Below are 72,089 nucleotides of genomic sequence, written 5' to 3'. Positions count from 1 at the left end.
CGCGGATTGGCCCGTCGGCTACACTAGTGGGTGGCCCGAGGGGTTTACCGGATGTTGGGATGGCCTGAGAGGAGAGCTTCCCCAAGGCATATACCCCATTTAGCCTAAGTATGAATGACCCTCTTACACCGACGCCTCAGGTCTCGATGTGGACCCTAACTATAACTTTACTTATTTCCCCGCCAAGGAGGTAATTGCCTACCAACGACGGAAAAAAGGAGGAGATGAGGGAGAAGGGTCAGAAAGGTAAAGGCCCTATCTCGAGTGACACTTAGGTGCCATTATTTCTCTCCTCCATTATTTTGTTGTGATAGTATGCCCTAAATTAGCTTGGTGGAGAGGTGAGCTACATGGGGGCTATGTTAGTTTTGTTTGTTTATGGTCTTGCCTAGCTTGGAGGAGTGTTTGTTGAAGATCCATGTCTCTTGGATTGTTACTTTTTTCCCACGTGTGTTGGATTGCATTCTTGTTGATTTCATCGTGATGATTGATGTTGTTTTTGCCAAAGTGGCCTTTTTATACTAATTTGTTTTCTCTTTGAGTTTGTTTGCCTCACCCCTCCTTGATTTGGAGGTCATTTCATCCACCATTTTCGCGTCGATGGTCCTTATGGTGAGTTCGTTTGTATTTTCGAGTTCTTTTTCGGGACTTGCTCCCATGATAATTCAGGTAATATCATTCTAAATCTTGCATCTTTTGGGGGAATGGACATATTTCATGTTGGGGAATTGGTAGGATGGGTACCTGTGCTAGTAATCTATATAGTAAATGTATAATCCCCCTTTAAATGAAATAGGTTGACTCTCGTTCCATGCTCAAGGGCTAATGACCTCAATGTGATTGATTGTGTGGTTTTGTGAATATTTCTTATTGATTTTATTTAATTTTATTTTCCTTTTATTTTTCTTTATTTATTGTTTCTTTTTGTTTATTTTCCTTTGTTTATTTTCTTTACTTCTTTACTTCTTTTCGTTTTCTTTTTATTTTCTTTCTTTTTCTTTTTTGTTTTTTGTTTTTTTGTTTTTTCTTTCATTTTTCTTTCTTTGATTTCTTTGAAATATTCATCAAAAATCCAAAAATATTTTCCTTTTTCCTTTTAGTCAAGGCAAGTTTCTTTTTTCTAGCTTTTTAGGTTTTGTTCTTGTTTAGGGCATAATACAATTAGAACTTGTGAATTTGAATGCTTTTATTCCTAGTTGGTAGAGGTGTGCACGTTCTTGAATGTCTATGGTCAAATCTAGGATTTTCATGCAAAGGTAGTTGGTTAGAACTTTGGAGATCATGATTCTTGATCATTTGGCTTGTGGTAAGATGGAGTCGTTCTTTCTAGTTATTTGAAACCAGGAGATGGTATTTGCTACCCTTATGTGAGGATATTGAATTTTCTAGCCCATTTCTCGATCCTTGGCATTTACTTTCACTTATCTAGAACTTGACTATTTCCTACCCAACACCGCGACCGAACTACTCTAAGGGAAGATAAAGACATTTTTTTCGGTGACTATTTTATTTATGTAGTTTTAGGACATCATTATTCTTATTTTTCTTGTATTTTATTTGCATTTCCCCCCTTGCTAGCCATTTGAGCCTTGTCCCTTTATTTCTTACTAGCTCATTACAAGCCAATATCTTTTGTTTTGTTTTCACCCTTAGAAGTGATAGTGAAGCTTAGTGTTGTTGTGCTTTGAGTTGTGATTGGTCATTCATATTTGAAAAGAGGAATGAAAAGTGGATTCGAATGAAAAGTGTGGGAAAGTTGCTTGTATATGGTGAATAAAGGAAAAAGAAAATATAGGTAAAAAAGCCAAAGATAGAGAAAAACAAGGCAAATAGAAAAGTTTCACATGAACCACCAAAAATAAAAAATAAAAAAGGAAACAAAGAAATTTTCAAAAAGATGTTTAGTTTAGTTTTGTTTGTTGAATAAGCTTGGGGGAACCCCAAATAAGTGGTATAGTTTGGTTTTGGTCGTATCTTCTTGAGTTAAGTTAAATTTGATGCTTAACTTTATGTTATAGCTCCAGAACCCAAATTTTTCTACACCCTACACCCTAGCCTAACATTACACCATAAAACACCTTTTTACCTTACAGAGTTGAGTCATAGTTGGTGGAGGGAGGAATAAGTCAAGCCTATGGAGCGAGTTTGTCATGCAAAAATTGTCGTGTAGGGTTCTCTTCTCTCTTGAAACTCTATTCTTTTTCGGCACCTTCATGGTATCTGTAGGAAAATACAGATAAACATACATAACATGTACGGAACATCCCCAACGCCAGGAAACGTGTATAAAGCACAGATTAAGCATACTTACATATGAAGCGTGTTTTCCCGAGAATAGTATCAACGAACACAAACAAAGAACTCCAATTGTTGTTCCTCTATTTGGTTCACCGACACGTTCAGATCCGTCTTGATAATTGTATCTTAGACAACGTTCAAGAGTGTTTGCTTTTTCGGGAAGAACAGTTTTGAGTAGAGAGCAAAACAGAACGTACGTAATTTGGAATTAGGTATAGGTTAGGGAAAAACTGATTGTGTGTGTGGAAAAAAATAACCTAAATTATATTTAAGTGTAACCGGCAAGACACAAGGCCTTGACCGGCCACACACACACACCGCACGCACAACACACTGCAGGCCGAAGCCGACAACGCAGCCGAGCAGTGACGGGCCATGGGCCTCGTTGCTTGCTCGCTGCTTGCTGCTGTGCTCGTGCGCGCTCTCGTGACCATGCGGGCTGGCTTGCTTGCTGCGTCGCAAGCGCGCTTGGCTCGACGGGCCGACAACTCCGATGCGGCTCGTATTGGCGACGAACGCCTTACGACTATTATTTATCGTATCGTACAAGACGAATCACCGTCGTACGATACAGTTATTCGTTTCGCCCAGCTTACGGATATTTGCAATACGATATACGATTCCGATGCAAGGTCGTATCGTATAATACGTTTTTCCGAACTAATTCCCGAAAAGCTATTAAATATATTTCCGATTCATTTAATCTGGTCATCTATTACATGTGATTGGTGTGACCTTATAGGTTCAGTCAAGAGTAAGATGTGAGCCTAATATAGATTAGAACTAACTGATCGGAAGCATTGCTCCAGCTAGCTATTCCGATCACTTGATCTTACTGAATTAATTGTTCACAATTAATCTGAACCTTGGTATTAGACTTAATGCACCTTGGGTGAAGGACATATTTCCTTCAGTCTCCCACTTGTCATTCAGACAAGTGTGCATTCACATACCTTTGTCGCTTAGTGTTACTTGCTGAACATAAGGTAAGATCCAAGCCATCCTTATTAGGTCCAGTAGTGTTTCTCAGATTACAGAGCTCAACTGTTAAACTTTTACAGAAGGTTAAGCCTTAACCATTCTGAGCACGACCATGCATTTTCACAGTATCTAACTCTCCGAGAGGCCTTGTTACACAACAACACCATATCCTATCAAAGATAGGAGGACAATACATTCTTGCAAACTATGAACACTCACTTTGATTCATAGTACGCCCAATAACTTCTTTTATAGCCTCCTTTTACGGTGCGATGTTTAGCTAGAATTAGAGCGAACTAATTATCAAACGAGCAGATATAATCACTCATGTTCTGAGGAATGGTTCTAATCACCATTAATGAGAACTACTTATGACATGACTTTAATCTCTTAAAGTGTTATGGTCAATCCAATACAAGATCCAACAAGTATCTATGCAAAAGATTCTGACATCCAGTCAATCTAGTTCAAGAAACCGAACTACAAATCTACTTGAAATCTAATGTTCATTAGTCATTGGTCGTCAACCTTTCAATGACCTGGATTAGGGATCCTTTGTAACTTCAATATTCAAGTTCACTTATGGGTGTTTATTTGTCGAAGAATCCATCTTGACATCCCATTTGAATATTTTGAATCACATGAACTTATCATTTAATACTAAACCAAATTAAATGAATATGAAATAATAAATTTCATAAATATTAAATGGTTAAACCAATTGTTTTTAACACAGATCTAAAACAAAAGTTAGAAAATCAAATCCATTCTCCAATATGCTTGATTCCCATGTTTTCTACATATGCGTTGTGCTTCGCTTGTGGCAACGGTTTACTCAATGGATCCGCGACGTTGTCGTCAGTTCCAACCTTGCAAATCTCGATTTCTTTCCTTTCAACGATTTCTCGAAGTATATGAAATCGCCGCAGTACGTGCTTGGACTTCTGGTGGCTCCTAGCTAGGCTCCTTTGCCTGGGCAATGGCTCCACTATTGTCGCAATACAAAGCCATTGGTCCTTTCATGGAGGGGACAACCCCAAGTTCTTCAATAAAATTCCGAATCCAAACAACTTCCTTTGCTGCTTCTGAGGCAAGAATGTATGCGACTTTAGTTGTAGAATCCGCAATAGTGCTTTGCTTAGCACTTTTCCAGCTTACTGCTCCGCCATTGAGGCAGAACACAAAACCAGACTGTGATATGAAATCATATATGTCGGTTTGAAAGCTTGCGTCCGTATAGCCCTTAACAGTCAACTCTTCTGTACCACTATAGACCAGAAACTGATCCTTAGTCCTCTTCAGGTACTTTAGGATATTCTTGGGAGCAGTCCAATGCGCCTCACCTGGTTCTGACTGGTACCTGCTCGTTGCACTGAGTGCGAACGAAACATCTGGCCTTGTACAAATCATAGCATACATGATGGATCCAATAGCTGAAGCGTATGGAATTTCACTCATCATTATATGCTCGTCAGATGTCTTAGGACACCGAGTCTTGCTTAGATATGTGCCATGTGTCATGGGTAGATGGCCTCTCTTGGCTTCCATCATATTTAACCTAGATAGCACTTTGTCAATGTAAGTGCTCTGGCTTAGTCCAATCATCCTCTTAGATCTATCCCTATAGATCTTGATGCCCAACATGTACTGTGCCTCTCCTAAGTCCTTCATTGAGAAACACTTTCCAAGCCAAGTCTTTACAGACTCCAACATAGGAATGTCGTTTCCAATAAGTAGTATGTCATCTACATACAAGACTAGGAATGCAATTTTACTCCAACTGACCTTCTTGTATACACAAGATTCGTCCTGCTTCTTGATGAAGCCAAAATTATTAACTGCTTCATCAAATCGTTTATTCCAACTCCTTGATGCCTGCTTTAATCCATAAATGGATTTCTTAAGCTTGCATACATTTCCTTGGTTCCTTTGATCGAAAAAACACTCCGGATGTGTCATAAACCCAGTCTCTTCAAGAACACCATTCAAGAAGGCAATTTTGACATCCATTTTCCATATTTCATAGTCATGAAACGCGACAATCGCAAGGATTATCCTAATAGACTTAAACATCGCGAATGGAGAAAAATTTTCATCGTAGTCAACGCCGTGAACTTGCCTGTAACCTTTTGCTACCAATCTAGCCTGGTATATGTATACAATTCCATCTTTGTCTTTCATCATTTTGAAGACCCATTTGCATCCGATAGGTGTAAACCCATCCGACAAATCTACCAAATCCCAAACTTAAATTTCAGACATGGAGTCTATCTCGGATTTCATGGCCTCTAACCATTTAGTGAAGCTTGGGCTCGTCATAGCTTGCTTGTAAGTAATAGTTTCATCACTATCTAATATGAGAACGTCTAAGGTTTTAGTCAAGAGGACGCCTGTCCATCTGACCGGCTGAACCTTAGTTCTATTTGACTTACGAGGGGCAACAACATTTTGAGGAACTACTCCCACTGGCTCTTCTAAAGGCCTTGGAGGTTCTTCACCTTGAACTGCTTCCAAAGAGTTCTTGGTTCGTTGTTCATCTCGAATCTCTTGGAGGTCTATTATTCTCCCACTTGTCAATTTGGAAATATGGTTTCTTTCCAAAAAGACACACGAGAAACGAATACTTTGTTCTCTGACTTGTTGTAGAAGTAATACCCCTTTGTTTCTTTTGGATACCCAACAAAGAAACATTTGTCAGATTTTGGTTCGAGCTTGTCCGAAATTAATCGCTTGACATATGCTTCGCAACCCCCAAATCTTTAGAAAGACAACTTTGGAAGTTTTCCAGTCCATAATTCGTTTGGAGTCTTCTCAACAGCTTTTGACGGAGCACGATTCAGTGTGAGTGCTGCTGTTTGTAATGCATGTCCCCAAAATTATAAAGGAAGTTCGGCTTGACCCATCATTGACCTGACCATATCAAGTAAGGTCCTATTTCGCCGTTCCGACACTCCATTCCATTGAGGTGTCCCCGGAGCAGTCAATTCAGAAAGAATACCGCATTCTTTTAGATGGTCATCAAACTCGTGGCTAAGATATTCACCTCCTTGATCTAATCTTAGAGCTCTGATTTTCTTGCCATGTTGATTCTCTACTTCATTTTGAAATTCTCGGAATTTCCCAAACGATTCAGACTTGTGTTTCATTAAGTAAATATAGCCATATCTACTGAAATCGTCCGTAAACGTTATGAAATAATTGAAATCACATATATCTTTCGTATTCATAGGCCCACATACGTCCGTATGTATTAGCCCTAGTAGTTCTCTTGCTCTTTCTCCCACCTTTGAGAAAGGCTGCTTTGTCATTTTTCCATGTAAACAAGATTCGCATTGATCAATCTTCTCTAAGTCGAATGATTCTAGAATTCCCTTCCGTTGAAGTAATTCCATGCGCTTTGTGTTTATATAGCCTAGTCGACAGTGCCACAGATATGTGAGATCAGAATCACCAGTTTTAGCCTTTTTAGTATTTATGTTATGAATGTGTTTGCTCGTATCTAGCACATATAGATAATTTTCTTGTTGTGCTGAACCATAAAACATTCCATTCAAAGAAAAAGAACAACTATTGTCTTTAAATTGAAAGCTAAAACCTTTAGAATCCAAACTTGAAACGGAAATGATTTTTCTGGTGATACTAGGAACATAGTAACAGTTTTCTAGTTCCAAAACAAAACCACTAGGCAAAGAAATAAAATAAGATCCTACGGCTAATGCAGCAATCCGTGCTCCATTTCCCACGCGTAGATCCATCCGCCTTTATCAAGCCTTCTACTTCTCCTTAGTCCCTGCGAATTGAAATATAAGTGTGAGCCACAACCAGTATCTAATATCCAAGAAGTTTAATTAGCAAGATTACAATGTATAACATACATACTTGAAGGAGAAGCAACGTTTCCGTCTTTCTTCTCTTCCTTTAATTTTGGGCAATCTCGTTTGTAATGACCAATTTCATTACAATTGAAGCGTTGCAATGTAGATGGAGAGTGATCCCTCTTCATTTTCCTCTTGGAGGGCGCCACTTGCCCTCCTGGAGTAGATGGAGATGCACCCTTGCTTTGGATCTTCCCCGGAACCTTTTTCTTGATTTTCTTACTCTTTACTTTTAGCGACGCTTGCTTTTCACTTAAAAATTCCAATTCATATTGATGAAGCAAATAGATTAGCTCACTAACAATGTTTTCCGTTTTCTTGGAGAAATAGAGTAGTTTGAATTTCTTATAACCAGGGTGAAGAGAATTCAAAAGTATTCCCGCAGCTGCAGAAGCTGGGAATGGTTCACCAAGTAACTCAAGGCGGTTGAGAAGCCCAACCATTTTCTTTGTATGAGTTTTAATTGGTGTTCCATCTGTCATTTTAAGATCAATGACCCTTTCCCTAGCCTTTTGTCTTTCGACGTTAAAGCAACAACCCAGTGGAGCGTTAAGCTTTAGATCCCGAAATGAATGTACCAATTCGAAAACATTTTGGTCGACATGTTGACCACCATGTTGGAATCTACCACGACATATATCCCTAAGATACCTTAGGAGTGCCCATGGCTCATAGGCAATGAACCTTGCACTCCAATCCTTGGGGATTGACCCAAGAATAAGATCCATCACTAGCGACATATGGTTCGCCCACGCACAATGCTTTTCTGGAGTCATATCCTTTGAGTAATAGCCGGGGATGGGATGGTCAACCACATATTAAATGTTGTTCCACCGTACCTGAGGACTTGCCGAAGCTTTCTCTCCCAATCAAGAAAGTTTGATAGGTTCAATTTTACATCCAGAATTTCGGTTACTTTGAGTGTTGTTTTGATTGCGGCCATTTAATTACTACATTTGAAAGAATTTGAAATAAATAACCATTCATAACTTAATAACTTCAAAATAAATGCTAGCATGCAATCATTAAAGCTATACCTTTAAATTCATGAAAAAGAAAAAACATGGTCCAAAATGAATGAAACGATTCCAAGACCCTAAAAGTCCTAAATCCTTAAGCAACTTTGGCATGTCTTAAGTACTTTAAGATTCTAGGTAAGCAAAACTATTGCTAGTAATCTCCAAATTACTCTTGGTTAATAAATTAATACCATAATTTATCCCATTGACACAATATAATGCCATTGTTGTTTGAGTTGAAACCACAATCAACGTGCTCCTTTGGGACGCCTTACCATCTAAGTCAACTAATATAGCACCTCGCTTTGGCGTAAACCTACTACGTTAGATCCTTAGATTTTTTGTAAGTGCTTGATTTGGAAGGCAACATTTGAACTCAATATTACTTTTGGACCAAGTTGTTTCTATGTTGGTTCGATTATTTAGTGAACTAAATCTAATCGAGCATACAAACAACGCATTCATGCATAATATACATTCATTCAATATATAGAAGCATAAATAAAATTGGTGAACTAGTATGGCCCAAAACTCTTGTCTTGAAGCCTCCAAAATTCTTTGAATACATAAGGCTCATGATACCACTGTAGGGGAATACAATTAAACATACATAACATGTGCGGAACACCCCCAAAGCCAGGAAATATGTATAAAGCACAGATTAAGCATACATACATTTGAAGCGTGTTTTCCCGAGTATAGTATCAACGAACACAAACTCCAATGTCATTCCTCTATTTGGTTCACCGATACATTCAGATCCGTCTTGATAATTGTAGCTTAGACAACGTTCAAGAGTGTTTGCTTTTTCGGGAAGAATAGTTTTGACTAGAGAGCAAAACTGAACGTACGTAATTTGGAATTAGGTTTAGGTTAGGGAAAAACTGATTGTGTGTGTGGAAAAATATAACCTAAATTATATCTAAGTATAATCGGCCAAGACACAAGGCCTTGAACGGCCACACAACACACAACGCACGCACAGCCCATGCGCACAGCACACCACCGGCCGAAGCCCACAGCGCAGCAGAGCAGCGATGGGCCGTGGGCCTCGTTGCTTGCTCGCTGCTTGCTGCTGTGCTCGTGCACGCTCTCATGGCCACGCGGGTTGGCTTGCTTGCTGCGTTGCGAGCCCTTGCTGGCTCGTTGGGCCTTGCGTGCATGCGCGCTTGGCTCGACGAGACGACAACTCCGATGCGGCTCGTATTCGCGACGAACGCCTTACGACTATTATTTATCGTATCATACACGATGAATTACCGTCGTATGATACTATTATTCATTTCGCCCAGCTTACGAATATTCGCGATATGATATACGATTCCGATGTAAGGTCGTATCGTATAATACGTTTTTCCGAACTAATTCCCGAAAATCTATTAAATGAATTTTCGATTCATTTAATCCGGTTATCTATTTCATGTCATTGGTGTGACCTTATAGGTTCAGTCAAGAGTAAGCTGTGAGCCTAATATAGATTAGAACTCACTGATCGGAAGCATTACTCCAGCTAGTTGTTCCTATCACTTGATCTTACTGAATTAATTGTTCGCAATTAATCTGAACCTTGGTATTAGACTTAATGCACCTTGGGTGAAGGACATATTTCCTTCAGTATCATGCGTAGCAATCCTTGAAGGTGGATTTGAAACTAGAGAGAGGACGCGGTAAGAATGGTTGTAGGGGGATAGAGGAGTGTGAACTTCTTCGTTCTCTACGCTTCGCATGGTAATCTTTCACTCGACCTTTTGATATACATTAGCGTGCACTAGTTCATTGACTTAGAAGTATTTGCATCCACTCTTGCTTGTTCCATAATAAAAGCCCAATTCTAGAGCATTTTTAGTTTTAGTTTTTTTATTTGTTTGTTTGTTTTAGTTTTCTTTTCTTTTAGATCTTATCTTGGACATTTTTGGAGATTTATGGGTCAATCACTTAGGAAACCCTTGCGAGATCCTACTCGCCCTAATGAGCGATCGTGGGGTTCAAAGAGCTTGTTGCATGTGCTTAAATGGAACTGTGATTCCTATGACAGTGAGTTAGTGTCCATTATTTTAGTCCTTGGTAGATCGGCTCTTAATAAAACTCATTCTCCTCCCGTTTCATGATTTATTTGCTAGAGGACTAGAAAAGGTTTATCTTGGGGGAGTTTGATGAGCGGCATTTATGTCCCTTTAAACCTTTATTTTCTTATATTTGTCATCTTGTTTTAATTCCTTCTTATTTCTTCTTTTATTCTATGATTTTACTTATCATTTTTAGTTTTAGTTTCATTCTTAATAATTCTTAGTTTAAATCATTTCCCTTAGTTTTATTTCTTTTTTATTCGTTTATTTTACTTTTGTAGGAACTTGGATGTATTCAAGGACACGAAGGGAATTTAAGCAAGTGGTGCGCCCGCACCTAATTGTAAGCGCCCACACAAGCTCATAGAGGAGTTTTTAGAATTTATCAACTTTGCAGAATGGTGCGCCCGCACCAAAGGTTGTGCGCCCGAACACGAAGGTAAGCACCTCTGTAAAAAACTTTCAAAAGCTACTATATTTTGTCATTGTGAGCCTTCCAGCGATGTGCGTTCGCACCAAAAGTGGTGCTCCTGCACCGGTGTCCGTAGCTGAGTTTCCAATTTCTCATATGCGCCTTGAAACGCATCATACTTAGCTTGCTTTATATTTCCATGGATTTAGAGTAATTGCTAGCTAGGGGTAGGGATGAAGCTTGTGTAGTAATTGGGGAATTAGAAGGGCATGCATGCCAATGTTGTGATTTAATTGTGATGTGTTGATTTGAATTTCCATGTCTATCTTGATTAGTAGTTGCAAATCCTAGGATAATTAGTTGATTGGAGTGCTTGTTGCTAATTTGTCAAGAGATTGAGAATTATTGAAAGAATATGGGCCAACTTGTTTATTTTATGAGTCTCCCTAGTTTTGAGGTGATGTGAAAGCATGCCATTGAGATTAGATGACTAATGCATTCTATACGAAAGGTGTTGAATACTATATATGTGGTTTTCTCCCATTAATTTACGTGTTTATAATGTTGAGTTTGTAAATCCTTCGCCTTATCCCAATGGAACCATGTCAATCTCCAATCCCCTAGTTGTTTCCTTATCGATCTTTTATTCCATAGTTATTAATCATGTTAGCTTGTTAGCGAAGTAAATCTCTCTCTCGTTCTAAGCTAGCTCGTGCCTTATTTTGCTAAACTCATTTCCATTCCGTTCTCTTGGGACGATCCCTATACTTTTCACTATAGCTATTATAGTTGGTTTGTTTAGGATTCTATAAATATTATTTGACCAAGTTCTTGTTGTTTGAAGACGGAAAAATCTCTTATCATTTATACTGTCCTTGGAATAAGCTTTCCATAGACGTATCATAAGCCCAAATCTGATTTAAAACGAATACGTTATAAGGATTTTACTTGGACTTTTCCCAGACGGACAGAGCTCCACTATCTGGGTCATAATTCTGCACCCCAAATAATTAGTAATTCAGTTCCACTCCTCTGATATCCCGAATTATCTCTTCCCTCTCTGGTATTCTAAATCTCTCTTGATGTCTCGTCCCGTATTCGTAATAGTTATGCCGTGTTAACTCTTGTTAAGAAGAACTCTCTCCGTATAAGCATTCAAACCATCCCAATTACTGCCAAAGATATATGTATTTCATAAGACAAAACCAAAGAATCTAAGGGGAAACTCTGCCGGAATTAAAGGGAGGATAAGGATCTAAAAGTCAGTACAAATGTTGTTATAAATCTTAAATGAGGCTCTGCTAAGGCGAGTGGTAAGTGTTTTTGAGAAGCGCATTATTGTCTAAGCTATAATGTAACTTGAAATCTACACTTTTATTGCTTTTTTCACCTATTATAAAACTGTTCATGTAATCTGCTATATTACTCACGCCTCATAAGATATTCTCTGGGCAAATATGTTATTCCTAGGCAACTTAAATCAATATAAACCACTATTTTTACGTTGTTTAGTTAATATATGTTCATTAAAATAAACTAATTAGTGATGTTGTCTAACGCGTGTCCCTTTCATCGTCGCATTGAACTAGTAAGGACTGCCTCGTGGCTAATATTGGGCACCCCACTCATTAGTAAACGTTCCCGAACACTCCATCTCTACTTCGCTGGATGTAGGTTGAGCGATATCCATAACAGGGATCACAAGGGAACATATATATGGTCTTTGTGGTCGAATGCGCTTTCTTGGGCTCCGACTTTACTGGCATATCACAATAACCGGGTTTTGTCAGTTTTCCTCAATGTCGTTGAAATTTGAATGGATAATCCTAAAGACTACTAAAAAGAGGCTAAAACCCACAATTAGTCCCATTTTACTTAATACGATTGCCATATACTCAGAGACTGTCGATTCGAGCCATTTCATAGGAAAAGTGCCTCGTCCTTTTTTCGACCCTCTCATAGTGACGACTCCACTTGGGACAATTTTGAAATACTTTTGCAAATAGTGCGTCAGTGATGAACTTGTATGGCAGAAACTGAACTCTAAGCCGCATTTATTTCCTTATTAAGTGGGAACGACTTGAAATATTCAATTCCACGAATGATCGCGACAGAACTGCATACTAATCTTGGCTTCCTTTGCATATTTCATCTCGGAAGTTGGGAATAAGAAGACCTAAATTCCACGAGGGGTGCACGCGCTTCGGATGTTTTCCACTTGGCATGTTAGTTGTAGCACACCTATCCCAAACCAAATCGCTTACCTCCTAGGCCACTTTCGGCATGTGCCACTCAAGTGCATGCCGGATAGTCCTTGGTAAAATTCGTTCATGAAACCGGCTACTTCGACCTAGGCTTGTCGGGGAATTGACGATATGTTTGGTACCTTTTTGACAACCAGCCTATTATACCATTAGAGACTCATCATAAACTGAGTTTGCATTATACCTGAATTCATGCTCGTTGTTAGTTTTGTGTCGAAATCTTATGTGCTATGTGAAACCAACCAACCAGACACATAGTTTAGGGTTAACAACGTAACTAAGGTAAAAAAGAAAATGCTTAAAATGTCAAAAATTGAATAAAATCTATGAATCAAACGCGAGAATTATGTTTTCTGCGAACCTGGACAGGCGCCATAAATAACAAGCGCCTTCCATGGGTGCGCTACAAATTTCCAATGCGTCTCCTATAAGCGCTAGAAATTTGCAGCGCTCGAACATACATATTCTGTCTCGAAATTACAAAGCAAAAAGATACATGCGCCATAAGTAAGCAACGCCTGCCTTTCGAGCGCCATAAATTAGCAGCGCCTCACATCGCAACACTATAATATTCTTGCGCACGCTTTGCCTATTTCGTGCAATTAAGTCTGAAAAAGTTGAGTATACCATTAAAAAATAATTAGGTTTGATATCTGTACGACTAATTCAAAGGACTTAATACGCATCTCCCTCAAGCATTGTTAGGTTATGATACATATGACAAAACATAAATCATGCGGAAAACCTTAATGCCAGGAAACACATTATTTACACATAATCATTTAGCATAATTTAGGTGCATACACTTTGTAGCGTGCCCTCCCTAGCTGAGCCCGAACCTAACAAGAACAAGTCTTTAGGACTCCAAGTGTCGTCCCTCCGTAGATAGTCCACAGCACGTCCGGATCCCCTTAAGCTTGACCAACTAGAATCACCCTTAAGGTTCTAAGAATTTCAGCTAAATAGGTTGCAAGTGTTTGGTTGATTTTTGCTTCAAAATCATACATTTGAATACTTCAATGTTGTTTATAAATTTATGACCCTAGGCCCCTATTTATAGAGTTATGGAAAAGGACTTATAATCCTATTAGAATACTAATTTACTTTAATTAGAATCCTGCTAGGACTCTATTAAAAAAACTTTATCTATTAGGATTAGAATTTAATCATATGTCGAATCCCGATAGCTTTAGGATTTGTATAGCACGCACACGAGCATCGCACGAGCACCGTACACCCGCGCGCAGGCCTTGCGGCCCACGCTGAGCGCACAGCGCCTCGGCCCAGCTCGCTGCCTGTGATCCGCGCGCGCGCCACAGGCCTTGGCTGGGCCTGGCATTGCGCTGGGCCTGGTCGAGGATTGGCGTGTGGTTTGTTGCGCTTGGCCTGCTGGGCGACGGCCTGGCTTCGTGTTGGGCCTTCGTCTAGCGAGCCTCGTCCGATGCTAATTCGTACGATACGCTTCCGATTAAATTCCCGATTCCGGAATTCATTTCCGATACGAACAATATTTGATATTTCCGATTCCGGAATTAATTTCCGTTTCGAACAAATATTTAATATTTCCGTTTCCTTAATTATTTTCCGATTTCGATAATATTTCCGATTCTGACAATATTTCCGTTTCCGGGAATATTTCCGATTCCGGTAATATTTCCATTTCCGATAATATTTTCCGACACGTACCATGTTTCCGTTTCCGGCAACATCTACGACTTGGATAATATTTATATTTTCGATACAATCCATATTTCCATTTCCGGCAATATCATCGTTTCCGGAGTATTCATTTCTTGCTTTTGACGATCTCAGCTCCCATTGAAACCAAGATCCGTCGATTCCGAATATCTATAGATGGAGTATTTAATGCCATTAAATACTTGATCCGTTTACGTACTATTTGTGTGACCCTACGGGTTCAGTCAAGAGTAAGCTGTGGATTAATATTATTAATTCCACTTGAACTGAAGCGGCCTCTAGCTAGGCATTCAGCTCACTTGATCTCACTAAATTATTAACTTGTTAATTAATACTGAACCGCATTTATTAGACTTAAAATTAAATGCATACTTGGACCAAGGGCATTATTTCCTTCAGTCTCCAACTTGTCCTTAGGGACAAGTGTGCATTCCCCAATTCCTTTGTCGCTCGATGCTAGCTCTTGAACATAAGGTAAGAGTTGTCATCCTTATTACGTCCAGAGGTGTTTCTCGGTTTCAGAGTTCAACTGATCAAATAAACAGATAATAATAGCCTATGATTCATCTGAGCACGGCCATGCATTTTACAGTTTCTAGCTCTCCGAGTGGCCTTGTACAACTTTTAGCATCTCATCCCAATTTATGGGAGGACAATCCCAATCTTGCGATCTTGAGATTAGACTTCGTTTGATAGGTGATTACCTAAGCGTTGCCTTTATAGCCTCCTTTTACGGTGCGACGGTTGGTCAACGTCAAAGTAAGCAGTTCTCAAACAAGTAATCTCAAATCACTCAGGTATTGAGGATTTAGTGTCTAATAATTTTAATGAAATTTACTCAGGTATTGACAGATTTTCATCTCTTAAAGAAAAGTTTCATAGGTCTGTCCGATACTAGTCTTCCCAAAGTAAGTATCAATGCAAATGATTACGACATTGCCATGTCCACATAGTTCAAGAAATATAACTACTAGTCATCTTGCATTCTAGTCGTCTAATGTTTTTTATGCGTCCATCTTTATAGAAAACTCCGTCCAGGGACCATTTTCAACTTTTGACATTCAAGTTCACTTGATAGACATTTCTTAGTCACAAGACTGGTCCTGACAGTCTATCTTGAATATTTCGTCAAATTGAAGGGACTCATCATTTATTAAACCACAAATTAAATGGAAAAATGAATTCTATTCATTTATTGCGAATGATTAACCAATAATGTTTTACAAAGAATTAAACTCTAAAACTTTAAAACATTAAACAAGGACATCAAAGCCATTCTCCAATATGCTTGATTCCCATAGCTGCAGTGTGCGAGTTGTGCTTCGCCTGCGGCAGAGGTTTAGTCAATGGATCTGAGATGTTGTCATCAGTTCCAATCTTGCTTATCTTGACTTCTTTTCTTTCAACGAACTCTCGTAGAAGGTGAAATCTACGAAGTACATGCTTGATTCTTTGGTGGTGTCTAGGCTCTTTTGCCTGTGCAATAGCTCCATTATTATCACAATACAGAGCTATTGGTCCTTTAATGGAGGGGACTACACCAAGTTCACCTATGAACTTCCTTAGCCATATAGCTTCCTTTGCTGCTTCATGTGCAGCAATGTACTCCGCCTCAGTTGAAGAATCCGCAATGGTGCTTTGCTTAGAACTTTTCCAGCTTACTGCACCTCTGTTGAGGCAGAAGACAAACCCAAACTGTGATCTGAAATCATTATTGTCGGTTTGGAAACTTGCGTCCGTATAGCCTTTAACAATTAATTCATCATCTCCACCATAGACCAGGAGGTCATCTTTTTGCCTTTTCAGGTACTTCAGAATGTTCTTGGCAGCAGTCCAATGTGCCTCTCCTGGGTCTGACTGGTATCTGCTCGTAGCACTGAGTGCATACGCAACATCCGGGCGTGTACATATCTTAGCATACATTATTGGACCAATCAATGATGCGTATGGAATCCCATTCATTCGTCTACGCTCATCAAGTGTTTTTGGGCACTTAGTCTTGCTTAGAGTCATTCCATGAGACATGGGTAGGTAGCCTCGCTTGGAGTCTGCCATATTGAACCTTTCAAGCACCTTATTGATATAAGTGCTTTGACTAAGTCCAATCATCCTTTTAGATCTATCTCTGTAAATCTTGATGCCCAGTATGTACCGTGCTTCTCCTAGATCCTTCATCGAAAAACATTTCCCAAGCCAAATCTTGACAGAGTTCCACTAAGGAATGTCATTTCCGATAAGTAATATGTCGTCGACATATAGTATTAGAAAAGCAATTTTGCTCCCACTGACCTTCTTGTATACACAAGATTCGTCTGCGTTCTTGATGAAACCAAAGTCACTGACTGCTTCACCAAAACGTATATTCCAGCTCCTGGATGCCTGCTTCAATCCGTAGATATATTGATTTCTTTAGCTTGCATACCTTTTTAGCATTCCTTGGATCCTCAAAACCCTCAGGCTGTGTCATAAACACAGTTTCTGTTAAAACGCCGTTTAAGAAAGCGGTTTTGCAATCAATCTGCCATATTTCGTAATCGTAATATGCAGCGATTGCTAACATTATCCGAATAGACTTTAGCATTGCAACTGGTGAAAAGGTTTCATCGTAGTCCACACCGTGGACTTGCCTGTAACCTTTTGCAACCAATCTGGCTTTGAAAACTTTAAGTTTCCCATCCTTGTCCTTTTTCAGTTTGAAAACCCATTTGCTTCCTATGGCTTTGTAGCCATCTGGCAAATCGACCAAATCCCATACTTGGTTTTCAGAAATGGAGTCAAATTCAGATTTCATGGCTTCATGCCATTGCTTGGAGCTAGGGTTCGTCATAGCTTGTTTGTAAGTCGCAGGTTCATCACTTTCAAGTAATAGAACATCATAGCTCTCGTTCGTCAAAATACCTAAGTACCTTTCCGGTTGAGATCTATATCTCTGTGATCTACGCGAGGTTACATCTCTAGATTGTCCATGATTCTCACCAGATACTTCTAAAGATCTCTGAGTTTCATCCTGAATGTCATCTTGAGCATTCTCTAGAGTTTGTTGTTCGACTCGAATTTCTTCGAGGTCTACTTTTCTCCCAATTGTCATTTTGGAAATGTGATTCTTTTCCAAAAAGATACCATCTCGAGCAACAAACACCTTGTTCTTAGATGTATTGTAGAAGTAATACCACTTTGTTTCCTTTGGATAGCCCACAAGGATACATTTGTCAGATTTTTGGATGAAGTTTGTCTGAAATTAATCGTTTGACGTGTACTTCACATCCCCAAATCTTAAGAAAAGACACATTTGGAGGCTTTCCGAACCATAACTCATATGGAGTCTTTTCAACAGCTTTAGACGGAGCTCTATTTATAGTGAGTGAAGCTGTATTTAGTGCATGTCCCCAAAATTCTATTGGAAGTTCGGCCTGACCCATCATTGATCTAACCATGTCTAGCAAGGTTCTGTTCCTCTATTCCGACACACCATTCCATTGTGGTGTTACAGAAGGAGTCAATTCTGATAGAATTCCACATTCTTTCAGATGGTCATCAAATTTATAGCTCAGATATTCACCGCCTCTATCAGACCGCAGTGCCTTAATCTTCTTGCCTAATTGATTCTCTACTTCACTCTGATATTCCTTGAATTTGTCAAAGGATTCAGACTTATGCTTCATTAGGTAGACATAACCATATCTACTGAAGTCATCAGTGAAAGTGATAAAGTAGCTGAAACCACCTCTAGCATTTGTACTCATTGGTCCACATTCATCTGTATGGATTAAACCCAGTAGTTTAGTTGCTCTTTCTCCACCTTTAGAGAAAGGTTGCTTTGTCATTTTGCCAAGTAAACATGATTCGCATTTACCATAATCCTCTAAGTTAAATGGTTCTAGAATTCTTTCCTTTTGATGTCTTTCCATGCGTTTCAAGTTAATATGGCCTAATCGACAATGCCACAGATAGGTGAGATCTGAATCATCCTTTTGGCCTTTTTGGTATTTATGTTATAAACTTGTTTGTCGTGATCTAATAAATAAAGTCCATTGACTAATCTAGAAGATCCATAAAACATCTCTTAATAAAACGAACAACTATTGTCTTTTATTAAAAAGGAAAATCCCTTAGCATCTAAGCAAGAAACAAAAATGATGTTTTTAGTAAGACTTGGAACATGGAAACACTCTTCCAGTTCCAAAACTAGCCCAGAGGGCAACGACAAATAATAAGTTCCTACAGCTAATGCAGCAATCCGTGCTCCATTTCCCACTCGTAGGTCGACTTCACCCTTGCTTAACCTTGTACTTCTTCTTAGTCCCTGTGGATTGGAACATAAGTGTGAGCCACAACCTGTATCTAATACCCAAGAAGTTGAATTAGCAAGTATACAGTCTATAACGAAAATGCCTGAAGATGGAACGACTGTTCCGTTCTTCTGATCTTCCTTTAGCTTTGGACATTCTCTTTTGTAATGGCCTATTCCATCACAATAAAGACAGCTTGATGTGGACTTGTCCTGCTTTGTTTTAGCATTGCCCTTGGACTTTCCACCTTTCTTGAAGGGTTTCCCTTTAGCCTTGAGTAAATCCTTGGCTTCACAGTCGAGTATTATCTCAGCCTTTTTGACAAGGTGAACAAATTCTGCAACTGTTTCTTCTCTTGGTTCACTTAGGTATAGTTGCTTGAAGCGACCAAACCCACTGTGCAGTGAATTGAGTAAGATAGAGACTGCCATCCTTTCGCTTATTGGTGTTCCTAGTAGACTTAGGCGATCAAAATATGAAAGCATAAGCTCCACATGGAACCTTGTGGGACGCCTACCCTCTGTTTAGTGCGAAGGAGCTGAACATGTGTTTCTTGGACCTCCATCCTATAACACCTGTTAGGATAACTAACCTTTAATTAGACCAGATATTGATTCAATCAACTCATGGACGTTTAGGTCCCTGTCCTTCTTGCTTCCAAGACAGATATCCCTCAGATTCTTGATGAGCGTAAAAGGTTCGTAAGCTACAAACCTTCTAGCCCATTCATCAGGGATATTGTTCAGCATGAGACTCATAACCTTTTTGAGATCCGCATCTCAGGCGGCAAATCTTTCATGGGTCATGTCTCTGGCATAGTAGCTTGGCATGGGATGTAACAGTACATACTCAAGTCCATTGAGTCTGACTATTTCAACTAGCTTAGCTTCCCATTCAAGAAAATTTGTTAGGTTCAGCTTGACCATAAGCTCAGAACCCATGATGATGTTTTGATTGTTGTTTGCTATAGTAAAACTACAATAGAAAAGGAATAAACAAAAAAATAATCATTCACAGTTTCTCTAATAAACTTAAATTCTAGCATGCATGCATAATTTAATGTTCATTAAGCATTTTATTCAAATTATGTGTTCCGGCAGGTGTGAATAAAATGATTCCAAGATCCTAAAATATTTTAGGTAAGCAAAAGCCTTTTGCTAATAGTCTAGAAACGTCTAAGAGCTTATTAGGTAAACCTATCAATTTTGTCACGACATAAAAGGACTCCTTACTTATATCGTTGAGTTTCACCAAAACTAACATGTACTCACAATTATTTGTGTACCTTACCCCTTTAGGATCAATAAGTAATACCTCACTGAGCGTAAAGTTATTACTAGATTGATGTAAAGGTTATCCAAGCAAGTGTTATTTTGGCATGGCACCTTTTAACTCAATTTTTAAACTTTGGAACTTAAGGCTCTTACTATGTTGGTTAGATTTTAAGTGAACTAAATTCCTTAATCATGCAACATAATCAAGCCATAATCTCATGCATAATTAAGACATATTTAACATCAATAAATAACTTAAAGCATGCACAAGATAAATGTGATCTAGTATGGCCCGACTTCATTTGGAAGCTTCAACTTCAAAGTCCGTCTTGAAAATGGATTGGAAACTTCGTCTTGAATTTCACCGTGGGAGGCGCCATTTTCTTCAATTAGGATCAGCTATAATTAAACTAATTTCAACTATTTGATGGTATGCAGACCATATTTGAATTGAAAAACAAACTTTGGTGCATTAGACCAATTGCATTCAAATTAATGGTACGCAGACCATATTTTCTATCCTATTTGGGCCATACTATTCACTTCATAACCTGCAAAACAGTACATAAACAATATATACCATTCACCCATTTATTATCATGAATGGCCCACATAGCTGGTTAGTAAAACATGTTGTATGCATTACATAAATATTTGCAGCAATTAATCAAGGGCACCAATAATCTACCAATTATTCAGTCCTTATTAATTCTAATCAAGTTGTTTAACCTTAAAGGATTTGTAGACCTAATCAAGAGTTTATGACTAAAATTGCTCCCACTTAAACCAATACCATTATATGCTTTACTAATTTTAAACATAAAATTGTATTTCTAGTCTAACCTGAAACATACAAGTTTAATTAAAATTTAAAGCTCATATAAAATTATAATCGAATCCATTTATTTAATTTATTTTTCAGTTGAATTAAATGAATTTAAATTAATTCGAGGTTTAATTTTAGTAAAATAATTAGTGTAAATTAAAATTTATAATAATTATAATATTCAAAATTAAAATCCAAGAAAACAATTTAAATTATTAATTTTAAAATTAATTAAAATTGTTTCGGAACTGAAAATTTCAAATTAAAATTCAAAACGACTCAATCGTAACACGACGAGCACTTGGGCTTGCGCCCAAGACCCATCGAGTGCACGACCGACCGCACGCCCATGGCACATCGCAGCAGCAGCCACTCGCAAACGCAGCAAGCCAAGCCACGCTAGCGCGCAGCCTGCTCGCCCGCATGCATCGCAGCTGCTACCGAAGGAGTGCTCGCTCGCTAGGCGCAAGCAAGCTCTCGTGGCGAGGCAGCGCTCGTTGGTGCGCAGAGCAGCGATCGCTGGGCGACCCAGCTCTCGCCCTTGCGCGCGCGCCTCGTCATGTGCCACGCCCATCGCCCTTCGCCCATAGCCTAGCATGCACGACTAGGCCTAGAGCCTTACGTGCCACATAGCTCGTTGCTCGCTGCATTCGTACCGCACGGGCGACGAGCTCCCTTGCTCGTCGTCGCGTGCCTGCAATATACAACACCCCTTAAGGGTAACACGTAGCTTCCTTTGCTTTGTGCGTGCAACATTTATGAGCGTTTTCATAAAGATTTAAAATTTTTAATTTAAAATTAACTACAAATTAATAAATCATATTAATTTCATAATTTTAGTGCGAAAAATCTAAAATTTATAATCAATTAATTTCCGATTAACATGGATTCAAATCTAGGTCATAAAAATTTAAAATTTAACATAAATTAACAATTTTTATGGTGGATTTTAATCATGGATACCTAATAAAATTATTAATTAATTATGAAAATCAAACAAATTAATCATAATTACAAATTGGGTTGTATAATTAACAAGTCTAGGCATTCAAAGTTGTTACACATATACTGTAGGTCAATCAAAAACTCAAGATTTATCAACAAGAATCACAAATATTCAATTTAACATCATAAATTTACAAACTTTTGCGTTCGTAAAAACTAAAACCTCCGAAAAGTCATAGTTAGGCTTCGAATTTGGGAATTCTGAGTTCGGCCGAAAGATACTATTTTGATCAAAATTTTAGAATGCCTTTTACATGCAAAATTGACACAAAAATCACTCGATTTGGTTGAGTAACGAAGAAACTGCCGAAAAACTGCGTACATATAATTAAATAAATGCAATTTGCAATTAATTAACAATTACGAAAATTAATCACCCCTTTTAATTCTTTGCAAATTTGTAAAACTTAACCATGTCATGTAATTTAGATTATGAAAATAATAAGAGGCTCGTGATACCACTGTTAGGTTATGATACATATGACAAAACATAAATCATGCAGAAAACCTTAATGCCAGGAAACATATTATTTACACATAATCATTTAGCATAATTTAGGTGCATACACTTTGTAGCGTCCCCTCCCTAGCTGCGCCCGAACCGAACAAGAACAAGTCTTTAGGACTCCAAGTGTCGTCCCTCCGTAGATAGTCCACAGCACGTCCGGAACCGCCTTAAGCTTGACCAACTAGAATCGCCCTTAAGGTTCTAAGAATTTCGGCTAAATAGGTTGCAAGTGTTTGGCTGATTTTTGCTTCAAATTCTTACCTTTGAATACTTCAATGTTGTTTATAAATTTGTGACCCTAGGCCCCTATTTATAGAGTTATGGAAAAGGACTTATAATCCTATTAGAATACTAATTTGGTTTAATTAGAATCCTGCTAGGACTCTATTAAATAAACTTTATCTATTAGGATTAGAATTTAATCATATGTTGAATCCCGATAGCTTTAGGATTCGTATAGCACGCACACGAGCATTGCACGAGCACCGTACACCCGCGCGCAGGCCTTGCGGCCCACGCTGAGCGCACAACGCCTCAGCCCAGCTCGCTGCCTGTGATCCGCGCGCGCGCCCAAGGCTTTGGCTGGGCATGGCCTTGCGCTGGGCCTGGTCGAGGCTTGGCGTGTGGTTTGTTGCGTGTGGCTTGATGGGCGACGCCCTGGCTTCGTGCTGGGCCTTCGTCTAGCGAGCCTCGTCCGATGCTAATTCGTACGATACGCTTCCGATTAAATTCCTGATTCCAGAATTTATTTCCGATACGAACAGTATTTAATATTTCCGATTCCGGAATTAATTTCCGTTTCGAACAAATATTTAATATTTTCGTTTCCGGAATTATTTTCCGATTTCGATAATATTTCCGATTCTGACAATATTTCCGTTTCCGGGAATATTTCCGATTCCGGTAATATTTCCATTTCCGATAATATTTTCCGATACGTACCATGTTTCCGTTTTCGGCAACATCTACGACTTGGATAATATTTATATTTCCGATACGATCCATATTTCCGTTTCCGGCAATATTGATCATCGTTTCCGGAGTATTCATTTCTTGCTTTTGACGATCTCAGCTCCCACTGAAACCAAGATTCGTGGATTCCGAATATCCATAGATGGAGTATTTAATGCCATTAAATACTTGATCCGTTTACGTACTTTTTGTGTGACCCTACGGGTTCAGTCAAGAGTAAGCTGTGGATTAATATTATTAATTCCACTTGAACTGAAGCGGCCTCTAGCTAGGCATTCAGCTCACTTGATCTCAATGAATTATTAACTTGTTAATTAATACTGAACCGAATTGATTAGACTTAACATTAAATGCATACTTGGACCAAGGGCATTATTTCCTTCAAGCATTAGGTAAGTCGGGCTGAAAATACCCACCCCAAACGCGCATATTCAAAATTGCAAAAAGGTATTTTCAATTATATTTAATCGAATATGGTCATGAACACTGACCCGAATCAACACTTGTGAATTAATCGAAAAGGGTAGTACACAAATTACACTTTTGTGCCGGAACACTGAATGATTAAGTGCATAGACGCTCAACAAAGAGCTTAAATCAGTAAAAATAAGCTGCGGGAAAATCTGATTGACCAAAACAATATTAGAAACCAGCTGCACGAAGAAACGCAAAACAACCTGAAGGAGCTGGAAAATTATGAAGGAAATATGTCCTTCACCTAAGGTGCATTAGTCTAATACCAAGGTTCTGATTAATTACGGACAATTAATTCAGCGAGATCAAATGATCGGAACAGCTAACTGTAGCAATGCTTCCGATCACTGAGTTGTAATCTATATTAGGCTCACAGCTTACTCTTGACTGAACCTATAAGGTCACACCATTGGCATGTGATAGATCATCGGATTAAATGAATCCGAAAATTCATTTAATAGCTTTTCAGGAATTAGTTCGGAAAAACATAAATATACGATATGACGTTGGATCAGAATCGTATATCATATCGCGTATATTCGTAAGCTAGGCGAAATGAATAATCGTATCGTACGATGACAATTCGTAAAGTACTATACGATAAACAATAGCCGTAAAGCATTGGTCGCGGATACAAACAAGGCAAAGCTGCCGGCCCGTCGAGCCAATCGCATAAGCGCGCAAGGCCCAACGAGCGCAGCAGCTCGCTAGGGCGAAAGCAAAGCCCATGGCCTGCGGCTGGGCACGCGCGGGAAAGCAGCAGCGGCAGCGCACAAACAGCGAGGGCCAATGCCCACGGATGTGTGTTGCTGCGCGCGTGCTTGTGGGCTTGTGCGAGTAAGAGCTGGCCGGCCTAAGGCCTTGTGCTTTGGCCGGTCATATTATAACCTAAGGGTTATAACACCTCCACTCATTATTATGTTTTTCCAACTTAACATTCTACGTAATTCAGTTTAACCTAAGCTAAATAAAAAGAGAAAACCTAAGCTCTTTTGAGCCTCCGTTCAAACTGTTCTTCCCTAAAAGCTAAAATATCTTGAGTGACTTCTAAGCCATCGATCTCAAGACGGATCTGAACGTGTCGGTGAACCAAGTAGAGGAACGACATCTGAAGTTCTTGTTCGTGTTCGTGGTACGTTGAATCTAGGGAAAACACGCTATAAGTCTGCTTGATTTGTTTTTTATACATGGTTCCTGGCTTTGGGGATTATTCTGCTGAGTTAATATGTTTTTAACTGTATTCCCCTACAGTGGTATCATGACCAACATGTAATTTAAGTACTTTTTGGCATGTTATTATGTTTGTGATATTGTCGATTTTTTTTCTGAATTTTTCGTGAATTTTCCGAATATTTCTGGATTATTGGATACATCGTAGAATATGTTCTGAATTCGTAAAATGTCGGAAATTCAAATTTTCTGACCCTAATTCGATTGAAAACGGCGTTTTAAGATCAATGCATGGGAACAGAATTGCAAAAACAGGGGCGTTTTTGTTAATTAATGAATTAAATTAACAATTTTGGAAACTTTTCAATTAAGTACTAGACCTAAACTACTCGGAATTAATTGAAATTTTTCCCTACTGTTTTTGGTTATATTTTAAAATTATGGTAAAATTTTCGGCCATAAATGTTAAGTATAAACCTTAATTTAATTTTTCCCTAATTTAATGATTTTTAGATCGTAAATTAATTTAATTAATTATTTAGATCTGGAAATTTATTAAGTTGGAAAGGGGAATTTAATTTCATGTTAAATGGAAGATTTAAAAAAACTTTATGGATTTAAATTTTGATTAGAATCGTTAATTTTATTCGATCACCGAAACCATATTTGATAAAAATCTGAAATTTAAATGTTTAGAACGATTTTAAATTTTTGGATTGGATTATCAAACTCATTCAAATTTTTGTTCATATTGATAGTTCGTTAAATTTGAAGAATTTGTTAGCCTAGATTTATAATATTTCATTAAATAGATTGTTTAAAATTTAATAAAATCGATCAAACGTTATTTTTTTAATCAAAACGAATAGTTTTGTTAAAATTATGAAAAATGATTTTTTCATTCAATTTCGTTTCGAACATTAAAAAAGTTGAATTTTTTTTTAATAAAAGTCGGACAGCAAGCTGCTTGCACGCAACAAGGGCTGCTGCCCCGTATATGAGACGAAAGGGGTGTGCGCACACGAAGGCAGCAAAGGGCTGGCCTTGTGTGCGTTGCCTGCTACTCATCAAGGCACTGGGTGCACGCAGAGCTTGGGCGAGCTCATGGCACGCCACACGCCAAGTGTGAGGGGGTCGAAAAAGCACGAGGCTAATGCATGACCTCGTCCCTCGTGGGCGTGACGTCGTCAGATCAAGTGTAGTTAGATTTCCTGTGAGTTTACACCCAATCGACTAGTAATATAGGAGTCGCCATTCAGTTTTTAACGACAATGAGAAAAACTGACAAAACCCGGTTATCGTGACATAAAGGGAGTGCAATTATGTTCGACCACGACGGCCATAGGTTCCCTTGTGATCCCTGGTGTGGGGATCGCTCAACGTACACCCGCAGGGCAGAGATTGAGAGTTTGGGGGACTGTAACTACCGAGAGGAGTGCTCATCGATAACTCCAGAGGCAGGTTATCCTTACTAGCTCAGCATAAATAATTGAAGGGACATGCGTTAACTATTAAACTATTCTGGATTGATTTTAGCAATATGCCACACATAATACTAAATCGATCGTGATTATCTTGTTTAGATTGATTTAAGGTACCTAGCATGATAGTTCAATTGTCCAAGATATTATCTTTATTATGCGTGATAGATCAATCAGATTAATAGTTTAATAATTTTATAAAGGGTGATGAAAGCGATTAAATCATGCGAAGAGACACATTACGACGCACCCTTGAGAGGTGCGTCACGGTTCTCAGAAAACTAACCACTTGGCTTTGCTATTTCTCCTTTTATCTAACGAATCTCGGGTTTCTGAGCAGTGTTCCAGCATTTAGGCTTAATTCATCAGCTACAAGGGACAGGATACGTTCTGTTCGACTTTTGGGTCGATTGCGACAGAACGCGGGAACAATTACGCAGCGTGAGGCTTAGGCTTAGGGTTGGAGTCAATACTCAGATTATGAATTGTGTGTTCTGTTGTGTTTTCGTCGATTAGGAGGCTGTATTTATAGGGAAAGAGTTGGTGGAAAGATAGATCTTTAGAATCCGAACCCAAAGAGAGTTCGGAGACAACACGTCCCAGGTATTTTTTGAGCCTGGGTTCATTTTCGGCGCCCAAGCCTGGGCGTTGAAATAATTCACGCCCTAGGTTGGGCGTTGAAAATGTTGTTTGGGCTGGTCTTTTGATGACACAGTTGGCCTTTTTTTTACTTGGAAATTCTACGTATTCTCTTCTCTTTTGTTTTTCTTTATTTTTGGAACGTAGAATTTTAGAGATCAGAATGAGTTAAGCTGATTTTCAGCGCCCAGGGCTGGGCGTCGGAATATCTGGCGCCTGGTCCTGGGCGTTGAAAGTGCGTCTCAGGCAGGACTTTCTCGTGATGATTTCTCGAGAAGCCGTAGCCGATTGGTGGACTACGGTGTTTGTCGCTTTGGGGCGATTATTTAAAGGAACTGTTGCTCTTAAGGCGTACAGTTATTGCAATAGTCGGGCGAGTCTATATGGCCCGAGGAACATACCTTGAGGCGTAAGACTTTGATCGCTCTTTGTTGTATATTTTGAACGTATTTTTTTCTTTTGAACGTGTTCGTGAATGTTCGATACTTAGGATGATGATACGTATGTGTGAACGAGCGTTCATAGAATGGCCGTTGCGTGCGGTCCATTAATCAGTTCGCTTGAATCATTTTTTTTTGAGAAATGACTGATGTTGAATAGTTTGCTTAGAAGCTTGATAGGGTTCAGGCCCATTCATGAAGTGGGCTCAAGCATCGTGCCCTTTTGATCGTTCAAACATTTGCTTTGAGACTCTTTTTTTATTTTACTATGGTCGTTTCGTAGCTTGGAGCCCCCAAGTATGCATGTTGGGATGCTTCCTTTTGGCGTACGATTTTTGTAGGTTCTTTCGAGAAGGATGCCTTGGGGTTCCGCTCGTGTAGGTGCGAGCTATTCCTTCCGTGGTAGGTAATATTTTTCTACCTTTAATCCTTAATGTAGAAGTCGTGTGGCTTGCATTTTGAATTTGGGTGATAAGTAGTCTTTGCCTCTTTTACACATGCTCTTGGTCGTGCCCGCATTAGTGCAATATGCCTTATCTTTTTTACACTTGTACCGTGGGATGTTTGAACTTATGGTGCGACGTAGGCTTGTGTGGCCTAACAGCGTGTCTTAGAACATTCCTCCAGGTGTTGGGATGTCATTATTTATTTTTTGCATTGGAGTACTTCATCACGCCTCGTTCAGGTGCTCGACCAAGTGTAGCACCTTCTGCGTGGGTGTCCACGGCTTATTACTTCGTTCGATGCGAGGATGCATAGATGTTTCTTTCTTCCCCTTTTTTTTTATCCTTGATTTTTCTTTCGCTTTTGCTTTGGAATGACGTAAATTGTGTAACGGGCGCTTGTAGGGCGAGCGTTATGTGCAGTAGTTTGATCGGAGTTTTGGTGACTCGCGATTTTCAGTTACCCTTGTTAGTGGGGTGACTTTATATATTCTAAGTAGCGCTTAGAATTTGGGAGGGGTTGTAGCCATTCTAAGGTTCGTTTTACACGATCAAACCTTAGGATTGTGCCCCAATGACGTGTGTATAGCTTTAGCGTCGAGAATTTGCGATAAAATCGTCATTTCGAGCATTTTTAGAGTGTTTTTCTCAAGCCTCCAATTGTAGATACGGGATTGGCTTGGTGCTATAATGTCTGGCATACGTTTTTATGCATTCATGGTGATATGACCTCGTCCCTCGTGGGCGTGACGTCGTCAGATCAAGTGTAGTTAGATTTCCTGTGAGTTTACACCCAATCGACTAGTAATATAGGAGTCGCCATTCAGTTTTTAACGACAATGAGAAAAACTGACAAAACCCGGTTATCGTGACATAAAGGGAGTGCAATTATGTTCGACCACGACGGCCATAGGTTCCCTTGTGATCCCTGGTGTGGGGATCGCTCAACGTACACTCGCAGGGCAGAGATTGAGAGTTCGGGGGACTGTAACTACCGAGAGGAGTGCTCATCGATAACTCCAGAGGCAGGTTATCCTTACTATTCTGAATTGATTTTAGCAATATGCAACACATAATACTAAATCGATCGTGATTATCTTGTTTAGATTGATTTAAGGTACCTAGCATGATAGTTCAATTGTCCAAGATATTATCTTTATTAGGCGTGATAGATCAATCAGATTAATAGTTTAACAATTTTATAAAGGGTGATGAAAGCGATTAAATCATGCGAAGGGACACATTACGACGCACCCTTGAGAGGTGCGTCACGGTTCTCAGAAAACTAACCACTTGGCTTTGCTATTTCTCCTTTTATCTAACGAATCTCGGGTTTCTGAGCAGTGTTCCAGTATTTAGGCTTAATTCATCAGCTACAAGGGACAGGATACGTTCTGTTCGACTTTTGGGTCGATTGCGACAGAACGCGGGATCAATTTCGCAGCGTGAGGCTTAGGCTTAGGGTTGGAGTCAATACTCAGATTATGAATTGTGTGTTCTCTTGTGTTTTCGTCGATTATGAGGCTGTATATATAGGGAAAGAGTTGGTGGAAAGATAGATCTTTAGAATCCGAACCCAAAGAGAGTTCGGAGACAACACGTCCCAGGTATTTTCAGCGCCCAGGGCTGGGCGCCGAAGATTTCGGCGCCCAGACCCAGGCGTTGAAAATAGGGTCTGAGCCGAGCCTTTTGTCAGTTTTGGACTCTTAATCACGGAGCTTTTGAGACTTATCCGAGTTTCTTAGTGCGTATCAACTTATGACGGAATGCGTCTGGGCCCGTTACGAACTCTAGGTTCGTTAGGAATTTAATCAATACGTAACTCTTATTTTCGAATCATAACAGGAATAGAATTCCTTTTGCCAATTATATCTCTTTTAGGACTTATGTTGGAGTGCAACACCTAATTCTGACAGATTTCTATCTTTTATGTCTTGCCACTTTTAACAACTTCTTCTTACGGAAGTTACCATTTTTAGCAGGTTTCTATAAATAGCAGTTTTGGCTGAAATGAAAAGGGTGATCGAGATTCGTTATTTTATAGGAGATGCGTTGCAAAGTGGAGATTTACGTTCTCATCATCGAACCTTCCCATTCGGGAATGGGGACAAAAGCAGGTGTCTACACCAAGGCCAGCAGCGGCTGGGCCAAGGGAGCAAGCAACGAGCAGCGACGAGGCATCATTGCAGTGGGCGCGGGCATTGGGCCTGTGCGCTGCTGCGTTGCTCGTGCCCGCGCGATGGGCTTGCGCCCTCGTGTGGGTGCGAGGCTACTAGGAACTTTGCGTCGTTTGGCTGGGCACTCGTCTAGCTCACGATGCATCCAAGTGTGCATTTTGCTTCGTATAATATCGAGGCCCAATATTTGGGCTTTGGACTTAACTTTTCACGAAATGGGCTAACAATGGACTTTAATTATTTTATTTTATTTAACTTAGGCCGGGCCGTGAGTTTAAATATTTAAAATTAAATTGTCCAAATTAAAAGGTTGGTTTATGTGGGAGCCATTTAACGAAACTAAATGAAATAATTAATTTTAATTATTTTCGTAGGGCACAATTATTTTAATTAAATTAAATTTTGATTAGAATAATTCCAAGGATTAATAATTCGAAATTGATTAATCTTTTAGCACGCGTTTTACGTGAACGTGATTTTTAAATAAATCATGTAAATACTTGCATATTTATTTGGGCCATTCGTTTTAGGACACGAATGGATGAATGCATAGAAATTATTTTATGTATTGCAGGTATTCAAAGTGACTAGTATGGCCAATGTAGGATACTTAAATACGGTCTGCATACCGTTTTATCTTTGAATATAAAGTTTTAAATATGGTCTGTGTACCATTCAAGTTTTGATGTAATTATTTATTATTTCATGTATTTCTAGGAAGTTTAAAACTTTAAGCTAGCTTTTGAATGAAGTTCAAGACGATTCCAAGCTAACAAGGTGAAGAAGATTGGATGCTTCAAGACAAAGTTTTGGGCCATACTAGTTCACCAAAGTTAAATTTATGCAGTTATATATATTGTGAATGAATGTATATTATGCATGAATGTTGTTCGTATGTTCGATTAGATTTAGTTCATTAAATAATCAAATCGACATAAAAATAACTAGGTCCAAAGTAATATTAAGTTTATAATTGTCTTCCAAATCAAGCACTTACAAAAATCTAAGGATCTAAGGTAGTAGGTTTACGCCAAAGCGAGGTGCTATTTTTGTTGACTTAAATGGTAAGTTTACCCAAAGGAACGCGTTGACTGTGGTTGTAACTCAAACAACAATGGCATATGTTGTGGAAAAAGGATAAATTATGGAATTAATTTATTAACCAAAATTAATTTGGAGATTACTACCAATAGATTTTGCTTACCTAGAATCTTAAAAGACTTAAGACATGCCAAAGTTGCTGAAGAATTTAGGACTTTTAGGTTCTTGGAATCGTTTCATTAATTATGGACCATGTTTTATTTTTCCATGATTGAAATGTTTAATAGCTTTAATGATTGCATAATTGCTTTCATTTCAAAGTAATTAAAAGATTATGAATGGTTATTTATTGCAAATTCTTTTCAAATGTAGAATGTCTAAAACATAAATCAAAGCATCAGAAATACTGGATGTCGAGTTAAACTTGACTAACTCTCTTGAATGGGAAATGAAACTTATCGAAGTTTTAAAAGTTAACGACATGAACTATGTCCTCGAGGAACCTTTTTCTAGCTATTACGCGAGGGGTATGACTCTAGAAAGGTACATAAATTGGGCACTTCACAAGTACCTTGTCTCGTAAATTATCCTAAAATCTATCCCTAAAAATTGGAGAGGGAGGTTCATTTCCTATGAGCCTCATGCACTCCTGAGTCATCTAAGGGATAGATGTCGTGTGAGGTATCAACCCAATGGCCAAACTGTTGGCAACGGGGTTGATGAATTGGATAATTCAATGAGCAATGTCAAACTCATTACCCCACATAGATCGTGCCTAGAGGTCGAGCTTCTAGAGGCACAAAAGCGCATTTACAAGGCTAAGATGGACATCAACACACCAATTCGGTCTCATGTGAATATGATGATTGAATTGTTTTTCAAAATTGCGAGACTTGGTGGTTCCGTCAAAGAGCCAATAGCTATAGGACTTTTGCTAAACTCTATTCATAGGGATTATGAGGGGTTTAATATGCACTATATCTTTAATCAGAAAGAGAACACATTCAGTGAACTTATGAAAATGCTCGAGAAATTCGAGAGAATCCTAAAGTTCAAGCAAGACCCTTTGAATGTGAAGTGCACTAAATTTAAGAAAGTGTGCAAGGGGAAGAAAATCAAGGCTGCATTTTCATCCACTCCAAGAGGGCATCTGGAGCTGTAGACACCTACTTTTGTCCCCATTCCCGAAAGGGAAGGTTCGATGATGAGAACATAAATCTCCACTTGGCAACGCATCTCCTATAAAATAACGAATCTCAATCACCCTTTTCATTTCACCCGAAACCTGCTATTTGTAGAAACCTGCTATTTATGGAAACCTGCTAAAAATAGTAACTGCCGTAATGGGTAGTTGTTAAAAGTGGCAAGTAATAAAGGATAGAATCCTGTCAGAATTAGGTGTTGCACTTCAACATAAATCCTAAATGAGATAGAAATTGCGAGAGAATCCTATTTCTAATACGATTCAAAAATAAGAGTTACGTATTAATTAAAATCCTAACGAGCCTAGAGTTCGTAACGGGCCCAGACGCATTCCGTCATAAAATTAATACGCACTAAAAGACTCGATTGAGTCTCATACACTCCGGATTCTAAGAGTCCGAATCTGACAAAGAAACGGCCCAGACCCTATTTTCAACGCCTGGCTCTGGGCGCCGAAATCTTCGGCGCCCAGCCCTGGGCGCTGAAATTACCTGGGACGTGTTCTTTCCTAATTTTTCGTGGATTAGAGCTCTACAATTCTATCTTTCCACGAACTCTTTTCTATAAATATAGCCCCAAGTTCGACGTGAAAACACACAGTTATTATTCTGAGTATTGACTCCAACCCCTAAGCCTAAGCCTCACGCTGCGAAATTGATCACGCGTTCTGTCGCAATCGATCCAAAAATCGAACAGAACGTATCCTGTCCCATATCTTGAGATTCGTTAAATAAAAGGAGAAATAGCAAAGTCAAAGTGGTTAGTTTTCTGAGAACCGTGACGCACCTCTCAAGGGTGCGTCGTAATGTGTCTCTTTTCCATGATTTAATAGCTTTCCTCGCCCTTTTATGAACTGTTAAACTAATTAAATCTAATTGTTCTATCACGCCTAATAAAGATAATATTTTTGGGAAATTGGATTATCATGCTAGGTCCCTTAATACAATCTAAATCAGATAATCGCGCTCGATCTAGTATTATATATTGCATATTGTTAAACTCAACTCAGATTAGTTTAATAGTTAACGCATGTCCCTTCAATTATTTATGCTGAGCTAGTAAGGATATCCTGCCTCTGGAGTTATCGACGAGCGAGTACTCCTCTTGGTAGTTACAGTCCCCCGAACCCTCAATCTCTACCCTGCGGGTGTACGTTGAGAGATCCCCACACCAGGGATCACAAGGGAATCTATGGCTGTCGTGGTCAAACATAATTGCACTCCCTTTATGTCACGATAACCGGGTTTTGTCAGTTTTTCTCATTGTCGTTAAAAACTGAATGGCGACTCCTATATTACTAGTCAATTAGGTGTAAACTCACAGGATATCCAATTACACTTGATTAGACAAAAAGAAGCGTCACACCCACGAGGGACAAGGTCACGCATTATCCTCGTGCTTTTTCGACCCCCTCACAGGCGCCTTCCAAGAGCAAGATGAGGAAGAACACTTCTCCTTTTACATCGCAATGCTTCAATTGTAATGAAATTGGTCATTACAAAAGAGATTGCCCCAAATTAAAGGAAGGAAAGAAAGACGGAAACGTTGCTTCTCCTTCAGGTATGTATACTATACATTGTAATCTTGCAAATTATACTTTGTTCGGTATTAGATACTGGTTGTAGCTCACACTTATGTTCTAATTCGCAGGGACTAAGGAGAAGTAGAAAGCTTGTTAAAGGCGAGATGGATCTACGCGTGGGAAATGGAGCACTGATTGTTGCATAAGCCGTAGGATCTTATTTTATATCTTTGCCTAGTGGTTTTGTTTTGGAACTAGAAAACTGTTACTATGTTCCTAGTATCACCAGAAACATTATTTCCGTTTCAACTTTGTATTCTAAAGGTTTTAGTTTTCAATTTAAAAACAGTAGTTGTTCTTTTTCTTTGAATGGAATGTTTTTTGGTTAAGCACAACAAAAAAATGGCCTATATGTACTAGATACAAGCAAACAAATTTATAACATAAATACTAAAAAGGGTAAAACTGGTGATTCCGATCTCACATATCTGTGGCATTGTCGATTAGGCCATACAAACACAAAGCGCATGGAAAGACTTCAAAGGAAGGGCATTCTAGAATCATTTGACTTAGAGAGGATTGATCAATGCGAATGTTGTTTACTTGGCAAAATGACAAAGCGACCTTTCTCAAAATTGGGAGAAAGATCAAGCGAACTACTAAGGAAAATACATACGGACGTATGTGGGCCTATGAGTACGAAAGCTAGAGGTGAATTCATCTATTTCATAACGATTACGGGCGATTACAGTAGATATGGCTAGATTTACTTGATGAAACACAAGTCTGAATCGTTTGAGAAATTTCGAGAATATCAAAACGAAGTAGACAATCAACATGGCAAGAAAATCAAAGCTCTAAGATCAGATCGAGGAGGTGAATATCTTAGCCACGAGTTTGATGACCATATAAAAGAATGCGGTATGCTTTCTAAATTGACTGCTCCGGGGACACCTCAATGGAATGGAGTGTCGGAACGGAGAAACAGGACCTTACTCGATATGAATGATGAGTCAAGCCGAAATTCTTTTACAATTTGTGGACATGCGTTGAAAACAATAGTACTCAGACTGAATCGTGCTCCGTCAAAAGCTGTTGAAAAGACTCCATACCAATTATGGACTGGGAAACTTCCAAAGTTGTCTTTTCTGAAGATTTGGGGTTGCGAAGCATATGTCAAGCGATTAATTTCGGACAAGCTCGAACCAAAATCTGACAAATGTTTCTTCGTTGGGTAACCAAAAGAAACTAAGGAGTATTAATTCTACAACAAGTCAGAGAACAAGGTATTTGTTGCTCGTGACGGTGTCTTTTTGGAAAGAAATCACATTTCCAAAATGACAAGTGGGAGAATAATAGACCTCGAAGAGATTCGAGACGAACAACGAACCAAGAAATCTTTAGAAGTAGTTCAAGGTGAAGAACCTCGAAGGCCTTCAGAAGATCCAATGGGAGTAAAATTGCATTCCTAGTCTTGTATGTGGACGACATACTGCTTATTGCATTCCTTTGTTGGAGTCTGTAAAAACTTGGCTTGGAAAGTGTTTCTCAATGAAAGACTTAGGAGAGGCACAATACATATTGGGCATCAAGATCTATAGGGATAGATCTAAGAGGATGATTGGACTAAGCTAGAGAACTTACATTGACAAAGTGCTAGCTAGGTTCAGTATGATGGAAGCCAAGAGAGGCCATCTACCCATGTCAGATGGCATATATCTAAGCAAGACTCAGTGTCCCAAGACATCTGATGAGCGTAGAAAGATGAGTGGGATTCCATACGCTTCGTTTATTGGATCCATCATGTATGCTATAATTGGTACAAGGTTGGATGTTTCGTTCGCACTCAGTACAACGAGCAGGTACCAGTCAGACCCATGTGAGGCACATTGGACTGCTGCCAAGAATATCCTAAAGGACAAAGGATAAGTTTCTGGTCTATGGTGGTACATATGAGTTGATTGTTAAAGGCTATACGGACGCAAGCTTTCAAACCGACAGATATGATTTCAGATCACAGTCTAGTTTTGTGTTCTGCCTCAATGGCGGAGCAGTAAGCTGGAAAAGTGCTAAGTAAAGCACCATTGCGGATTCTACAACTGAAGCCGAGTACATTGCTGCCTCAAAAGCAGCAAAGGAAGCTATTTGGATTCGGAAGTTCATCGAAGAACTTGGGGTTGTCCCCTCCATTAAAGGACCAATGGCTTTGTATTGCGACAATAATGGAGCCATTGCCCAGGCAAAGGAGCCTAGGAGCCACCAGAAGTCCAAGCACATACTTCGAGAAATCGTTGAAAGGAAAGAAATCGGGATTTACAAGGATGGAATCGACAACAACGTCGCGGATCCATAGACTAAACCGTTGCCACAAGTGAAGAACAAAGCACATGTAGCAACCATGGGATTCAAGACTGTTGGAGAATGGCTTTGATTTTCTAATGTTTTGCATTAGAACATCTGTTAGATATGTGTTTAAAACAATTGGTTTAACCATTTCATATTTATGAAATTCTTTATTTCATATTCATCCAATTTTGGTTTAGTATTAAATGAAAAGTCCAAGTGATTCAAAACATTCAAATGGGATGTCAAGATGGATTCTTCGACAAAGAAACAACCATAAGTGAACTTGAGTATGAAGTCATAAAGGATCCCTAATCCAGGTCATAGAAAGGTTGGACGACCAATGACTAATGGAGATTAGATTGCAAGTAGATTTGTAGTTCGGTTTCTTGAACTAGATTGACTGGATGTCAAAAACGTTTTGCATAGATACTTATTCGATCTTGTATCGGATTAACCATGAGAACACTTTAAGAGATTAAAGTCATGTCATAAGTTGTTCTCATTAATGGTGATTAGAACCGTTACTCAAAACATGAGTAATTATGATTGCTCGTTTGAAGATTAGTTAGCTTTGATGCTCGCTAAACGTCGCACCGTAAAAGGAGACTATAAAAGCAGTTATTGGGCGTAATATGAATCAAAGTAAGTATTCATAGATTTCAAGACTCGATTGTCCTCCTATCTTTAATAGGATGTGGTGTTGTTGTGTAACAAGGCCTATTGGAGAGTTAGATACAGCGAAAATGCATGGCCGTGCTCAGAATGGTTAAGGCTTAACCTTCTGTAAAAGTTTAATAGTTGAACTCAGTAATCCGAGAAACACTTATGTACCTAATAAGGATGGCTTGGATCTTACCTTATTTTCAGTAAGTAACACTAAGCAACAAAGGAATGTGAATTCACACTTTGCTGAATGACAAGTGGGAGACTAAAGGAAATATGTCCTTCACCCAAGGTGCATTAGTCTAATACCAAGGTTCAGATTAATTACGAACAATTAATTCAGTGAGATCAAGTTGGATGGAGCAATGCTTCCGATCAGTGAGTTCTAATGTATATTAGGCTCACCACGCACTCTTGAATGAACCTATAAGGTCACGCCATTGGCATATAACAGATCATCGGATTAAATGAATCGGAAATTTATTTTATAGCTTTTCGGGAATTAGTTTTGAAAAACATAAATATTCGATATGACGTTGGATCGGAATCGCATATCATATCGTGTATATGATTAAGCTAGGTGAAACGAATAATCGTATCGTACGAGTGATTCGTCAAATACTATACGATAAACAATAGCCGTAAGGTATTGGTCGCGAATACGAGCAAGGCAAAGCTGCAGGCCCGTCGAGCCAAGCGCGCAAGGCCCAACAAGCGCAACATCTTGCCAGCGCGAGAGGAAAGCCCATGGCCTGCGCTCGGCGCGCGCGGGACAGCAGCAACAGCATCGCACAAACAACGAGGCCCAAGGCCCACGGATGTGTGTTGCTGCGTGCGTGCTCGTGGGCTTGTGTGAGAGAGAGCAGGCCGGCCTAAGGCCTTGTGCTTTGGTCGGTCATGTTATAACCTAAGGGTTATAACACCTCCCCTCATTATTATGTTTTTCCAACTTAACATTCTACGCAATTCAATTGAACCTAAATCAAAAGAGAAACCTTAATCTCTTTTGAGCCTCTGTTCAAATTGTTCTTCCCTGAAAGCTAAAATATCTTGAGTGACTTCTAAGCCATCGATCTCAAGACGGATCTGAACGTGTCGGTGAACCAAGTAAAGGAACGACATCTGGAGTTCTTTTTCGTGTTCTTGGTACATTAAATCTAGGGAAAACACGCTACAAACGTAAGTCTGCTTGATTTGTACTTTATACATAGTTCCTGGCTTTGAGGATTATTCTGTTGCGTTAATATGTTTTTAATTGTATTCCCCTACAAATTCACACGTGCCACAGGCTGGCTCTAGAAAGTGCCAATGCTGCTCAGCCCAGCGCTAATCTATTATGGCGCACTCCGGCCTAGTTTGCGCTAATGACTTCTAAACGCACTTAACTCTAAAAATAGATTGGTAAGTAGTTGTTAATTATCTAATGACCCTAATTTTCGGCATAACACTGTTCATGCTAAAATAATCTTTGACGTTCATATAGAGAAAAAGATTCTAAAAAAGAAAAAAAAAGAAGTCTGTTTTCGAATATCAGTTTAAAAAAATTGATTTACACCAAATTACTCGTTAAAACGCTTAACAATCCTAGCCGAGTATGTAATCCTTTATGTGAGTCATACCTTGAGTCAATCATGTCCATTAAAGCCTACGTTCTCCTAGCCTAAATCAACCTAGAATCTTAACCAAAATTATTTCCTAAGAACCTAAACGAAGTTAAAGTCTACCAATTAAGCTATCATCCACCTAGACTCACATCATAGAGAGTCTTCACACACATAGAGTCTTTCCCATAGAGTCTACTTACACCTAAGATAGTTCGCTTAATCCTTATCCCATAACTGAAGTCCAACCCGTATAGCCAAAAGTAAAAACACTAAAACTTTCATAAAAGAGTTTTACAAAGAACTTTGAGGCCCACAACCTATCAATCTGCAGGTCTAGACGTAGTCCATCATCCAAACTCAGTTTTAGCCCAAAAGAGTTAGCAAATTTAGAGTTATAGCCGTTGCAGTCCAGCAGTTTCATAAAAATCTTTTTTTGCATTATGAGTCAAACCCATGTTCAACCTTTGACTCCGAGTCATCCAAAATAGAGTGATGACATATTCCAAATAATTGGTACATTGTTATATATAGCATTTACTATCTAAAATGATTATTATGCCCGTCCATACCTCAAAATGAATAAATTACCACCTCTTAATTTAAAAGCGATTGTCACATTCCGTACAACTCGCCTAGATCTTAAAAGTATACAACGCTAGACTAGGAGAGAACTATAACTCTCACTTGACTAATACACAAAGAATTATTTCCCAAAATACAAATTTTTCACCTACCCAATTTATTATTTTGACTGAATCTCGAGACGATAAGGATTTTCCAATTTCTAATCGTTATAATTTAGAGAAACCTATTTCTTGAGCCTAATACTTAGTAACAAAAAAACTACCTTATGAATTGGCAACCCAAACTTCTAAGGACTCAGTTTGCCACTCTGATTGATCAAGCACTCCTTATCATCTGAACTTTCTAGTAGTGTTAATCAAGTCTAGCCATCCAATTTTGACTAATACGTCCGTCTTGACTCATTAACATCTGTTAATATGTCAGCATTGATTAAAAACTAGGTGATCATATCCAATTATTAAAAAAGCAGTTTTATTTTCTTTCTAATTTTCGAAAACAATTCGTCTAAGATAAATCAATTGTCTTCTAAACAGATTAATTCTTCTCTAAGGGTCCTAACTAATTTGAGTATAATTCAAGGAACTCTCGCTTGACAACATAAAGTCCAATCATTCAAGAAATTCTTCATCAAATTTGCTCTCTTCAAACTTCCAGTCCAAACATGAGTAGCATTCAAGAGCAGATCAATCTAATAAATATTACTCGGTAGATCTTACTTCTCGCCTCATCGCCTTAGAACAAAAACAAAAGCAAGTTCATGAATTTGAGCGTGGCCCAGGTGATCATCTCAATTGCCTAACTCGCAAAATAGGTTACAACACTTCGGAGCACCCTTCTCCTAAGACAGTTGACCATCAAAGAATAAATGAACTAAACTCTCTAATGAGATAAAGTTTCCTCTTTAAAAAACAGAGGACAACCAATGAACTTTCTTGTCAATCAAAGGGCCTTTGTAGATGGGTGAAGAATAGAAAATTCTCTAAGATAAGTGAGTCATACACCAATTTTTTTACTAAACTCACAGCTCAAGAGATATTGTTTCCCATAGGTCCCACCCCGGATCCTTGTATTAAGGGTAGGTTTTGGGACCCCTAAGGCATATTGTGAGTATCATCAGGGAAAAGGCCATCTTATCCAACAGTGTTGACACCTAAAGAATGCCATATAAGATCTAATTGGGGATGGGGTCTTGACCCTCCCCATGTAAGATACGTGGTTGAGAACATTACAATACAATTAAGATTAAATATTCACCTGCTATGTTTAAAACTTAATTGACTTCTCAAAGCATTCGTTTAGTACCAAACAACATTAGGGACAACTATGGCATAATTTCCCTCTACCATATCGAACATTCCACCGCTAGAATGTTAAGAATAACGGGCTCATAAACAAATCTCTCCCGGACCGGAAACACAAAGCTACAAACTACACTATTTTCAACTTGAAGATGCAAAAAGTATTTACAAAATGTCGATGGGAAAAAATGACGCATTGATATGTTATCCATTGAAACAAGCATGCCATCCATTCCACATTATATTGCATCCAAATACCTATTAGATGAAAATAAAATATTTAATTAATGTCAAAGTCGATGGGAAAAAAAGTACAGAGTTCGTCAAGAACATGATAAAAACCATCAAACCACCTTGAGAAATAAATAAAAGGTGATATATAAATTGTCTCTTGACACGAAATAATTTAATTATAATTCTAACACTTAACAACAAAATATAGCCTCTAATGTTATAATGTGGTGAACATAAACAAAAAAAATTTAATATCACAAGGGTGACCGGCCACACACAAAGCGTGCATAAGACATATACATCATAACATAAGCATACATAAACAATACTCCAACTAAAAGGTGGTTGCAACCACGAAATGACTACTTCTTTATATCTCAATGATTGTTGAACTTACACAAAATGAGTCATTCGTCATAATATCCGCAACAAAAATGCAATAACAAGAGTCATAAAAAGGGATGATATAAGGTTCTGTCAAAAAAAAAATATCATTAACATCACACATTAAAAAACACAACATCATTATCATCATTATCATTACCCCATTGATTCAAAGAGGCTCCCACAAGAAGCGGGGTAAGGGGGAGTCGGGTGTACGCAACCTTACCCCTGCCAAAGAGGTTTCCAATTAAACCAAAAGCGATAACGGGACGACAACGAGACGACCATCTTCTACTTCATGGAAGGGAAGCGAAGAGGTTTTAAAACCCATTTTTATTTAGTCTATTACATTCCACAGCCAAAAGAACAAATGAAACTTTGGCTCCATAAAAAATGGACATAATTAAAAAACACAACATTTGACCTCTTTTATTGATTAATGGAAAAAAGGAGCAACTCAAAACTTCACATAACATTATGTCATGATTATACAAAAAACCACATTGTAAAGAGTCACGGAAGATATGCATACCTCATGAGTCATGACAAATATTGTCTAGCTATATCTGGAGGAAGCCTTCCTATAATCTTTCGCATCACTTCTTCAAATAAGGTGTCCCTTTGTCTATCAATCTCTCTTTGTATGTCTTCGAGCTCCGCTTTTTTTCTTAAATTCTCTTCTTCTAGATCTTTTCGCATATCATTTAACTTTGTCATCTCATTTTCCAGATCTTCCTGAACATCTTCAACAACTCTAGATTTAAGTGATTTCATGAATTCCCCATCCACTACATATGACGTGTCACTACGATATGCCTCCTTTAACTTTTTATTGGTCCCACCCCTGCCATATATTCTCAACGTCCATCATACTCCTTACCCATGGTATCCAAAAATGCATCAGTAGGTCCACTTCCATCGTTGGGAGGAACATAATTTTTCATTGCTTCCTGTAGTTGTTTATAAAAATCACCCACATTTTTAGTTAATATGCTTCTTCTATATACACTAGCTATTGATTAACATAATTGCAATATATTTTAACTTACAATCTTTTTTGATGTATCATCATATGAATCTTTATACACTTTTCCCTCTTTTCTTTTGCGAGTACGTTCAAACACTTCAGCTAGGGATGGAAGCTCTTTGTTTGGATGTTCATTTCTCTAAATAGATAATAAAAGCAAAAAGACATGCAATACATTATACAAGAGAAGATAAATGAATCAAATATGAAGAGATATTCAATTAACACAAATGGCCAAAAGGAGCATTAAACACCAGGTTCAATTACTTCCCTTCGGCTAATCATTTGAAACATTTGCATTAACATTTAAAACTAAACATCCCAAACCACAAAAGAACAATCGAATATGCTATAATTAACTTTACCATTTCTTCACGTATCCTCGCAAAGCCTTTTGGACCAGCTGTATGCATGTTCTTTTGAGACAAACGACGTTCCTTATTACGCAAACACCGTAACTACAGAGCCATTTAAGTAAAGATTTAGTAAGTAATATACTATAAATATTAACAAACTACATATATACAGTGAGGCTAGGGATATATTCAAAAGTTTCATAAAATGAGAAGGATGGAAATGCATCTGCTAACATTTAGCGTAGCACATATAAATTTAAAATCACCTGCTCATTTTTATTTTTCCACATAACCAATAATTTCAAGAACTCATTGTCAGGAATTTGCTTAGGTCGATGTTTCCACCTTTCTTTGTCATTCTTCCACCTATAGTAATGTTTTTTCTTAATTCTGCATTTATGTACCCTCCATGCGTCTCTGATAGTCTTCAATACCCAGTCCTTACCTTCAACAGGTACAATGTATTTCATCTTGAAAAAGAGTAAGTTTTTAGCTATAAATCATAATTTATAAAAGAAAATTGAATAAAAAAGAATTAATAAACTAAAAAAAGTACATACCAACACATATTCCCACATCTTTTCTTTGTTAGGAACTTTAGACCAAGTTTTAAAAGTTAGTGGAGCATATGAATTATCACGAGCTATTGTACCTAAAAAACGAGAAAATTCTCCAACAACGTCATCGTCCTCGGATACTGGCCCAATGGGTTGTCCAAGATCATTTAAAACAATAGCCTTCCGTTTCTCAAATGGACGTGTGTGCACGTGATGCATCATTGTGGGCCCTCTTTTTTTCTCTTCGGGATTCACTACATTATATACATGTACTCCGTTTAATCAAGTTCATGATTTACCAAATAATAGAAATCACAAGTAAGATAATTAAAATGTTTAAATAAATATATGATATAGTACTTTACCCTCCATCTCTAAATCTCTACTCTCTAATCCCACATTCTCACTTTCATTTTCACTCTCAACGAACTCATCACCATATCCAAGTAATTGTTCATTCTCGTTTTCATCTTCCTCATAGTTATAAGGAATGTCATCAAGTATGTAATCTTCTCCATGATCACCAAGCCTAGTATGAGGATCTGCATCTATGTAATAAACAAGTCATTTCTAGTCCTAATTTAGTAGTAACTAACCAGCAACCACCTTCAAAAATAAAAGGCTATACTTACCTTGACCGCCTAATTTTTCCCGTCTTGATAGTTGTGATTACATTTCAATGTGTTGGACTGCTTGACCTTCTTTTTGTGCTGCTTTTTTCTATAAAATGGCATCAGCTAAAGTCCATGTCTTTTTTTAGCAACGTTTTCTCTAATAAATTGTCCTTCTTGGTCATTTTGCATCCTTCTGGATAATAAGTTCTGAATATTACGATCTCGTTGCTTTATACTAGAAGCAAAATTCTTCATGGACCCTGGTGGAATAAATTGTAATTTACTCCCTCGACCATTGCCTCGAGTAATCTGAATGTAGTATATAATTATTATTACCACAAGGAAAAAAAATATTAATCATAATTAATAATAGAAGAGAAGGGAACTAAGCGAACAACCTTTTGAAAAGTTCCAACACTTGTATCTTCTTCATCATTGGATTCATCATTACCATATGGACAGTACTCTGGATCTCTCTTCGTAATAGAAGCCACTTTCTTACTTTTTTCCTCACTCCCTTTTTTTTTGCTATCCACAAGGTTCGTCAATGACTTACAAATTTCCTTTATACCTGACTTTTGTAACCTTAATCTGTTCTCTTGAATTCTTAGTATTCTCATTCTTTCATACTCATTACAGGATTCTCCACATTGCTCTTTCCTTATTTTTCCCATCGATAACCTGAATAATTCAACGAACATAGTTCAAAAAATAGTTAGCACACGATATAAATAAAACTTAAAATTTATGACTTTATACAAATTATGAAATTATATCATAAAAGTCACACAACAATAAGTACAAACCATAATTTGATTAGAAGTGTTTGAACAAAGTTGCAACGACTAGAACAAAAATCTCACAAGTTCTCAAACAAATCTTGACTGTATCAATGCATCATTCATCATTGTAAATTTCGAAATCTTCCTCTGCTTGCATCCAGTCCCACAAAGTGTCATCAAAATCCGAATCATCTTCACTTTTACCACCTACGTTATCACCTAGATTTGTACTTGCATCAACCATTGTAGGAGGTATGTCTTCCCTAGCCCAACTAATGTCCTCGTCATCAACTTGTGCCAAAAAAGAGTTCACATCATTTACACTATCATCAAAATCATATGTATCTCTTGGAACTTTGCTCATAACATAATGCAGGCCAGGTACATCCCCATCTGGAATATAAAAGACTTGATGTACTTGGGATGGCATGACATAAGGATCATTCATAGAACAAAACTTATTTACATTAACACAGGTAAGCCCACACTTGTTATCTTTTTCCACTTGATACCACTCACACTTAAACAAAACAACCTTGAACTTGGACCAATAATCAAGTTCAATTATTTCTAATATTGCACCATAATAGGTCACCTCTCCTATGATAGGATATTTATCTCTAGAGCTTGCAAAACTAGGAGTTGAAGCTGAAAGAATAACTCCACTATTTTGTGTCTTACATCTAGCATCACGTGATTTGGTGTAAAAATTATAACCATTGACATAATATCCTTTGTATCTTTTAGCAGTAGGACTAGGCCCCTTCGCTAACCAGAAAATATGATCAGGAACATTTTCCTTGATTGTCTTTTCTCTCAACCAATTAGCAAACTCATGGCTATGATGTTGTGCACGAGCCCATTTGTTTCCTTTTCGTTGACTATTAATATAAACCTGATGCTCTCTGCATTAGTTAATAAAAAAAGAGAATTAAATTTATTTGTTTAAAATAATGACTAGTAAATTAACAGATCAACTTCTTTACTGTCTGAATTAAAAAACGCATATCGATGAGCTTGTTCACTTTTTGATGCATCCAAAGTGAATAATGTACCCTTTCTTCTCTTCTTCCCCCCCAAGGGATGACCAACATTCACAAAAACAACATTTTCTGATTCAATTTCTTCATCTTCTGACATCACATCTAAGTGTCTATTAAGCCTTGTTTTGACCTCTTCACTCATATATAGAGAGCAGTAATTCAAACACTCTTCTATCAAATAACCTTCTGCAATAGATGCTTCTGGATGACACTTGTTACGTACATAAGATTTCAGTTTAAAAAGATATCTTTCAATGAAATACATGGTTCGTCTGTGAACAGGGCCTCCGAGTTTGATTTGCTTCACTAAGTGAATAGGTAAGTGTACCATAATGTCAAAGAAGCAAGGCAAGAAAATCCTTTCAAGCTCACACAATACTGTTATTATCTCAGACTGCAAGTTATCAAGGTCAGTGCGCTTAACCACCTTACTATTCACTTTTCAAAAAAATGCACTCAAGTTGATTAAAGGTATAGCAACATGCTTAGGAAGTGTTTTCCTGGCAGCAACTTGAAGCAAGTAATGCAACAAAATATGAGCATCATGACTTTTGTAACCTGCTACTTTCCTTTCTTTCAAATTCACACAACGAGCGATGTTTGAGGAACACCCATATGGCAACTTGACTCCTTTTAAGACACGAAAAAAAGTATCTTTTTCTTTTGCAGTCAATGAATAACATGCTTTTGGTATAAATACAATTTTTCCATCATCAGAAAGCTCGGGCTGGAGATCATCTTTTATGCCTAAATGCAAGAGGTCAAGTCTAGCCTTTGCATGATCTCTGGACTTTCCAGGAATGTCCAATATAGTCCCAATCAAATTATCACATATGTTTTTTTCAATATGCATTACATCTAAATTATGAGGACATGCATTATATTTCCAGTATGGCAATTCAAATAATATTGGTATTTTTTTCCAAGGAGACTTTGGATCATTTTTTTTCTTCTGATTCTTTCCAAAGACATTCACAAATCCTGATAAATCGTTGAAGGCTTCTAGCCCAGTCATGGGTTTTGGAGAAAGCCTTTCTTCGACTTTACCATTGAATGATCTCTTATCATGTCGCCATGGGTGAGTTTCATCTAACGATCTACGATGATGCATATAACACATTTTGTGACTACCATGCAAATACTCACCATCAGTTTCATAGTTGCATATTGGACATGCATATTTTCCCTTAGTTTTCCATCCAGATAACATTGAATATCCAGGAAAGTCACTAATAGTCCACATTAGACATGCATGCAATTGAAATGTCTCATTTCGAAATTTGTCATACGTCTCTAACCCAACACTCCATAACTCTTTTAACTCCTCGATCAACGGTTGTAAATATATATCAATGTTATTACCAGGAGAATCAGGACCGGGGATCAACAATGACAACATAAAGTACTCTGGCTTCATAAACATCCATGGTGGCAAATTATAGTTCACTAGCACCACAGGCCATGTACTATGAGAGATGCTCATTGTTCGGAAGGGATTAAATCCATCACTGGCTAATCCCAACCTCACATTTCTATGTTCTTTGGCAAAATGAGGGTACGAAGAATCAAAGTCTTCCCAAGCTTTGCCATCGGCTGGATGTCTTAGCTTTTCATCTTTAAGACGCCCATCAAAATGCCATGTCATGTGTTTTGCAGTTTCAGAACACATAAATAGCCTTTGAAGCCTGGGTTTTAAAGGAAAATGCCACAACACCTTTGCTGGAACACGAGTCTTTTTCTTTAAAGACCCTACATTGTTTCCCTGCTCATCACATGGTTTCCACTTAGAGGTATGGCAAACGGGACACTCATCAAGATGCTCATATTCTTTCCAATAAAGAATACAATGATTTGGACAAGCATGTATTTTTTTTATAACCAAACCCCAAATCCCCAACAGTTTTTCTAGCTGCATTAAAATTATTAGGAACTTTTGCTTCGGGAATGATCTCCTTTATGAATTGCAAGAGACCATCAATTGCTACATTACTTAGTCCATAAAGTGTCTTATACAGAAAAAGCCTAATAAAAAATGACAATATAGAAAAACCCTTGCACCCAGGATACAACTCTTGATTTCCTTCATCCATTAACTTATAAAACGTTTTAGCATCATCATTTGGACCTTGTTCTCTACTTGGTTCTTGAACAACATTTCTAAATCTATCATGCAATAGTTCATTAAAATCATCAACCATGTTCAACTCATCTTCAACATATTTCATTGTTGAGGACTCCTCTCCATGAAAATTCCACACATAGTAATTATCAACAAACCCATCTCCTTTAAGATGATTATAAACATCATTCCTTCTATACCAATAACGATTTTTACAACGCTTGCATGGACGTCGTATTTGCCCCCCAGTAGCTGCCTTAGAAAATGATGCATTGAGAAATTCAATAACCCCATTTTCGTACTCAGGCAAACGTCTAGGTAAATACATACAACTTCTATCTTCCCCCATTTCTTTTATATTCTGAAATTAATAAAAAATACCTTTAAATAATTAACACCAACTAGATACATAGATCATATAAGAGAAAATTTCAAGATAACGTGCCCATGACTTCCTATCTAAAAACTTGACTCAGAGCTTGTTGTTTATAATTGGTAACACGTAAATATTACATTCAAGTGGAGGGAGATAATAATAGAAATAGGCACTCACAAATTACATGGAGATGAAAATAGTAGAACAGATAAGCATTATGTATGACAAGATAAAAAGAACCTAATTAAAGAGGGAAATTCCATTATTTAAGTTTTGATATCTTAAGAATTCCACAAAACACAATCAACAAAAAAGGAGAATGCATATGGGTCTAAAGAGGTGAAAAAACAAGTAAACAAAGAAGCAATAACTGTTAAACTCAACAATTTTATTAAGATATGTACTTGCAGTTTTCATTCTCCTAGACTACAATATAGCAAATCAATCGGGATGGGGAGGGGGGAGCTTACAATATATTTAACTAGATTTTAGCCCGTGCGATGCACGGTTTCTATTAAATTGTTACGTTAAAATAAAATTCCTATATATATCAACTGCTATATTTTATATATTAGATTAAATTGATTTTTTTTATTTTATTGTGGATTGGATTTCATTGTAGATTTTTTTTTAAAATTATTACAGTGTTTGATTTTGGATGAAATTGTATATAAGAAATATTAATAATTGTTTAATAAAAATATTTACGTGGCACCTAATTATTTATCTATGTGGCATTCAACTTTTTAATTCAAAAATAATTTTGAAGTCTTATTTTTCATTGGCCGAAATCATTAGATTTCCTACGTGACTCTCTAATATTGGATTAATGTTTGATTTTGGATTGAATTTTATTTTAGATTAGTGTTTGTTTTTGGATGAATTTTATTTTAGATATATGTTTAAATTATTAGAGCGTTTGATTTTGGATGGAATTGTATATATTAGTAATTAATTAATTAATTTAAATATCTACGTGGCACCTAATTAATTATCTACGTGGCACTCGATTTTTTTAATTCAAAAATAAATTAGAAATCTTATTTTTCATTGGCCGAAACCATTGGTAATCCTAGGTGGCGCTCTAATAGTTCAGCAAATATGCCTCTTTTATATATGTATATTAGATTTGTTTTAGGTTTAAAAAAAGAGAGTTTATTGGGGAGTAGGCGTTTACCTTGAAATTTTTAACAATATCGGAATGTCTGAAAAGCTTCAAAGTAAAATATGGTTTCTCTCTTTATCTGCAACAAAGTATCAATAAATTTCAAAATTCCAAACAACAAAATTAATTAAAAAAAAGAAACAAAAATAGAGGAAAAAAGTTAAATTCGATCCAGAAAATGTCAAATGGTAAAAAAAAAAAGGGTAAATTGTTTTTTACCACCTAAAAAAATTGATAATTTTTTTTTACCACCTAAAAAAATAAAAATGGTCTTTTACCACCTAAAAATAAAATAAAAATTGTTTTTGACCACCTCTTAACCGGAAATATGGACGGAAACATTATGCGATCCCATTTCAACGACTATTTTTTATTTCCTTCTTTCTCACACGATTTTCATGTATATAAGCTACAATTTTCCCTTACTTCCCATTAATTCACATAACGTTTTCATTCATTGTATAGTTAAAAGGTGGTAAAAGACAATTTTTATTTTACTTTTAGGTGATAAAAACAATTTTTATTTTTTTAGGTGGTAAAAAACAATTTGTCAATTTTTTTAGGTGGTAAAAAACAATTTACCCCAACAAAAAACTACTACGTATAGTAAACATCGAGTGAGACTAAAAAAGACAAGTCATACTACTTGTGGCCAAAGGCAAAGTTGTTGAACCAAATTAGCTGACATATACGGCGACAAAAAGCATCACAAAGTGTAAGTTGATTTTGTAGTGAACATAACTCAAAGTATAAAATTTTGAAAAGAACAGAGATACTTCTAGTTATTAGCCAAGAATTGATATATTTGCAAACTGTCAAAGAATCCATAGTTAATCTCACTACTATAACTAAAAATATACTCCAATGCGCATCTTATTGGAAAAGTTAGGTGTTCTTCTATTCTTGCATTCTCCATAATAGGGGTGATTATAAAACAACACAACTCCCAAGCTACTCGAGATCGACATGAAACTCTACTCAACTAATCTCAGACTCGAAATATAAACAAGTCGAGTCCAGCAACTCTCAACTCTCATGAGGAACTCAAACTTCTTTCTTTAATATTTTATTATAAATTATTAATTTAAAATAATTTTTACTTATAAGTTACTCTATACGATGTATTAAAATGATCGTCAATAGCTTCCTAAGTCCCCACTTCACTAAAACCCCATACACTAGCAATTATAAGACAATATATCCTCAATGTGTCTTTGAGCAGCCGTTTTGGGTCTCCCACCTCCCATTGTTTTCTTACATCTCTAACTTCTGGTCTGTATCTATAATTCTCCAACTTCCTCGTGAATTTCCAAATTGGTTGGAGAATCTTGTATTTAAACTTAGGAAAAGAGTTTTACAATTCTAGAAATTTTAGCAATTAGCCTTTAATTATTATTACCTTTGTTTCATAAAGATCATTACGGTTACTTTTTACACAAATATTAAGACATAAGTAGAAAATTTGGTTGAATATATATGGATAAAGTAAGTGAAATGTGTAAAAATGTGGTTAGTATAAGAAGAAAAAAAATTAAAAAAATAAGAGAAAAAATGAGTGGAAAATGGTAAATATTGTGGGGTAAGAAAGGTAAGGTAGTAAATTTCAGTGCCCAAAATTAGAATAAAGCAAAGTGTAAAGAACATTATAAAACGGACTAAAATGGAAAGTGTATGATCATTTTGAAACAGAGGTAGTACTACAATATTTTTTAGTGTTTGCAGTTAGGTATGTATTTGTATTACACGCCAATGTTGTTATACTATCATCAGAATGATATCTTCTAACTTTAACATATTCTTTTAAAGTATCTTTCCTTTGCATAAAGAATCCATGTACAATGGTTTTTGTTTCTAAATTTGTTTCGATTAACTGAAATAAAAATAAAAACACAATAAATAAAGTTAGCAAGCCTCTAATATAAACTGAATACGATTTTCACACCAAAAAAAAGCACTCATTTTCGAGCTTGAGTTCGAGCTTTAGCTTGAGTGTTGATTCCTGGTTTTGATGATGACAAGCTAACCTTCTACTAATAGTTTGTTTTGGAGAATGTCAGGAACAGGTTAATATTTAAAAGAAGGACAAATGCAACAACCGAAGCAAGCAAGGGAGCTTTGAAGTAATTAAGTTCAAAGTACGTGGCAAGATTAAATCAAGGATCAAGTCAAGCAAATTCTATAAGGGTCAAAAGGTATAAGACCAATGTAATTTAGTACATGCTTAGTATGGGAACAGAGTATTTTGAAGAGTCCTAGTTATATCATGAAACGAAATAAATCAGTTTTACTTTTACAAAAAGATAAACATCAAATGTTTTAAACTGATTTTACAAAACCGTTTGAAATTATACTCTTGAATTTGAGTTAACATATAACTCTCAAAATACGAAAAGATTGATTTTCCTAAACGCGTTTGAAGTCAGATTTGCGAAAATCTATCTATTAAAAAGAGTCCTAAACTGGGTTGGATTTGAATCTAGGTTAAACACTTGGATTCGTATAAATACAACCTTTGTTCTTTGCGAAACTTTTTATCAGACTTATTTACATCAACCGGAAGCTTTCAGGTATCACCCTTAAAGTCTTAATCTTTGAAGAAGTCTGTTCCTGTTCCCATATAGAGCAGTATTTGTTACTTGGTCTTATATCGTATGTTAAGTAGTTAATTAATTCTTATACGTTTGATTAAAGTGTTGAGTTGTTGTATGTTAAGCCTGAGTCAGGCTTACTTGAGCAAGAGAGAAGATCTCACGAGAGATCAGAGAGTTGGAACAGTTGAGGGACTGTTTCCATAAGGGAAGGAACAAAGAGGGTTGTTCCTAGTCATCTGCAATCAGAGGCGATTGGCAGATTGTGGCCCGAGTAGATTAGGTTTGTAAAGAAACTAAGTTGTTTTGCCTAATTAGTGAAAGTGTTTAAGTCCCCAAAGGGGCCGTGGTTTTTTCCTCTCTATTGGGCCTAGAGAGTTTTCCACGCTAAATCTTGCTTGCATATTTTACTATTTCTGTTCCTTGTAGTTTAAATTTTATAAATACGTAAAATATCAATTCACCCCCCCTCTTGAGGAACTCTGTAAAACTAACAATTGGTATCAGAGCCAGAACCCTTTAAACTGCAGGTAACGCTGACGGGAAAAACGATTCTGAAGCTATGAACACTACGGAGAAACTAGAAGAGGGATACTCAACACAAAGACCTCCAATGTTTAGCGGCAAATACTATTCCTACTGGAGAAACAGGATGGAGATTTTCATTAAGGCTGAAAACTATCAAGTATGGAGAGTGATTGAAGTTGGAGACTTCCAAGTCACTAAGCTGAACTCCCTTGGAGAAACTGTTCCCAAACCTGTTGATGAATTTGACAAAGCCGATTATGAAAAGCTTGAACTCAATGCCATGGCCGTCAAAATCCTTCATTGTGGACTAGGTCCAAATGAACACAACAGAGTTATGGGCTGCAAGAACGCAAAGCAGATTTGGGATCTGCTCCAGGTTACTCATGAAGGAACAAACGAAGTTAAAAGATCGAAGATTGATCTCTTAATGCACCAATACGAGCTGTTCACCATGAAGACATCTGAAACGATTCAAGACATGATTACTCGCTTCACAAACATTATCAATGAACTAAACTCTCTTGGCAAAATCATAACTCCTGAGGAACAAGTCAGGAAGGTTCTAAGAAGTCTACCACAAGATCCCTGGATGGCTAAAGTCACAGCCCTCCAGGAAACTAAAGACTTCACAAAGTTTAACCTGGAACAACTGGCTGGATCTCTCCTAACTCATGAACTTCAATTAAACGCGCGACCTTCAGAGAACACCAAAAATAGAGCTCTTGCTCTAAAAACCGAAAATGATGAAGACTTTGAAGAAGATGAAGAGACAGCTCTGTTTGCTAGGAGGTTCAGAAGAATGTTTAGGAACTACAAAGATGTGGAACACAGAAGCAAACCAAATAGAAAATTCCCTAAAACTGACACCGGATGCCATAAGTGTGGAAACTTGGAACATCGCATTAGGGAATGTCCTCTATGGGATCAAGAACGAGGAAAGGGAAAGGAAACAACAAAAGATAGATTCAAAGACAACAGAAACTCCTTTTCCAAAACTGAGGTAAGGAAAGCCATGATTGCTGCATGGGGAGATACTTCTTCTGATGAGGAACAAGAACAACCCAACGAAGAAATTGCTCACCTGTGTCTTGTAGCTGAACATGAAGATGAAGAATCCGACTCAGAATCTGATAAATTCCAGGCAAGTCTTGTTCATATTAAAAGTAGGCTTGAATCCATGTCTAAAGTAGAACTGTTTGACTTACTTTCTTGTCTCACTAGTGACTATGAGGATCTCCTAAAAGAAAAACTAGACTCAGACAGAAAACACCAAGACATTGTCAATAAACTCACAGAGGAGTTGGAATGGACCAGAAACTCAAACTTAGATATTGACAATCGTTTCTTTAAACTCTTTGATCAAAACCTTCATATAAAAAAAATGTGTGAAGCCTTACGCAATGAAAACTCCTGGCTAAAACAAGATATGATTGACCTAAAAATAGCCAAAACCAAGAAACTCTATAAAGAAGAACTAGAAAAAGCTCAGTTAGAACTAGTGAAAATTCACCAAGAAAAGACCCATCTAGAAAGTGAATTGACTAAAAGGACCAGACACAAAATAGAGGGAACACCAAAGTGGATAGAAGAAGCTAGAACCAAACGCACAGAAGGTTTAGGTTTTAACCACAAAAAGCATTATCCTAGAAAAACCAGAGTAGATTTATACAGTGACATAGTATGCACCTTCTGTGGTCAAATCGGTCACTATAGAGTTTCTTGTCCTAAAAACCAAAGGTACTTGGAAAAGAACATCGAATTCACCAAAACTAAATGGGTAAAGAAAAGTGATTTGATTCCAAGTAAGGAACCCAAGCTATGCTGGGTTCCTAAAAACTCTAACTAAAAACTTCATGCAGGTCGAAGTGAGGGGGAACAACACATGGTACCTAGACAGTGGTTGTTCCAAGCACATGACTGGAGACAGAAATAGATTTCTCTCACTCACGACCTACGAAGGTGGAACTGTGACTTTTGGCGACAATAAGAAAGGTAACATCATTGGCATTGGTAAGGTTGGTAAGTCAAAGTCTCATTCCATCGATAATGTGTTTTTGGTTGAGGGACTAGGTCATAGCTTATTAAGTATTTCTCAATTCTGTGACAAAGGCAATTATGCAAAATTCTTCTCAAATAAATGTCTAATCATCAATAGTAACACAGAGACAGTGATCCTAGAGGGACAGAGGAAAGGGAACACATATGTGGTTAACCTCAACTCGGTCCCTCACTCCAATCTAACCTGTCTCAGTGTTATTGAAGATGACCCTTTGTTATGGCACAAAAGATTTGGTCATGCTAGTTTTTCTCTAATGAACAAATTAAAATTGAAAAATTTAGTCACAGGTCTCCCAAATACAAAGTTTGCAAAACAATCAGTCTGTGATGCTTGTATCAAAGGAAAGCAAGTAAGAACGTCCTTTAAATCAAAAGGGGTAATCAGCACAACAAGACCACTGGAGCTGATCCACATGGATCTGTGTGGACCAATGAGGACACAAAGCAGAAGCGGAAAGAAGTACGTACTCGTAATTGTAGACGACTTCTCATGATACACATGGGTGATCTTCTTGTCCAACAAGGAAGAGACGTTTGAAGAATTTCTGTCTTTCGCCACAAAGGTTCAACGACAAAGCAATCATAAGCTGGTCCACATCAGATCAGATCATGGTACAGAATTTCAAAATAAAAGATTTGATGATCTATGTAAAGATTCAGGAATAGATCACAACTTCTCTGCTCCCAGAACACCTCAACAAAACGGTGTTGTAGAAAGAAAGAACCGAACTCTTGAAGACATGACAAGGACTATGTTGATTGCTAGTGGACTTCCAAAAAGTTTCTGGGCCGAAGCTCTAAATACGGCATGCTATGTACTCAATCGAGTGCTAATTAGAGCTATCAAAAACAAAACTCCATATGAACTGTACAAAGGAAGAAAACCCTCTATAACCCATCTTAGAGTCTTTGGTTGCAAGTGTTTCGTTCACAACAATGGAAAGGATCAACTGGGAAAATTTGATGCACGAAGTGATGAAGCAATATTCCTAGGATATGCCTCAAACAGCAAAGCGTATAGAGTATTCAACAAAAGGACCATGTGCATGGAAGAAAGTATACATATTATATTTGATGAAACTGACTCCCAAAATTATGTTTCAGGTACAACTTCTGATGGAAACTTCGAACTAGGACTCACTAGAGAAACAGAAGACGAAGAGATAAGGAAAAGTTCCCAAACAGAAGAACAAACCCAAGTCGAAGAAACTTCTGAAAATAACATAGTTGAAGAGGAACCAGCACAGGCCGAAGATCAAGCAGAAACAAATGAGCAAGTTGAACAGTCGGTTGTGGAAACAAACACACCTTTCCAACCCAGACCTTGGAAACATCAAAGCTCACACCCCCTTGACCAAATAATCAGTGATCTTGGACGTGGAACCACGACCAGATCCCAACTCAAAAACTTTTGTGCTTTCTATGCTTATTTATCCATGATTGAACCTAAAAATTACAAAGAAGCACTAACTGATTCTGATTGGATCATTGCTATGCAGGAGGAGCTTAATGAATTCGAAAGAAATAAAGTATGGCATCTTGAGCCTATACCATTGAACAATCGAGTAATAGGTCTCAAGTGGGTATTTCGAAATAAACAAGATGAGCATGCTACGATTACCAGGAACAAGGCCAGACTAGTTGTCAAGGGATACAACCAACAAGAGGGAATAGACTTTCAAGAAACTTTTGCTCCAGTTGCCAGAATGGAGGCAATACGCATACTAATAGCATTTGCATCATATATGGGATTCAAACTCTATCAAATGGATGTAAAATGTGCCTTCCTAAACGGAAATCTCAAGGAAGAAGTCTATGTGGAACAACCTCCAGGCTTTGAAGATCCAGAATACCCCGCACATGTCTACAAACTAGATAAGGCACTGTATGGACTGAAACAAGCACCAAGAGCCTGGTATGAACGTCTCTCACACTTTTTGCTAGACAATAAGTTCAATCGAGGTAAGGTTGATAGAACTCTGTTCCTTAAGTCAAGAAATACAGACATACTAATTGTTCAAATCTTTGTTGATGATATTATATTTGGAGCAACTAACGAAGATCTATGCAAGGAATTCTCTGACCTAATGCAGCAAGAATTTCAAATGAGCATGATGGGAGAACTCAACTTCTTCCTAGGTCTCCAAATCAAGCAAACGAAACAAGGGATCATGATACATCAACAGAAATACATAAAAGATCTCATCAAGAAATATGGAATGGAGTCCGCTAAGAGCAACCACACTCCAATGAGAACAACCACGAGACTGGATGAGGATCAAGAAGGTAAGAGTGTAGACCAAACAAGGTACAGAGGTATGATAGGCTCCCTACTTTATCTTACAGCAAGCAGACCAGACATTGCATTCAGTGTAGGTGTCTGTGCCCGCTTCCAATCAAATCTAAAAGAATCTCACCTTACAGCTGTCAAAAGAATTCTAAGATATCTAAAAGGAACAGACGATTTGTGCCTATGGTACCCTAACTATGATCACTTTGATCTCAAAGGATATACAGATGCTGACTATGCAGGTGACCTAGTAAACAGAAAGAGCACATCAGGAATGGTTCAATTCCTAGGAGCATGTGCAGTCTCCTGGGCTTCAAAGAAACAAAACACAGTGGCATTATCCACAACAGAAGCTGAATATGTAGCTGCGGCTTCATGCTGTTCCCAAATGCTATGGATCAAACAACAACTTAGAGATTTTGGTATGAAATTAAAGTGTGTTCCTATCCTATGCGACAACACAAGTGCAATTTGCATATCAAAAGACCCAGTGCACCACTCAAGGGTCAAACACATTCACATTCGACATCACTTTTTGAAAGATTATGTGGAAAAGGAACTAGTCAAACTTGAATTCTGTCCCACAGAAGATCAAGTAGCTGACATCTTGACCAAACCACTTAACAGGGACAGACACGACAAGCTCAGGTTAGAACTCGGTATGATACGAATACAATAATACCGGTTGTCCTTAACAATTTTCTAACCTCACTGGAAAATATCAGGAAAAAAAAAAAAAAAAAAATTGTTTTTAATTATTTTTTTTGTATGCACCATATTTTCTGAATGGACTAACAACCAGGTTCGGATTGCAAAAACCAGCTGTGCATTACCACAGCCACGTCTGCACATTATTAAGGTAATCGCACTTTTTCCCAATACTTGCATTCAATTCGAGGTCTAAGTGGGAATACTAAAAATGAATGGAAAGCAATTAATTTGATTCGGTGAATCTTACGAACACGGTGCATGCATTACTATTCATTTTTGTTCACTCAAACACGCTTCCCACAAATCAATTCCCAACAAAACCTTTCAGCTCCCAAATCATTCTCCCTATAAACTTCGTCGATCATTCGCCAAACCCCAGAATTTAAAATTCAAAACCCCTCTCTCTCTCATTATCCACTCGCCACCCACCTCTCCTATAAATAATCATGACTCTCTACAAACTTCAATTCCCAAACCCTAAAAACGCTTCCTCTCCTTCGGAACCGATAATCACAATTATCCCTCTCCAAACAGTATACCCAGAATCCATGGCTCCAAAGCAACCCACGCCAAAACCATCGGCCGCCAAGTCCACCGCCAAGCTGACCACAAAAAGGAAACTCGTTCTACATAAAGAGGTAGCTGCACCAACTCAGGGGGAACCAAACCTTCCAATGGAGAAAAAGGTAAAACTTGAATCCTCAAAATTTCATTATTTTCCCCCCGATCGCATGCTCCCTGGGTTGAGTATTGATTTTGGCTGGTGTCGTGAAGTTGGTTTTGTTGAGTTACTAGAATCTATTGAGTCACAGGGGTGGACATATCTGTTTGAGGTGTGCTCAAAAGCTTGCATGTACCCTGAGGCTATGGGAGAATTCTGTTCAAATTTTTCAAACAAAGGGGGGGTTTGTCAGTCGGAGGTAAATGGGAAGTCATTTAGTTTTGATGCTGAAAAATTGGGGAATTGGTTCAAGGTTCATGTGCTGGGTGAGGAGGTTTACCATAAGGGGAAAGGTCCAATTGAATTGGGGGGTGCTACCATGGAAGACGTCTACTCTTATTTTGGGGGACAGGGCAAACACCCAAAAGCCCTAAATCAATCTCTTCTCACTCCCTTTCAGAAGGTCTTATTCAATGTGGTACGTCGAGGACTTGTTCCGCGTCACGATAAACGAGCCCTAGCTAGTCGTTTAGACCTCATTTACATCTTTCTTCTTGAGTCTCAACGCCAAATCAACTTTCCCATGGTCTTCATTGCTCACCTAACCCACGGCATTTCTCAAAACAACATGATTGGATACGGCTCCCTCTTGACCTTTATCATGCGCAAAGTGGGGGTTGATCTCACAAAATATACATCTGAACCACATACTCCAGCCCACATTCTAAACAAAGCCTGTCTACATGGTGTAAGTCTGAGTGTTGTTGATGGGGTTGTCTGCGTTGGGAAGCTGTTGGTTGGAGACACAGCCCAACAGGAGGAGGATGATTTAGAAGGGGTAGAAGAAGAGCTTGATGAGGGAGATGAACTGTCAGATGCGGAAGAGGAGGCACCATTTCCCTGCCAGGAGACAGAGGGTCAGACAGAGGGTGTTCCTGTTGACCTATGTCCAAAGGAGACAAGTCCAATCAAAGCCACCTCCTCTCCCAAGAACATTCCAACCACATCATCTTATCAGCCTATCCGTCGCAGTAGCCGTCTAGCCAGCTCTTCCAAAGGAATTCCTCCGGTCTACAGGGTCGAGGATTCAGAATCAGACAAAGATGGTGAAACCCAATCTGCTGCTCCCTCACCAGACGGTTCAGTGCAGCTCTTGGTGGCTAAAGTGGATCAACTGCAGCTGGACAATGTGGTTCTGTTGTCAGCTGTTACTTCTTTGCAGGAGCTCATTCACAAGATGCAGCAGGATCAGGCAGAGTTCTTCAATGACATGACAGAACGTCTTGCTGACATGATCGTCGAGGAGGTGACACATGCTGAGGATGCTGCTCCTGGATCTCCCCAAACCTGACCCTGCTACAAAATCTTTGCTTATCCTACCCCATATAATCTGCTGATCATCAAACATTTTATTTTGTTTTGCTGGCTCTTTAAACAATTTTTTTTGGTTTGGTTTTTAGATGCGCCAAGTTTATGACTAATGCTCATTAGTGCGCTTTTCCTACGTTCTGATAGTTGCCCCACTCTGACTTGTAGAATTTTTGCTTGTATTGTGCTATATGTTGCGTTTATCTTGTTCTGCTTGCAGGGGTGCGGTCAAAATCGTTGACCGACTTGAGCTGCATGATGACTATCTGCTTGCTAGGGTAATATGATTCCTATATCCTCCTTCTTCTTCTTCTCCTTTGGTTCCGCGTTTTTCCCTACTCCCTTTTTGATGATTCCAAAGGGGGAAGATATTGAGAGGACAACTTGTGTTCCATTATATTTGTTTTTATACTTGGGTTCACCACCTAAGCGACTCATCTGTTCCTGGTTAAGTTTTTGACTCTGGATTGTCAGGTTACATATCTCATTCCTTAAGTTATTTACTCCTATCAAGTTGTAAGGTTGTCATCATCAAAAAGGGGGAAATTGTTGATTCCTGGTTTTGATGATGACAAGCTAACCTTCTACTAATAGTTTGTTTTGGAGAATGTCAGGAACAGGTTAATATTTAAAAGAAGGACAAATGCAACAACCGAAGCAAGCAAGGGAGCTTTGAAGTAATTAAGTTCAAAGTACGTGGCAAGATTAAATCAAGGATCAAGTCAAGCAAATTCTATAAGGGTCAAAAGGTATAAGACCAATGTAATTTAGTACATGCTTAGTATGGGAACAGAGTATTTTGAAGAGTCCTAGTTATATCATGAAACGAAATAAATCAGTTTTACTTTTACAAAAAGATAAACATCAAATGTTTTAAACTGATTTTACAAAACCGTTTGAAATTATACTCTTGAATTTGAGTTAACATATAACTCTCAAAATACGAAAAGATTGATTTTCCTAAACGCGTTTGAAGTCAGATTTGCGAAAATCTATCTATTAAAAAGAGTCCTAAACTGGGTTGGATTTGAATCTAGGTTAAACACTTGGATTCGTATAAATACAACCTTTGTTCTTTGCGAAACTTTTTATCAGACTTATTTACATCAACCGGAAGCTTTCAGGTATCACCCTTAAAGTCTTAATCTTTGAAGAAGTCTGTTCCTGTTCCCATATAGAGCAGCATTTGTTACTTGGTCTTATATCGTATGTTAAGTAGTTAATTAATTCTTATACGTTTGATTAAAGTGTTGAGTTGTTGTATGTTAAGCCTGAGTCAGGCTTACTTGAGCAAGAGAGAAGATCTCACGAGAGATCAGAGAGTTGGAACAGTTGAGGGACTGTTTCCATAAGGGAAGGAACAAAGAGGGTTGTTCCTAGTCATCTGCAATCAGAGGCGATTGGCAGATTGTGGCCCGAGTAGATTAGGTTTGTAAAGAAACTAAGTTGTTTTGCCTAATTAGTGAAAGTGTTTAAGTCCCCAAAGGGGCCGTGGTTTTTTCCTCTCTATTGGGCCTAGAGAGTTTTCCACGCTAAATCTTGCTTGCATATTTTACTATTTCTGTTCCTTGTAGTTTAAATTTTATAAATACGTAAAATATCAATTCACCCCCCTCTTGAGGAACTCTGTAAAACTAACATTGAGTTTCGAGCTCGAGTATAGCTTGACAATTCCAAGCTCGCGAGTTTTCAAGCCGAGTTGAGATTGTGTATATGTTTTCAAGTTCAAGTGAGCTCGACCGGCATCATTGGCACCTCTACTCCAGAAAATGAGTCAAAACAGGAGAGCGGGAATCCTATCATTGTGTCATGAAAATTTGATTGTGTTGGTTTATTTGTGCGTCAAGTTAAGACACATGTACTTATTCGGTGACAATACTTTACTACCATTCTTCACCACTCAGTCTCTACTACTCGTAATAATAGGGTTTAACTCATGGCTCACAATAATTAATACACAAGTAATACGTACAACATAAACTAATTTGGCAAATTAGACGGGTTATACTTTCTTTCTTTCTCCTAGGTAATAGAAAAGTTAATCCATGCTTGAATTAAAAAAATAACAATATGATGTCAGTAATGATAAGTAATTTGCCAACACAATATACTAAGTATAAATGATTTATTTCATATTGACCATTAGCATTTTGTACCTACATACATAAGCTAAGAAATTAAACAATCATCCTATACCGCTTCTAATCAGTTTTAGGGACTTTTAAATACAAGTTCGATTTCAGTTATAAAGATTGTTTCATCTATAAGTAATAGATGTCTTAATTAGAATGTTCAACAATATTCTTACTCATCATCCTACTTTTTTCTGTAACAAATATTTGCGTTCCAAGAATAAGTTGGGGTTTGGTAGTTGGATCCAGGAGCAGACAAGAGATCAATCTTTTGTCTCAAATAACTGATACTCAATTTTAGGATTGACAGTTAAAACCTAAGCAAAATTCACTTTCTAGAATTGCCTGTTGAGTGTTGACCACCTTAGCAAAAGATAAAATGTGTAATTATACTTATGCTTACCAAAATGCGTCTTAACCGCATACAATTGAGATTAATTAGCTAAAGAAGCAGAGAATTTCACTAGACAAACATCTTTCTCTAATCTCGATATTCAATTTTCATTTGGAACAAGATTAGGTTCGTCGTTTCACTTGTTATTTTCTCTCTCTTAGGTACGAGGGAAATTGCTTTTCCGAAACAAAAATTCACATTTTCCAACATATATAATGTATCAGTAAAATCAAAGTTATAAAATAATTACCAGTAATATCAAGAGAAATGGGTCTCGCAACTTCAATTCAGAGGCGCTTAATTAAACACCAGCAATTGTGAGGATGAAAATTCTTTGAGAAGACGAAACTCTATCCGTATAGCTTCTTCAACCAGTGAAATTCAGTGATTTGATAACAGAGAAATTGAAAGAGAACTTGCGACAGGATGAAACACAGTGATTTGAAGAATAGTGAAAAGAGATAAATTACTGGAAGGGAAACTAGGGTTCCTGGGAAATGGTAGTGTATGAAGGTTCTGGAGAAGTGAAGAGTTTTCTTTTAATTTTTTGTTTCCTTTTGCCTTTTTGTTGTAGTTAGGTGGGGCATCTTGATTTTTTACCAAAGTGAGGTTATGTGGGACACCGTATGACAAAATTTTGAAAGCCCGCCTAGATTTTTATTTTGCCCAAAACACCCGCTAAAACTATTTTTTCACGGTAACGTTTCTAATAAAATGTTGCTTTTTAAGAAATTACCATGCAACACTTTTTTTAAAAATGTTACATTACATAGAAATATACAACGCTTCACCTTATAGTGTTGCTATTGATATTAAGATGAACTTATATGCAACATTTAATAAAAAGTGTTGCTTGGAAAGTGTTGCACTAGTGTTAGAATCCAACCTTCCTTTACTTGTATTTCTCCTTTCTATTGCTTTCTAGGATCTTTCTAATAGTTTTCTAGGCTTTAGGAAGAATTATTATGTTACTGTAATTCCAGTGTTCACTGGGACAATTTAGCTAATTCAAAATAAACCTCTATGAGGGGTATGAACCAATACCTCTCATCAGAAGTTGCCTTTGCTTAATTCATGTGTTGTTGCTAGCCTTTATAGATATTGTGCTGTCGCATGCTTTTAAGCTTTCCAAGACCCATCAAAATCCCTTGCAAAACAGATACACTCTCGTCGTCGGTCCCGCTTGTGCCTACTGTGCGCACACAAGTGCCCCGATCGACCCTCGACCCTCGCTCTTATCGCCAATAGGCAAGAGTGCCCATTCTAAAAGCAGACATCCGCTCGTGCCCCAAGCCTTGAGATTCACTTTGCGCACAAGGCTTGCGCCCTTGCCGCCCCATAGGCAAGAGCGCGCCGCACGGATCCGGTGTCAAAACACTCGGACCGTGACATTTGGTATCAGAGCCAAGGTTCAAACCTAGGCGTCGAGAGACCCAAGCATGCAATTTGAGATGGAAACGATCGAAGAAAGACTAGCCTGGCTAGAAGGCAAGTCTGAGAGCTGGACCCGACTCGAGGAAATTGTGATTGGCCAAGCCAAAGAGATAGAAAGACTCGAGGGTGCGGTCGATGAGCTCATGCAAGAGAAAGAAGCGCTTCAGGAACAACTCAACTTTTTCCAGAAGCAAGCTGAAGATGCCCAAGACAAATGCGCGACACTGATGCGTGCTGCAAGGACTGACTCGAGTGGGGGTGGTGTGATGAAGATCAAACCTCCAAAACCTCGAGACTATAGTGGGGCTAGAGACTCGAAGGAAGTTGATAACTTCCTCTTCGACATGGAGCAGTATTTCAGAATTTGTCAACTCAGTGACAATCTAAAGGTGGATACCGCGACCATGCACTTGTCGGATGATGCGAAATCCGATGCGAAGCTGTGGTGGCGCACCAAGCACTCCGACATCGAAGAAGGGAAAATAAAGATAGACACCTGGGAGGAGTTCAAGAAGGAACTCAAAGATCAATTCTACCCCGAGAACACCGAGTTTGTTGCAAGAATGAAGCTACAGGAGATCCGCCACAAGGGCTCCATACACGACTATGTGAAGGAATACTCGGCCTGCATGTTGGACATCCGAGACATGAATGAGAAAGATCGGTTGTTCAACTTTGTTCACGGGCTGCAAGAATGGGCGCAGCGTGAAGTATTGAGGGCGAAAGTGGACACGCTTTCGGCCGCTATGACTGCTGCAGAGCGATTGATGGATTACTCCGCGGGAAGGGGTCATCGCTCGGAAGAAGGAACAAGGGGGACGCCTACAAGCTCGGAGGGCCCGACTCCAAGCTCACCCAAGAGTGCGAGAAGTGACTCAAGGGTGTCGTCCAGCTCAGTCGGGGGATTCAAGAAAGGAAATGGGGGAGGAGATTCACAGAAATCCTGGTCCACCTTCCGTATCAACAAAGGAATCCAAGATCAGCACGCCCTCGGGAAACATTAGTAGACTCAACTGTTTGCTATGTCGAGGCCCACACAAATGGTGGGAATGCAAACACAAAGGGGAGATCGACAACCTACAGAGGAAGTTGTCGGCCATGTCCGTGGAGGAAACCCCAAAAGAGACAGAAGAAGAAACATGCCATGAGGACGAAGAACCCCGCAGAATGAGTTCCGTCTACATGATGTATGCAATGGGGAAAGAGGGCCCGAAGACAAGAGAGGAATCCACAAACATGATGTACGTGGACCTCGTGGTAAATGGGAGGAATGTTCGAGCCATGGTAGACACCGGCTCCTCTCACAACTTTGTGACCGAAACAGAAGCCCGAAGATTGGGGTTAGTGCTCAAGAAAGGAGGCGGTAGCATGAAATCCGTCAACTCTAAAGCCAAGCCGATTCTCGGTGTGGCGGAACAGGTGGAAGCAAAGTTGGGAGACTGGGAAGGAAAAATGAACTTCACTGCAGTCAACATGGACGACTTCAAGCTTGTGCTTGGATTGGAGTTCCTCCGCACCAGCAAAGCAGTTGTAATGCCTCACTTGAATTCTTTGCTTGTAGCAGGTGGACAAACTTGTCTAGTTCGAAGTACAGGTACTCCCACAAAGACAAAAGAGAAGGGCCGATTCCTTTCGGCAATGCGAGTGATGGAGCCACTCAGAAAGGCGACATCTCAGATACCCCCTCGCATCAGAAACAAGAGACAAGATGCAAGCTCAAGCCAAGCCGCTCCGAGCCAGAAACCAAAAACAAGGAAGACTTGGATTCACAAGACTCACCAGCCTATCAAGACACAACAAGATTCAAGAAGACTCCAGCAACCGCCATCAACCAACGGCGCAGAGAAGACTACAGAGTTTAGAATAGGAGCTTTTTCTTTCATCTTTTGTAACTCTTGTAAGTCGACGAGGGCGTCGACAGCTTAAGTGGGGGAGGATGTTATAATCCAACCTTCCTTTACTTGTATTTCTCCTATCTATTGCTTTCTAGGATCTTTCTAATAGTTTTCTAGGCTTTAGGAAGAATTATTATGTTACTGTAATTCCAGTGTTCACTGGGACAATTTAGCTAATTCAAAATAAACCTCTATGAGGGGTATGAACCAATACCTCTCATCAGAAGTTGCCTTTGCTTAATTCATGTGTTGTTGCTAGCCTTTATAGATATTATGCTGTCGCATGCTTTTAAGCTTTCCAAGACCCATCAAAATCCCTTGCAAAACAGATACACTCTCGTGGTCGGTCCCGCTTGTGCCTGCTGTGCGCACACAAGCGCCCCGATCGACCCTCGACCCTCGCTCTTGTCGCCAATAGGCAAGAGTGCCCATTCTAAAAGCAGACATCCGCTCGTGCCCCAAACCTTGAGATTCACTTTCCGCACAAGGCTTGCGCCCTTGCCGCCCCATAGGCAAGAGCGCGCCGCACGGATCCGGTGTCAAAACACTCGGACCGTGACAACTAGGCTAGTTTTGTAGTAGTGCAAGTTAAAAGTCCTTAAACTAAAATGTGAAGAATGAAAAACGATGAAGTTCTACAAAGACCAAACAAGATCAAACACCAAGTCCAGTTCTCAGACTAACTAAGGGTATAATGAGAAAGTTTGAGCCTTATTCCGTTTTTCCACCCTAAGCTTAACCACGTCACAACCCCGAAAATGCCCTCCTTAAGGTATAATAATAAACATATGTCTTTCTTAAATCGCAAAATAAAAAAGAGAAATTTCCACTCGGGAATAACTGAAAACCGAGCACTAATCACTCGGCAGGAAGAAGTTAATCAGCTATTCAAAATTAACTAGAACACGAAACGTAAAATAAATCGAATCATGTGAAAACCGCGCGTACCAAATGACTAGTGTTTCCATGTGAGCGCTATAAAGTTATGGTGAGAGAGTGTTGTGTGCCAGATTTTTCCAACGCCTGTGCTAAAGTGTTCGGAATTTTTCCTGCACTTTTACAGAAAAATTCGAACACTTGGGGGGTACATCCGTGCATAATCCGATTATTTTTATGCAATTTCGTGCAAATCATAATAAAAGAATGACTTAGAATAAAAAACCAGAACTACGTAAGGCCTGATTTCAACCTAGATACATATGCAACCCCTAAAGGTGTTGCAACTTTAGTGCAAATTCATTATGGAAATCTATTCCAAGCAAAATGAACCCAGCCCACTCCGGCTAAAGGTGACTAAAACATGAATCCATAACATTCAACTCATGTCATTATATGCAAAAATACTAAAAGTCCTTTTAATTAGGCAGATGATTCTATTATGAACCTAACTACTTTGCCAAAAATAGAAGAAACTTGCCTTTTTAGGCATAGCTTCCTTATATAAACCCGTTTCCTAGCTGCCATTCGAATAAATAAATAATTTCCTTAAATAAAAGACGCACTTACATTTTCTTAAACATTTCTAAAAAAATAAGTAAGGCAATCAAGCATTCTTTATAAACAGCAAAGGGTAGAACTTACTATCCTTGCCATCCCTTGACATCTCTTCTAGCAAGAATTTCCTTCACCTTCTTGAACTTTGAGCATCTAAATTCATCCTAAATCAATCAATAGATATTTCTTAGAAGTAATCTACAAGTACTACAGCCAACAACCCAAGTGAATCTTCCATAATAAAATAATATAAAATAAAGAGAGACGGCTTGATCTTATGCATTTACCGAACCACGCCACTGCATTGTCAATTGACTTCCTTGAAAACGTATATTCTCGATATGCTCTTACATAAGGACCCTAATTCTTCCTTCTGTTTACAAAATATTTTAAAAAACGTAGTTGTATATGTCTTCTATCTTAGTCAATTGGTTCATTTCCTTGTTAAGCAATCAAGTCTGGACGCACCTTCCCATGTCTACTTCAAAAGAGGAAAAACCTTTGCTCTGCTTTATACTAGGGGCTAATTTAGCTAACACGTCCATTCTTCTCCTGAACAACTGATTGAACATACAAGACTTTTCCATTGCGAATAATTTTAAACTAAGTCTGCAATTAACTGATATCTTTCTATATACTTAAATCTGCAATCTGCAAAAAAGATATTATTGACCTAAACTTAAAATGTGCATGCTTTCGTTTTATGTCTGTTTCTTTGAGTACAGGTCGGAATACCTCATTCTGACTAAAAAAGAGTCACCCGGTCCTTTCTCTACGCATATTCCAATTTGTTGATCACCTTGACCATAACATTGTCTCATAATACGATATTTACAAAGAAAAAACGACAAGTAATAATTACTACTCGAACACACCTTGCACTAAACAAGTATGCTTCAAACTATTCATGAACTGTTCATATCCAGATTATTCATGTTCATCTTAGACATCATAAATATACAAAACATATACCAAGCATTATAGCACAAAACCAATCCCGTAGCTATGATCGGGGGCTTGAGAAAAGCACTTCAAAGCTGCTCCAAACATCAATTTTATCGCAAATTCTAGACGTTAATGCTATACACATGTCATAGAGAGAAAATCCTAGTGTTCGAAGCGGACCTTTATTTATAAAACCCTCATATCCATTCTACATAAGTTTCACTACTTAGAACTTGAAAGTTTCTCCAAATAACAGGGCAATAAAACATCGCGAGATCAGTACAACTCCGATCATCGTACTGCAGCGAACATGCATGACGATAACTCTGCACATATCCGTTCTTACAGTGCAACTAACTACTCCAAAGGAATATGAAAACAAATAAGAGAAGAAAAAGTAAACACTCAGGGACTTAAACCTCGTGTTCTTCTACAAAGTTGGGGCACATATGGCAAGTCCTTTCTCGCAAAACCCCACGTACACACGAGGCACATCCCTCGTGACGCTGCATCCTATATACACTCTTCGCATATGAAAATCTGAACAAGATAATTAAGAACGTCGAGAGAAAGTGAAAAAGCAAAACACGAAAATTTATAAGGAAACATACCTTAATCCAGAAAATAGAACATACTATTTCTAGGTTCCAAGTATTGAAATTAGTAACAAGTTTGTCTCACTTAGTGGAGTCAAAAAAATTTATTCCCTACGTATGAAGATGCTACTAAGTTCAAATTGGTAGTAAGCACATACATGCAAAATGGAACAAAATAACTCCAAAGCGAAAATGCATACATATTTGTAGTTTAGAAAGGAAAGGAAAAGGGTAGAAGTTGTTTCATTATGCATATAATTAGTTACTTCTTCCCTTATGTTGTATTTTGGTTATAAATGAGTTTATAGTCGTCTGGATATGATGATTGATAGTTTTGGTTCAATATTTTGCTCCCCAAGTTGGGCTTCTTTTTGTTGCTAAGCAAGTGAAATGTATAATCAATATTCAAACACGCGATTACAACCGAAACATTCTAAAGCGAGGAACGAACCTTATAGAATGGACATTTCCAGCTAAAGAAGGAAAACAACTAGCAAGGTCAAAGCTGTAGGGGAATACAGTTAAACATAATAACATGTGCGGAACAATCCCCAAAGCCAGGAAACATGTATAAAGCACAGATTAAGCAAACTTACATTCAAAGCGTGTTTTCCACAATAATCCGTCAACGAACACGAACAAAGAACTCTACTTGTCGTTCCTCTAATTGGTTCACCGACACGATCATATCCGTCTTGATTATCGTAGCTTAGACAATTGATCAAGAAATTTTCTTTTTGGGATGAACACACTATGGAGGCACAGAGAGAATTAGGGTTCTCTGTTTTCTCCTAGGGTTGTGTGTAATCTGAAATGTGATTGCAGTAGTTGGAAATTAGGTCATAAGGTTATTTACATAACCTTACTAACCGACCAAGCCATAAGGCAAGGCCGGCTAGCAAGCCCGCGCAGCATCACACGAACACGCACAGCGGGCTGGGCCGTGAGCCGCGCTGCTGCTGCTGTGTCGTGGTATAAGCCCGCGCGCGCACACAGCTGCTCGGCCATGGGCCAGCGCTGTTGTGTCGCCTTGCTTGCTTGCCTAGCGCGCGCTCCCATGGGCCTTGAGTGCTTCGTGCACTCGGCTCGTGGGCCTCTCCTCGTATCCGCGTTTAATATATTTCCGATATATTATTTATCGTTTCGTATACGACGAATCACCGTCGTACGATACGATTTATTCGTTTCGCCTAGCTTACGAATATTCGCGATACGATATACGATTCCGATGCAAGGTCGTATCGTATAATACGTTTCCAACTTAAATCCCGAAAAGCTATTAAATGAATTTCCGATTCATTTAATCCGGTGATCTGTTACGTGTCATTGGTGTGACCTTGTAGGTTCAGTCAAGAGTAAGTTGTGAGTTCAATATCCATTAGAACTCACTGATCGGAAGCATTGGTCCAGCTAGCTGTTCCGATCACTTGATCTCACTGAATTAATTGTTCGCAATTAATCTGAACCTTGGTATTAGACTTAATGCACCTTGGGTGAAGGACATATTTCCTTCAATCTCCCACTTGTCATTCAGACAAGTGTGCATCCACATTCCTTTGTCGCTTAGTGTTACTTACTGAAAATAAGGTAAGATCCAAGCCATCCTTATTAGGTCCAGAAGTGTTTCTCGGATTACAGAGTTCAACTATCAAACTTTTGCAGAAGGTTAAGCCTAACCATTCTGAGCACGTTCATGCATTTTACACTATCTAACTCTCCGAGAGGCCTTGTTACACAACAACACCATATCCTATCAAAGATAGGAGGACAATCCATTCTTGCAATCTATGAACACTCACTTTGATTCATAGTACGCCCAATAACTGCTTTTATAGCCTCCTTTTACGGTGCGACGTTTAGCTAGTATCAAAGCGAACTAATTCTCAAATGAGCAGACATAATCGCTCATGTTCTGAGGAACGGTTTCTAATCACCATTAATGAGAACTACCTATGACATGACTTTAATCTCTTAAAGCGTTCTCATGGTCAATCCGATACAAGATCCAATAAGTATCTATGCAAAAGATTTCTGACATCCAGTCACTCTAGTTCAAGAAACAGAAGTAAGTAATCTACTTGCAATCTAATCTTCATTAGTCATTGATCGTCCACCTTTCAATGACCTGGATTAGGGATCCTTTGTAACTTCAATATTCAAGTTCACTTATGGGTGTTTCTTTGCCAAAGAATCCATCTTGACATCCCATTTGAATGATTTGAATCACATGGACTTATCATTTAATTCTAAACCACAATTAAATGAATATGAAATAATAAATTTCATAAATATGAAATGGTTAAACCAATTGTTTTAAACATAGATCTAACAGATGTTCTAAAACAATACTTAGAAAATCAAAGCCATTCTCCAACATGCTTGATTCCCATGGTTGCTACATGTGCGTTGTGTTTCACTTGTGGCAACGGTTTAGTCAATGGATCCGCGACGTTGTCGTCAGTTCCAACCTTGCAAATCTCGATTTCCTTTCTTTCAACGATCTCTCGAAGTATATGAAATCGCCGCAGTACGTGCTTGGACTTCTGGTGGCTCCTAGGCTCCTTTGCATGGGCAATGGCTCCGCTATTGTCACAATACAAAGTCACTGGTCCTTTAATGGAGGGGACAACACCAAGTTCTTCGATGAACTTCTGAATCCAAACAACGTCCTTTGCTGCTTCTGAGGCAACAATGTACTCGGCTTCAGTTGTAGAATCCGCAATAGTGCTTTGCTTAGCACTTTTCCAGCTTACTGCTCCGCCGTTGAGGCAGAACACAAACCCAGACTGTGATCTGAAATCATCTCTGTCGGTTTGAAAGCTTGCGTCCGTATAGCCCTTAACAATCAACTAATATGTACCACCATAAACCAGAAACTGATCCTTAGTCCTTTTCAGGTAATTTAGGATGTTCTTGGCAGCAGTCCAATGCGCCTCACCTGGTTCTGACTGGTACCTGCTCGTTGCACTATTTGCGAACGAAACATCCGGCCTTGTACAAATCATAGCATACATGATGGATCCAATAGCCGAAGCGTATGGAATTCCACTCATCTTTCTACGCTCATCCGATGTTTTGGGACACTGATTCTTGCTTAGATATACGCCATGTGACATGGGTAGATGGCCTCTCTTGGCTTCCATCATATTGAACCTAGCTAGTACTTTGTCAATGTAAGTGCTTTGGCTTAGTCCAATCATCTTTTTAGATCTATCCCTATAGATCTTGATGCCCAACATGTACTGTGCCTCTCCTAAGTCCTTCATTGAGAAACACTTCCCGAGCCAAGTCTTTACAGACACCAACATAGGAATGTCGTTTCCAATAAGCAGTATGTAGCAACATACAAGACTAGGAATGCAATTTTACTCCCACTGACCTTCTTGTATACACAAGATTCGTCCTGATTCGTGATGAAGCTAAACTTATTGACTCCTTCATCTAATCGTTTATTCCAACTCCTTGATGCCTGCTTTAGTCCGTAGATGGACTTCTTAAGCTTGCATACCTTTCCTTGGTTCTTTTGATCGACAAAACTCTCCGGCTATGTGATGAACACAGTCTCTTCAAGAACATCGTTTAAGAAGGCAGTTTTGACATCCATTTGCCATATTTCATAGTCATGAAAAGCGGCAATCGCAAGGATTATCCGAATAGACTTAAGCATCGCGACTGGAGAAAAGGTTTCATCGTAGTCAACGCCGTGAACTTGCCTGTAACCTTTTGCTACCAATCTAGCCTTGTATATGTATACAATTCCATCTT

At 38.3% G+C, this 72,089-nt stretch overlaps 2 protein-coding genes across 10 annotated transcripts; one reads left to right on the top strand and one right to left on the bottom strand.

The window, feature by feature from the left end:
* Positions 1–40,511: 40,511 nt before the first annotated feature.
* Positions 40,512–62,522, bottom strand: LOC110785987 (uncharacterized). 9 transcript variants are annotated; one of them, XR_008932763.1, is made up of 12 exons: positions 62,211–62,505; positions 49,243–49,309; positions 44,552–45,432; positions 44,144–44,426; positions 43,764–44,054; positions 43,497–43,679; positions 43,135–43,385; positions 42,841–43,044; positions 42,584–42,676; positions 42,241–42,357; positions 41,724–42,141; positions 40,512–40,831 (listed from the first exon to the last, which is right to left on the bottom strand). XR_008932763.1 is itself a non-coding variant. In XM_056843508.1 (10 exons), the coding sequence occupies exons 5-10, from the start codon at positions 43,501–43,503 to the stop codon at positions 42,049–42,051; spliced, it is 765 nt and encodes a 254-aa protein (XP_056699486.1). In that variant the 5' UTR covers positions 43,504–43,679; positions 43,764–44,054; positions 44,144–44,426; positions 49,243–49,309; positions 62,211–62,505; the 3' UTR covers positions 41,153–42,048. The 9 variants fall into 9 exon arrangements, 3 of the variants coding, with proteins under 3 accessions (XP_056699486.1, XP_056699485.1, XP_056699487.1); XR_008932762.1 differs by having other exon boundaries at positions 44,609–45,432; XR_008932764.1 differs by having other exon boundaries at positions 44,609–44,818.
* Positions 52,381–54,215, top strand: LOC110785970 (uncharacterized). Its single transcript, XM_056842173.1, has 3 exons — positions 52,381–52,677; positions 52,723–54,083; positions 54,206–54,215. Exons 1-3 carry the CDS (start codon positions 52,381–52,383, stop codon positions 54,213–54,215), a joined length of 1,668 nt encoding a protein of 555 aa, XP_056698151.1.
* Positions 62,523–72,089: the final 9,567 nt, after the last annotated feature.

The sequence above is a fragment of the Spinacia oleracea genome, chromosome 4, assembly GCF_020520425.1.
Source record: "Spinacia oleracea cultivar Varoflay chromosome 4, BTI_SOV_V1, whole genome shotgun sequence".
NCBI classification, from domain to species: domain Eukaryota; kingdom Viridiplantae; phylum Streptophyta; class Magnoliopsida; order Caryophyllales; family Amaranthaceae; genus Spinacia; species Spinacia oleracea.
The sequence above is the reverse complement of the archived record's forward strand: the minus strand, read 5'-3'. Positions and strand labels throughout refer to the sequence as shown.

Coding starts and splice junctions, on each gene's coding strand:
- LOC110785987 (XM_056843507.1), bottom strand. CDS start 47,239: ATGTGTTCTGAAACTGCAAAACACATGACATGGCATTTTGATGGGCGT.
- LOC110785970 (XM_056842173.1), top strand. CDS start 52,381: ATGAACACTACGGAGAAACTAGAAGAGGGATACTCAACACAAAGACCT. Junction 52,678..52,722: donor GTCCAAATGAACACAACAGA/GTTATGGGCTGC, acceptor GATCTGCTCCAG/GTTACTCATGAAGGAACAAA.